Below are 72,089 nucleotides of genomic sequence, written 5' to 3' on the forward strand. Positions count from 1 at the left end.
TCCTAAAGAACATTCTCCTGTTCCTTGTAATTCTGGAAATTCTTCTAATAATTCTGCATGTGCATCTATAGTTTTAATATAATAACATGTATCATCTGCAGATTGTGGTTGTTGCATTGCTCTATCAACTGAAAAGGTAACACTCTCATCCTCTATACTTAGGGTCAGTTTCTTACCGAACACGTCTATCATTGCTTTAGCCGTGTTTAAGAATGGTCTTCCTAATATGAGAGGAACTTGAGAATCTTCTTCCATGTCCAAAACAACAAAATCTACTGGAAATACTAAAGTACCAACTTTAACTAGCATGTTCTCCATTATCCCTCTAGGATATTTTATTGATCGATCGGCTAGTTGTATGCTTATTCTGGTTGGTTTCAATTCTCCAAGGTCTAGTTTAGCGTATAGTGAATACGGCATTAGATTTATACTAGCACCTAAGTCTGCCAATGCTTCTATTGAACTAAGACTACCCAGAAAACATGGAATTGTGAAACTTCCTGGATCAGATAGTTTTTCTGGTATCTTATTCAACAGCACTGCTGAACAATTTGCATTCATAGTGACAGCCGAGAGTTCTTCCATTTTCTTTCTATTCGTGATTAGATCTTTCAAGAATTTAGCATATCTTGGCATTCCTGAAATCACATCAATGAAAGAAAGATTTACATTTATCTGTTTAAACATATCCAAGAATTTGGATTGCTCGGCTTCAAGTTTTTCCTTCTTCATTTTACTCGGGTAAGGAAGTGGTGGTTGGTATGGTTTAACATAAGGTTTATCCTTAACTGTGTTATCTTCATTAACCTTTTCAACTACCGGTTCTTTTTCCTTATCTTGATCAGGTTGTGGTTCTTGTGGAGTAGGAATAGTTTCATCAGAAGTTACAGGTATTTCAGGTGGTTTAAGTGTTGTACCACTTCTTGTGGTAATAGCTTTAGCTGTTTCATTCCGGGGGTTAGCATTTGTATCGCTAGGTAAACTTCCCGGTTTTCTTTCACCTATTAACCTTGCTAGGTTACTTACTTCTTGTTCCAGATTTTGAATAGAAGCTTGTTGATTTCTAAATGCTTGAGCATTTTGTTCATTTGTTTGTTTTTGAGATGTGAAAAACTGCGTTTGAGTTTCAACTAGCTTCGTCATCATATCTTCTAAATTCGGCTTTTTATCATCGGTTTGTTGTGGTGGTTTGTTTTGAAAATTCGGTCTTTGCTGATTATAAGTATTATTGGATACTTGTTGATTGCTAGGACCTTGTTGGTTATTGTATGGAATATTTCGGTTATAATTCTGGTTTTGATTGTAAATCGGTCTTGGCGGTTGATAATTATTCTGATAATTATTTCCAGGCCTTTGGTTTATGTATGAAATATTCTCTCTTTGTTCCATTGTTAATTCAATACTGAGACAATCTTTTGTCAAATGTGGTCCTCCACACTGCTCACAACTAATTCGTATTGAGTGAATATCCTTAGTCATCTTTTCCATTCGTCTCTCGAAAGCATCTATCTTTGCGGAAATGGAATCTAAGTCATGGCTAGAATCGGCTCTAGCTGCTTTAGATGATCTAATGATATCTTTTTCTTGGTGCCACTCATGTGAGTGGGAAGCAGTATTATCAATAATTTTGTAAGCATCAGTTTCGGTTTTCTTCATAATAGAACCACCAGCTGCTATATCTATGTCTTTTCTTGTAGTGATGTCGCATCCTCGGTAGAATATTTGTACTATTTGACAGGTGTCTAAACCATGTTGCGGACATCCTCTTAATAACTTTCCATATCTTGTCCACGCCTCATATAGAGTTTCATTTGGCTTCTGTGTGAACGTAACAATTTCTGCTTGAAGTCTTACGGCTTTAGATGCAGGAAAGAATTGTTTAAGAAATTTATCAATTAAAACGTCCCATGTATCGATCGCCCCTTCAGGTAACGATTCCAACCAATCTTTGGCTTCTCCCTTTAAAGTCCAGGGAAATAACATGAGATATATCTGTTCATCCTCCACTTCTCGTATTTTAAATAGTGTGCAGATCCTATTAAAGGTACGTAGATGTTCATTTGGATCTTCCTTCGGCGCACCACTAAATTGGCATTGATTAGTCACCATGTGTAAAATTTGTCCTTTGATTTCATAATCTGGCGCATTAATGTCTGGATGGGTAATTGCGTGACCTTGGCCAGTGCGTTTAGCTCTCATTCGGTCTTCCATACTTAAAGGTTCCAGATTCTCCATAATTGAATTTGTTGAATCGGTATCACTAGATGATTCTGATTTAATAGTTCGTTCCTCAACAATCTCTGTTTGAATGATTGTTGGTTCCGGAGGAAAGTTTAATGGTTCAGGATCTATGAACCGTTCCTGAATATTCTCTGGATTCTCAATTGTGAGGTTGGGTTCAAAAAATGGATTATCGGAAATTTGAACTGAAGTACTTGGTCGACTGGATGACGATTCTAAAGAAAAATCAACGGCGGTTATATTTGTTAAACGATGTCTTGATCGAGTTACAGGTGGTGAACGTACAAAAGGTGATGAACGTCTTGCTCGGTGCATTCACAGAATATCCTATTAGTTTTTAAAAGGAAAGAAAAGTTATAATAAGTTATCCAATCAATAGACTTTTCTGATTTTGCCCACGTTTCGAATAGCCAAAAGATGCAGCAGAGGGGCAGGATTCGTTTGGTCTCAATATAATTGAGGACTGTTTGGCTCCAATAACCCGGTCCACGTACAAATCCAACTATTACTACGAACCAGAAAATTTTGATGTCTATTAATTTAACCACTTAAAATAAATTTTCGTAATTTTAAGAAATTTAGAGAAGAAGTAGAAAAAATTCTAAGTCCTAAAAACTAGAATGGCGAGAAATAAGAGAGAAAAAGAGTTCGTCGAAAAAGGTCGAAAAAGAAAAAATGATTGAAAAATAAAAGGTGACGGAAAAATAAAAGAAACTTATCAAAACTTAAAAATACTTAACTAATTTAACCTTATTACTACAACTAACTTAAAATTATAATCGCAAATTGAAATTACTAATTGGAATGATAATTGATACATAGTAAAAGGTCTAAAAATATTAAAGCTTACAGGAAAAACTAAATCCCAAATGGAAATAACTTAAAAAGAAACTAAAACTTAAAAAGGCGTCGCAAAATTCTAAAGCACCTAAATCTTAGTCTAAAGAAAAAGCACTTAAGGAATTCTACGGCAAAGTCTAAAAATCTAGGAGTAAAAATAACTATAGCAAAAACTAAGTTTAAAATTAAATATGAGCTAAAAATACAAATATTACGCTACAACGATTAAAAAGGGACAAAATATAAAAATATACAAAAAGTTGTAAAAAGTACAATTTTTATAAAAATATTATTTTTATATTATTTATTTAATAAAACTATTAATTTTACAATTTTAATAAAACTAATTTAACTAAAATATATATAAATAAAAAGTAAAAGTAAAATTAAAACTAATAATAATAATAATAATAATTAGGTTTTAATAATAATAATAATTAAAAATAACCCGTAATCAATGCTTGATTAGGGTTTTTGTCCGTGTGTCAGATGCCCTCCGCGAGTCGCGGCAAATAAAGAAGAAATCCCCGCGAGTCGCGGGGTTCCAGAATTCAGTTGACAGGTTTCACTTTTTACGCGTTTTCTTTATTTTTTTTTTTTATATTAGCGTTGCGCTTCCGGCGTTTAAGATTTTTTTTTCCCCGGCAGCGGCGCCAAAAATACTTGATGTGCAGCGGGGTAGTATATAAAATAGCTTATATTTTACTAGGAAAAACTATTAAATACGATACAATTTTACACAAGATATTTATTTATTTATAGAATGGATATACTTAAACCTTGCTACAACACTTATAGGCAGTGTACCTAATCGTACAGTAGTGTAGTTTTTAGTAAGTCCGGTTCGTTCCACAGGGAAATCTTTAAACAAAGCTCAACGCTATATTAGTTTACTTTTATAAAAATACAAATATATATATAGGTAATATTATTATTATAAAGGGGGGTTTTTACCGTTTAATGACCGGTTTGTCGATTTTAAGATTTTAGTCGCAGTTAAAACCTAATGTAAAATATAAAATAAATACAAGACTTAAATTAAAGCGTAAAGTAAATAACGATAATGAAATTGCGAATAATAAAAATGCGATAAAATAAAATTGCGATAATTAAAAAGTACGATAATTAAAAGTGCGATTAAATAACAATAAATAAAAGTGCGATAATTAGAAGTGCAATTAAATATAAAATAAAGGAAATTAAATACGAAATAAAAGAATTATGCTTATTTAAACTTCCGTAATCATGATGTTTGACGTGTTGATTTTAGTTTTATGCCCATGGGTTAATTGTCCTTTGTCCTGGATTATTCAATATGTCCGTCTGGTTTTTGTCCATAACAGTCCATCAGTCATAAATATAAATTGCAAGTGTCCTTGTCAAATTATTATTATACCCGAAGTTAAATATTCCAACTAATTGGGGATTCGAATTGTAACAAGGTTTTAATACTTTGTTTAATGAATACACCAGGTTATCGACTGCGTGTAAACCAAGGTTTTACTACTTTGTTAACAATTACACCAATTACCCTTGAATGTAATTTCACCCCTGTTTTAATTATTCTTGTGGCTATTAATCCATTCCCGTGTCCGGTTAAATGAACGATTATTCGTACATATAAATACCCCGCCCATCGTGTCCGATCGAGTGTATATGATAATTTATAGGGACGCCCAATTGTAAATCTTTATATTAACATTAACAAACTTTCATTTAGTTAAACAAATATAAAGCCCATTAATAGCCCATAGTCTAGTTTCCACAAGTGTCGTTCTTTTATCCAAACCCCAATTATGGTACAAAGCCCAATTACCCAATTTTAGTAATTAGCCCAACATCATGATTACTTCGTTTTAAATAAGCATAATAATAACTTAGCTACGAGACATTAATGTAAAAAGGTTGAACATAACTTACAATGATTAAAAATAGCGTAGCGTTACACGGACAGAATTTCGACTTACACCCTTACAACATTCGCTAACATACCCTTATTATTAGAATTAAAATTAAAATTAAAATTAAAATATAAATTATATATATATATCGTATATATTGAGAGAGATAGAGAAATAAGATATGAAATTTGATCAGAATTCGGTTTGCTTTATAGCCAGACTTGATTTTTGGGGCTCCGCGACTCGCGGCAAAATGCCCTTCAAACTCCGCGAGTCGCGGAGATATATTTACAGCTCACACCCTTGGAGTTTCTTGCTGCCGACGGTTTTTAATATATATATATAATATATATATAATTAATATAATTAATTATATATTATATTATATTTATATACATAGTTAACTTGTAATTTTTAGTCCGTTGCGTCGAGCGTTAAGAGTCGACTCTAGTCCCGGTTCCGGATTTTCGAACGTCCTCGCGTACAATTTAATATCTTGTACTTTGCGTTTTGAATCTTGTACTTCTGTAATTTCGAGACGTTTCTTATCAATAATTGGAACCTTTTTGATTGTCTTTTGTTCTTTTGAGCTTTTTGGTCGTTTGCGTCTTCAATTCGTCGAATCTGTCTTTTGTCTTCACCTTTTATTATTTAAACGAATATCACTTGTAAATAGAACAATTGCAACTAAAAGCTTGTCTTTCTTGAGGAATAATGCTATGAAATATATGTTCGTTTTTAGCATTATCACATGGACTCCAAATCTCGTCCTTATTTAAGTATGCGACAGCGGAAGCTCTTAATAATCACCTGAGAATAAACATGCTTAAAACGTCAACAAAAATGTTGGTGAGTTATAGGTTTAACCTATATATATTAAATCATAATAATAGACCACAAGATTTCATATTTCAATACACATCCCATACATAGAGATAAAAATCATTCATATGGTGAACACCTGGTAATCGACATTAACAAGATGCATATATAAAAATATCCCCATCATTCCGGGACACCCTTCAGATATGATATAAATTTCGAAGTACTAAAGCATCCGGTACTTTGGATGGGGTTTGTTAGGCCCAATAGATCTATCTTTAGGATTCGCGTCAATTAGGGTGTCTGTTCCCTAATTCTTAGATTACCAGACTTAATAAAAAGGGGCATATTCGATTTTGATAATTCAACCATAGAATGTAGTTTCACGTACTTGTGTCTATTTTGTAAATCATTTATAAAACCTGCATGTATTCTCATCCCAAAAATATTAGATTTTAAAAGTGGGACTATAACTCACTTTCACAGATTTTTACTTCGTCGAGAAGTAAGACTTGGCCACTGGTTGATTCACGAACCTATAACAATATATACATATATATCAAAGTATGTTCAAAATATATTTACAACACTTTTAATATATTTTGATGTTTTAAGTTTATTAAGTCAGCTATCCTCGTTAGTAACCTACAACTAGTTGTCCACAGTTAGATGTACAGAAATAAATCGATAAATATTATCTTGAATCAATCCACGACCCAGTGTATACGTATCTCAGTATTGATCACAACTCAAACTATATATATTTTGGAATCAACCTCAACCCTGTATAGCTAACTCCAACATTCACATATAGAGTGTCTATGGTTGTTCTGAAATATATATAGATGTGTCGACATGATAGGTCGAAACATTGTATACGTGTCTATGGTATCTCAAGATTACATAATATACAATACAAGTTGATTAAGTTATGGTTGGAATAGATTTGTTACCAATTTTCACGTAGCTAAAATGAGAAAAATTATCCAATCTTGTTTTACCCATAACTTCTTCATTTTAAATCCGTTTTGAGTGAATCAAATTTCTATGGTTTCATATTGAACTCTATTTTATGAATCTAAACAGAAAAATTATAGGTTTATTGTCAGAAAAATAAGTTACAAGTCGTTTTTGTAAAGGTAGTCATTTCAGTCGAAAGAACGACGTCTAGATGACCATTTTAGAAAACATACTTCCACTTTGAGTTTAACCATAATTTTTGGATATAGTTTCATGTTCATAATAAAAATCATTTTCTCAGAATAACAACTTTTAAATCAAAGTTTATCTTAGTTTTTAATTAACTAACCCAAAACAGCCCGCGGTGTTACTACGACGGCGTAAATCCGGTTTTACGGTGTTTTTCGTGTTTCCAGGTTTTAAATCATTAAGTTAGCATATCATATAGATATAGAACATGTGTTTAGTTGATTTTAAAAGTCAAGTTAGAAGGATTAACTTTTGTTTGCGAACAAGTTTAGAATTAACTAAACTATGTTCTAGTGATTACAAGTTTAAACCTTCGAATAAGATAGCTTTATATGTATGAATCGAATGATGTTATGAACATCATTACTACCTTAAGTTCCTTGGATAAACCTACTGGAAAATAGAAAAATGGATCTAGCTTCAACGGATCCTTGGATGGCTCGAAGTTCTTGAAGCAGAATCATGACACGAAAACAAGTTCAAGTAAGATCATCACTTGAAATAAGATTGTTATAGTTATAGAAATTGAACCAAAGTTTGAATATGATTATTACCTTGTATTAGAATGATAACCTACTGTAAGAAACAAAGATTTCTTGAGGTTGGATGATCACCTTACAAGATTGGAAGTGAGCTAGCAAACTTGAAAGTATTCTTGATTTTATGTAACTAGAACTTGTAGAATATATGAAGAACACTTAGAACTTGAAGATAGAACTTGAGAGAGATCAATTAGATGAAGAAAATTGAAGAATGAAAGTGTTTGTAGGTGTTTTTGGTCATTGGTGTATGGATTAGATATAAAGGATATGTAATTTTGTTTTCATGTAAATAAGTCATGAATGATTACTCATATTTTTGTAATTTTATGAGATATTTCATGCTAGTTGCCAAATGATGGTTCCCACATGTGTTAGGTGACTCACATGGGCTGCTAAGAGCTGATCATTGAAGTGTATATACCAATAGTACATACATCTAAAAGATGTGTATTGTACGAGTACGAATACGGGTGCATACGAGTAGAATTGTTGATGAAACTGAACGAGGATGTAATTGTAAGAATTTTTGTTAAGTAGAAGTATTTTGATAAGTGTATTGAAGTCTTTCAAAAGTGTATAAATACATATTAAAACACTACATGTATATACATTTTAACTGAGTCGTTAAGTCATCGTTAGTCGTTACATGTAAGTGTTGTTTTGAAACCTTTAGGTTAACGATCTTGTTAAATGTTGTTAACCCAATGTTTATAATATCAAATGAGATTTTAAATTATTATATTATCATGATATTATCATGTATGAATATCTCTTAATATGATATATATACATTAAATGTCTTTACAACGATAATCGTTACATATATGTCTAGTTTAAAAATCATTAAGTTAGTAGTCTTGTTTTTACATATGTAGTTCATTGTTAATATACTTAATGATATGTTTACTTATCATAGTATCATGTTAACTATATATATATATCCATATATATGTCATCATATAGTTTTTACAAGTTTTAACGTTCGTGAATCACCGGTCAACTTGGGTGGTCAATTGTCTATATGAAACATATTTCAATTAATCAAGTCTTAACAAGTTTGATTGCTTAACATGTGGGAAACATTTAATCATGTAAATATCAATCTCAATTAATATATATAAACATGGAAAAGTTCGGGTCACTACAGTACCTACCCGTTAAATAAATTTCGTCCCGAAATTTTAAGCTGTTGAAGGTGTTGACGAATCTTCTGGAAATAGATGCGGGTATTTCTTCTTCATCTGATCTTCACGCTCCCAGGTGAACTCGGGTCCTCTACGAGCATTCCATCGAACCTTAACAATTGGTATCTTGTTTTGCTTAAGTCTTTTAACCTCACGATCCATTATTTCGACGGGTTCTTCGATGAATTGGAGTTTTTCGTTGATTTGGATTTCATCTAACGGAATAGTGAGATCTTCTTTAACAAAACATTTCTTCAAATTCGAGACGTGGAAAGTGTTATGTACAACCGTGAGTTGTTGAGGTAACTCAAGTCGGTAAGCTACTGGTCCGACACGATCAATAATCTTGAATGGTCCAATATACCTTGGATTTAATTTCCCTCATTTACCAAATCGAACAACGCCTTTCCAAGGTGCAACTTTAAGCATGACCATCTCTCCAATTTCAAATTCTATATCTTTTCTTTTAATGTCAGCGTAGCTCTTTTGTCGACTTTGGGCGGTTTTCAATCGTTGTTGAATTTGGATGATCTTCTCGGTAGTTTCTTGTATAATCTCCGGACCCGTAATCTGTCTATCCCCCACTTCACTCCAACAAATCGGAGACCTGCACTTTCTACCATAAAGTGCTTCAAACGGCGCCATCTCAATGCTTGAATGGTAGCTGTTATTGTAGGAAAATTCTGCTAACGGTAGATGTCGATCCCAACTGTTTCCGAAATCAATAACACATGCTCGTAGCATGTCTTCAAGCGTTTGTATCGTCCTTTCACTCTGCCCATCAGTTTGTGGATGATAGGCAGTACTCATGTCTAGACGAGTTCTTAATGCTTGCTGTAATGTCTGCCAGAATCTTGAAATAAATCTGCCATCCCTATCAGAGATAATAGAGATTGGTATTCCATGTCTGGAGACGACTTCCTTCAAATACAGTCGTGCTAACTTCTCCATCTTGTCATCTTCTCTTATTGGCAGGAAGTGTGCTGATTTGGTGAGACAATCAACTATTACCCAAATAGTATCAAAACCACTTGCAGTCCTTGGCAATTTAGTGATGAAATCCATGGTAATGTTTTCCCATTTCCATTCCAGGATTTCAGGTTGTTGTAGTAGACCTGATGGTTTCTGATGTTCAGCTTTGACCTTAGAACACGTCAAACATTCTCCTACATATTTAGCAATATCGGCTTTCATACCTGGCCACCAAAAATGTTTCTTGAGATCCTTGTACATCTTCCCCGTTCCAGGATGTATTGAGTATCTGGTTTTATGAGCTTCTCTAAGTACCATTTCTCTCATATCTCCAAATTTTGGTACCCAAATCCTTTCAGCCCTATACCGGATTCCGTCTTCCCGAATATTAAGATGCTTCTCCGATCCTTTGGGTATTTCATCCTTTAAATTTTCCTCTTTTAAAACTCCTTGTTGCGCCTTCTTTATTTGAGTAGTAAGGTTATTATGAATCATTATATTCATAGATTTTACTCGAATGGGTTCTCTGTCCTTCCTGCTCAAGGCATCGGCTACCACATTTGCCTTCCCCGGGTGGTAACGAATCTCAAAGTCGTAATCATTCAATAATTCAATCCACCTATGCTGCCTCATATTCAGTTGTTTCTGATTAAATATGTGTTGAAGACTTTTGTGGTCGGTATATATAATACTTTTGACCCCATATAAGTAGTGCCTCCAAGTCTTTAATGCAAAAACAACCGCGCCTAATTCCAAATCATGCGTCGTATAATTTTGTTCGTGAATCTTCAATTGTCTAGACGCATAAGCAATCACCTTCGTTCGTTGCATTAATACACAACCGAGACCTTGCTTTGATGCGTCACAATAAATCACAAAATCATCATTCCCTTCAGGCAATGATAATATAGGTGCCGTAGTTAGCTTTTTCTTCAATAATTGAAACGCTTTCTCTTGTTCATCGTTCCATTCAAATTTCTTCCCTTTATGCGTTAATGCAGTCAAGGGTTTTGCTATTTTGGAAAAGTCTTGGATGAACCTTCTGTAGTAACCAGCTAGTCCTAAAAACTGGCGTATGTGTTTCGGAGTTTTCAGGGTTTCCCACTTTTCAACAGTTTCTATCTTTGCTGGATCCACCTTAATACCTTCTTTGTTCACTATGTGACCGAGGAATTGAACTTCTTCCAACCAAAATGCACACTTTGAAAACTTAGCGTACAATTCTTCCTTCCTCAATACTTCTAACACCTTTCTTAAATGTTCACCGTGTTCTTGGTCATTCTTTGAGTAAATAAGTATGTCATCAATGAAAACAATGACAAACTTGTCAAGGTATGGTCCACACACTCGGTTCATAAGGTTCATGAACACAGCTGGTGCATTAGTTAAACCAAATGGCATGACCATAAACTCGTAATGACCGTAACGTGTTCTGAAAGAAGTCTTTGGAATATCATCTTCTTTCACCCGCATTTGATGATACCCGGAACGTAAGTCAATCTTTGAATAAACAGACGAGCCTTGTAGTTGATCAAATAAGTCGTCGATTCTCGGTAGTGGGTAGCGGTTCTTGATGGTAAGTTTGTTCAACTCTCGGTAGTCGATACACAACCTGAATGTACCATCTTTCTTCTTGACAAACAAAACAGGAGCTCCCCACGGTGACGTGCTTGGTCGAATGAAACCATGCTCTAAAAGTTCTTGTAATTGGCTTTGCAATTCTTTCATCTCGATGGGTGCGAGTCTGTAAGGAGCACGAGCTATTGGTGCAGCTCCTGGTACAAGATCTATTTGAAATTCAACGGATCGATGTGGGGATAATCCCGGTAATTCTTTCGGAAATACATCGGGAAATTCTTTTGCGACGGGAACATCATTGATGCTCTTTTCTTCAGTTTGTACTTTCTCGACGTGTGCTAGAACAGCATAGCAACCTTTTCTTATTAGTTTTTGTGCCTTCAAATTACTAATAAGATGTAGCTTCGTGTTGCCCTTTTCTCCGTACACCATTAAGGGTTTTCCTTTTTCTCGTATAATGCGAATTGCATTTTTGTAACAAACGATCTCTCCTTTCACTTCTTTCAACCAGTCCATACCGATTATCACATCAAAACTCCCTAACTCTACTGGTATCAAGTCAATCTTAAATGTTTCACTAACCATTTTAATTTCTCGATTCCGACATATATTATCTGCTGAAATTAATTTACCATTTGCTAATTCGAGTAAAAATTTACTATCCAAAGGCGTCAATGGACAACTTAATTTAGCACAAAAATCTCTACTCATATAGCTTCTATCCGCACCCGAATCAAATAAAACGTAAGCAGATTTATTGTCAATAAGAAACGTACCCGTAACAAGCTCCGGGTCTTCCTGTGCCTCTGCCGCATTAATATTGAAAACTCTTTCGCGGCCATGTCCATTCGTGTTCTCCTGGTTCGGGCAATTTCTAATAATGTGGCCCGGTTTTCCACATTTATAACAAACTACATTGGCATAACTTGCTCCGACACTACTTGCTCTGCCATTACTCGTTCCGACACCATTTGTTCCTTTCGTTCTATTAACCCCTGGTCCGTAGACCTCACACTTCACCGCGCTATGACCATTTCTTTTACACTTGTTGCAAAATTTGGTGCAGAACCCCGAGTGATACTTTTCACACCTTTGGCATAGCTGCTTCTGATTGTTGTTGTTGTTGCGGTTATTATTGTTGTTGGGATGATTGTTGTAGTTACTGTTGTTGTTGTTGTTGTTGTTATTGTTGGGCCGTTTGTTGTAGTTGCGATTGATGTTGCGATTGTTGGGATAATTGTTGCGATTATTGTTGTAATTGCTGTTGTTGTTGTATTTGTGATTCTTATCACCGTTTTCCTCCCACTTTCTTTTGACTTGCTTCACATTGGCCTCTTCAGCAGTCTGTTCTTTAATTATTTCTTCAATCTGGTTCACTAGTTTGTGAGCCATTCTACATGCCTGTTGTATGGAGGCGGGCTCGTGTAAACTTATATCTTCTTGGATTCTTTCCGGTAATCCTTTCACAAACGCGTCGATCTTCTCTTCCTCATCTTCGAATGCTCCCGGACACAATAGGCACAATTCTGTGAATCGTCTTTCGTACGTGGTAATATCAAATCCTTGGGTTCGTAACCCTCTAAGTTCTGTCTTGAGCTTATTGACCTCGGTTCTGGGACGGTACTTCTCGTTCATCAAGTGCTTGAATGCTGACCACGGTAGTGCGTACGCATCGTCTTGTCCCACTTGCTCTAGATAGGTATTCCACCATGTTAACGCAGAACCTGTGAAGGTATGCGTAGCGTACTTCACTTTGTCTTCTTCAGTACACTTACTTATGGCAAACACCGATTCGACCTTCTCTGTCCACCGTTTCAATCCGATCGGTCCTTCGGTTCCATCAAATTCTAAAGGTTTGCAGGCAGTGAATTCTTTGTAGGTGCATCCTACACGATTTCCTGTACTGCTAGATCCAAGGTTATTGTTGGTATGTAGCGCAGCCTGAACTGCGGCTATGTTTGAAGCTAGAAACGTATGGAATTCCTCTTCATTCATATTCACGGTGTGTCGAGTTGCCGGTGCCATTTCTTTCAAAATAGTCAAATGGAATAAGTTAATCATACAGAATATTAAGAGTAGTTAATAGTATTTCGTAGCATAATATGAACTCATTTATAAAAGCTTTTTCTTCATATTAGCGTTTTATAAGTTTAAATTCGGGTAGTACCTACCCGTTAAGTTCATACTTAGTTGCTAATATACAATTCAACTACTACAATTCTATATGAAAAACTGATTATAATAATATTTCGCGTTCAAACTTTTACACAATATTTTACAAACTTTCAATACCGCTTATTTTACATATAGCATGAAATATAGCACACAATAAATTTGATACAAGATGGTTGTGAAGATAATTCTAGCTAGTACACAAGTCGTTCAGCAAAGGCAATAAAGACACGTAATTCATACGTCCAGAAACAAGTCATGCATTCTGGTTTTACTAGGATTACTTCCCATCCTTGGTCTTGTGGAACATAACCGTTATGGCCGTTGATAAGACAGCGTGTTGTAACGTCGTCAAAGGGACGAGGGTTACGTAATGTCCAACAGTCCCGTAACAATCTAAAAACCTCATTTCTTACCCCAATTACCGACTCCGTCACTTGTGGGAACATTTTGTTTAATAGTTGTAGGCCGATGTTCTTGTTCTCACTTTGGTGAGAAGCGAACATTACTAATCCGTAAGCATAACATGCTTCTTTATGTTGCATGTTAGCCGCTTTTTCTAAATCACGAAGTCCAATATTCGGATATATTGAGTCAAAATAATTTCTTAACCCATTGCGTAAAATAGCATTTGGGTTCCCCGCAATATATGCGTCAAAGTAAACACATCGTAACTTATGGATTTCCCAATGTGATATCCCCCATCTTTCGAACGAAAGCCTTTTATAAACCAAGGAATTCTTGGAACGTTCTTCGAATGTCTTACAAACTGATCTCGCCTTAAATAGTTGTGCCGAAGAATTCTGACCGACTCTAGACAAGATTTCATCAATCATGTCTCCGGGTAGGTCTCTTAAAATATTGGGTTGTCTATCCATTTTGTGTTTTTATACTGTAAAATAGACAAGAGTGAGATTCATAAAAAAAAATACTTATTAATACAAGCAATTTTTACATATATCATAAAGCATAAGCACACTATATTACTTATATTACACCACACGAATACAACTATCTTATTCCGACTCGCTTGTTTCTTCTTCTTCGGTTTTGGTTCGTTTTGCCAAGTTTCTAGGGATATATGATGTTCCCCTAATACGAGCCGTCGTTATCCACATTGGTTTAGAAAAACCTGGTGGTTTAGAGGTTCCCGGGTCATTGTTACAACTTAAGGACTTCGGGGGTTGACGATACATATAAAGTTCATCGGGGTTGGAATTAGATTTCTCTATTTTTATGCCCTTTCCCTTATTATTTTCTTTTGCCTTTTTAAATTCAGTTGGGGTAATTTCTATAACATCATCGGAATTCTCGTCGGAATCCGATTCATCGGAGAATTTGTAATCCTCCCAATATTTTGCTTCCTTGGTGGAAACACCATTGACCATAATTAACCTTGGTAGGTTGGTTGAGGATTTTCTTTTACTTAACCGTTTTATTATTTCCCCCACCGGTTCTATTTCTTCATCCGGTTCCGATTCTTCTTCCGGTTCCGATTCTTCTTCCGGTTCCGACTCTTCTTCCGGTTCCTCTTCGGGAACTTGTGAATCAGTCCACGAATCATTCCAATTTACATTTGACTCTTCATTATTATTAGGTGAGTCAATGGGACTTGTTCTAGAGGTAGACATCTATCACATAATATCAAACGCGTTAAGAGATTAATATATCACATAATATTCACATGTTAAAAATATATAGTTTCCAACAAAATTTGTTAAGCAATCATTTTTCAAGTAAACACGGTCGAAGTCCAGACTCACTAATGCATCCTAACAAACTCGATAAGACACACTAATGCAAAATTCTGGTTCTCTAAGACCAACGCTCGGATACCAACTGAAATGTCCCGTTCTTATTGATTAAAAACGTTCCATATTAATTGATTTCGTTGCGAGGTTTTGACCTCTATATGAGACGTTTTTCAAAGACTGCATTCATTTTTAAAACAAATCATAACCTTTATTTCATAGATAAAGGTTTTAAAAAGCTTTACGTAGATTATCAAATAATGATAATCTAAAATATCCTGTTTACACACGACCATTACATAATGGTTTACAATACAAATATGTTACAACAAAATAAGTTTCTTGAATGCAGTTTTTACACAATATCATACAAGCATGGACTCCAAATCTCGTCCTTATTTAAGTGTGCGATAGCGGAAGCTCTTAATAATCACCTGAGAATAAACATGCTTAAAACATCAACAAAAATGTTGGTGAGTTATAGGTTTAATCTATATATATTAAATCATAATAATAGACCACAAGATTTCATATTTCAATACACATCCCATACATAGAGATAAAAATCATTCATATGGTGAACACCTGGTAATCGACATTAACAAGATGCATATATAAAAATATCCCCATCATTCCGGGACACCCTTCGGATATGATATAAATTTCGAAGTACTAAAGCATCCGGTACTTTGGATGGGGTTTGTTAGGCCCAATAGATCTATTTTTAGGATTCGCGTCAATTAGGGTGTCTGTTCCCTAATTCTTAGATTACCAGACTTAATAAAAAGGGGCATATTCGATTTTGATAATTCAACCATAGAATGTAGTTTCACGTACTTGTGTCTATTTTGTAAATCATTTATAAAACCTGCATGTATTCTCATCCCAAAAATATTAGATTTTAAAAGTGGGACTATAACTCACTTTCACAGATTTTTACTTCGTCGAGAAGTAAGACTTGGCCACTGGTTGATTCACGAACCTATAACAATATATACATATATATCAAAGTATGTTCAAAATATATTTACAACACTTTTAATATATTTTGATGTTTTAAGTTTATTAAGTCAGTTGTCCTCGTTAGTAACCTACAACTAGTTGTCCACAGTTAGATGTACAGAAATAAATCGATAAATATTATCTTGAATCAATCCACGACCCAGTGTATACGTATCTCAGTATTGATCACAACTCAAACTATATATATTTTGGAATCAACCTCAACCCTGTATAGCTAACTCCAATATTCACATATAGAGTGTCTATGGTTGTTCCGAAATATATATAGATGTGTCGACATGATAGGTCGAAACATTGTATACGTGTCTATGGTATCTCAAGATTACATAATATACAATACAAGTTGATTAAGTTATGGTTGGAATAGATTTGTTACCAATTTTCACGTAGCTAAAATGAGAAAAATTATCCAATCTTGTTTTACCCATAACTTCTTCATTTTAAATTCGTTTTGAGTGAATCAAATTGATATGGTTTCATATTGAACTCTATTTTATGAATCTAAACAGAAAAATTATAGGTTTATAGTCAGAAAAATAAGTTACAAGTCGTTTTTGTAAAGGTAGTCATTTCAGTCGAAAGAACGACGTCTAGATGACCATTTTAGAAAACATACTTCCACTTTGAGTTTAACCATAATTTTTGGATATAGTTTCATGTTCATAATAAAAATCATTTTCTCAGAATAACAACTTTTAAATCAAAGTTTATCATAGTTTTTAATTAACTAACCCAAAACAGCCCGCGGTGTTACTACGACGGCGTAAATCCGATTTTACGGTGTTTTTCGTGTTTCCAGGTTTTAAATCATTAAGTTAGCATATCATATAGATATATAACATGTGTTTAGTTGATTTTAAAAGTCAAGTTAGAAGGATTAACTTTTGTTTGCGAACAAGTTTAGAATTAACTAAACTATGTTCTAGTGATTACAAGTTTAAACCTTCGAATAAGATAGCTTTATATGTATGAATCGAATGATGTTATGAACATCATTACTACCTTAAGTTCCTTGGATAAACCTACTGGAAAAGAGAAAAATGGATTTAGCTTCAACGGATCCTTGGATGGCTCGAAGTTCTTGAAGCAGAATCATGACACGAAAACAAGTTCAAGTAAGATCATCACTTGAAATAAGATTGTTATAGTTATAGAAATTGAACCAAAGTTTGAATATGATTATTACCTTGTATTAGAATGATAACCTACTGTAAGAAACAAAGATTTCTTGAGGTTGGATGATCACCTTACAAGATTGGAAGTGAGCTAGCAAACTTGAAAGTATTCTTGATTTTATGTAACTAGAACTTGTAGAATATATGAAGAACACTTAGAACTTGAAGATAGAACTTGAGAGAGATCAATTAGATGAAGAAAATTGAAGAATGAAAGTTTTTGTAGGTGTTTTTGGTCGTTGGTGTATGGATTAGATATAAAGGATATGTAATTTTGTTTTCATGTAAATAAGTCATGAATGATTACTCATATTTTTGTAATTTTATGAGATATTTCATGCTAGTTGCCAAATGATGGTTCCCACATGTGTTAGGTGACTCACATGGGCTGCTAAGAACTGATCATTGAAGTGTATATACCAATAGTACATACATCTAAAAGCTGTGTATTGTACGAGTACGAATACGGGTGCATACGAGTAGAATTGTTGATGAAACTGAACGAGGATGTAATTGTAAGCATTTTTGTTAAGTAGAATTATTTTGATAAGTGTATTGAAGTCTTTCAAAAGTGTATAAATACATATTAAAACACTACATGTATATACATTTTAACTGAGTCGTTAAGTCATCGTTAGTCGTTACATGTAAGTGTTGTTTTGAAACCTTTAGGTTAACGATCTTGTTAAATGTTGTTAACCCAATGTTTATAATATCAAATGAGATTTTAAATTATTATATTATCATGATATTATCATGTATGAATATCTCTTAATATGATATATATACATTAAATGTCTTTACAACGATAATCGTTACATATATGTCTCGTTTAAAAATCATTAAGTTAGTAGTCTTGTTTTTACATATGTAGTTCATTGTTAATATACTTAATGATATGTTTACTTATCATAGTATCATGTTAACTATATATATATCCATATATATGTCATCATATAGTTTTTACAAGTTTTAACGTTCGTGAATCACCGGTCAACTTGGGTGGTCAATTGTCTATATGAAACATATTTCAATTAATCAAGTCTTAACAAGTTTGATTGCTTAACATGTTGGAAACATTTAATCATGTAAATATCAATCTCAATTAATATATATAAACATGGAAAAGTTCGGGTCACTACATCTGCCATCCACAATAACACTAGCTCTTTCTTGTTGAATTCGTAGTCCTTCGGGAATAAACAACAATACGCAAAAAGTTGCTTCAGTTGAGAGCCGGAAGAATACTATCATTTGAACTCCATATCTCACTCTTTAATAACTTATCCCATTCATATTCATCATTTCCTTTTCCTTTCAAGACCCTCCCAATTGCTATCAATGCCAAGGGCAAACCCTTACATTTCTCAGTGATCAGTCGAGCAACTGATATTAGTGATAGATGCTTGTGAAAATTAGGCTCATCTAGTGCAGATTTAGCTAACAAGGATAGTGCATCATTAACCGATAGAATTCCCAAAACATAAGGTTCAGCACAATTCATCACTTTTGAAACCTTGGTCTTCCGTGTGGTAACAATGATTTTACTGCCAGGCGCCCCTTTACGTGGTTTTTCAAGAACGTCCCATTTATCTTGGTCTTCATTCCAAACATCGTCTAACACGAGTAGGAACCTTTTGTTTAAAAGCCTTTCTTGAAGTGCCACGTGAAGCTGATCCAAATTAACAAAGTTTTTGTTCTCTCCGGTGACAGCTTGATAGATCTTATTGCTAATAGTGAGTACATCAAACTCCTCCGAAACACAGACCCACCTCTTGAGATCAAACTCATCTATAACTTTTCCATTGTTGTACAAAAGTTGGGCAAGAGTTATTTTCCCAACCCCACCTAAACCAACTATGGAGATGATGCTCACATTTTGATTACATGCTTCATCACCTAACAACTTGTTGAGCAGTTTTTCTTGATCTACTTCTCGACCGAAAACTTTAGACTTATGTATCAGTGATGTTTTTTCTTGATTTACTTCTCGACCGATGTATTTAATACTTTTGTGAAGTGGAAAGCTATGGTAGAAAATGAAACTAACTTGAAAGTCAAGAGCTTGAAGTCGGATAATGGAGGGGAATATGGTAGTCTTGAGTTTAAAGACCATTGTGCAAAGCTCGGTATTAGAATGTTGAAAACGATACCGGAAACACCGTAACACAATGGGGTCGCCGAACGTATGAATCGTACGTTAAATGAAAGGGCTAAGAGTATGAGACTACATGCCAGTTTGCCTAAAATGTTTTGGGCGGATGCGGTTAACACGACGGCTTATTTGATAAATAGGGGACCCTCAACACCGTTGGGTTTCCGAATTCCCGAGGAAGAATGGCAAGGTAAGAAGGTGAGTTATGGTCACCTTAGGATCTTTGGGTGTAATGCATATGTGAAGACCAAAGATGCGGATAAAGACAAGCTTAAAGCTAAGTCAAAGAAGTGTATTTTCATAGGCTACGGGTCGGATGAAATGGGTTATCGTTGTTGGGACAACGAGGCTAGAAAAGTAATTCGTTCGCGAGATGTTACTTTTGATGAAGATTCGGTCTATGGCAAACCGGAAACGGGGAGTCCTAAACCGAGTCAAGTTACTTTTGACGATGTTTCTATTGATGATCTTGCAGGTTCTAGTGGGAGTACGGGAAACAATGAATTGCCAAATAACGGTGAGGCGTCGGAAAATGCTAATGATGGGGATGATTCGGAAAGCGGTGATGATTTCGAACATAGTGCGAGTTCTAGTGATGAGGAGGATACAAATGAAACCGGTCCAACCATTCCGGTTACTCCAACACCAAGACGCTCGACTAGAGTGCCCAAACCTAATCCTAGGTATTCTCCATCAGCAAACTACTTGCTCTATACCGAGAATGGTGAACCCGAAAGTTACTTTGAGGCAAGAAAAACAAAAGAATAAATACAATGGGAGCTTGCCATGAAAGAAGAGATGGGGTCACTTGAGAAGAATAAAACTTGGTCACTAGTGAAGTTACCTCATGATAAAAGGGCGTTGCAAAACAAATGGGTGTATAGAATCAAGAATGAGATGGATGGCAAGAAAAGGTACAAGGCTCGTTTGGTAGTCAAAGGCTTTCAACAAAAGGAAGGGGTTGACTACAAAGAGATATTTTCACCGGTAGTTAAAATGACTACTATCCGTTTGGTACTTTCTATGGTTGCATCCGAAGACTTACATCTAGAGCAACTAGATGTGAAGACTGCATTCTTGCATGGTGATCTTGTTGAAGAGATCTACATGAGGCAACCCGAGGGCTTTGAGGTAAAGGGTAAAGAGAAGTGGGTTTGTAAGCTAAAGAAAAGTTTGTATGGATTGAAGCAAGCACCTCGGCAATGGTACTTGAAGTTTGACGAGTTTATGAAGAAGATTGGTTTCTTAAGATGTGAAGCGGATCACTGTTGCTACTTGAAGAAATTCAAGTCTTCATATATAATCTTATTATAGTATGTTGATGACATGTTACTTGCAGGTTCAAACATGTCCGAAATTAACAAGTTGAAGGGATTACTTTCCCGAGAATTCGAGATGAAAGATCTTGGCGGTGCTAGGCAAATACTTGGCATGAGTATTGTGCGTGATCGTTTGAAGGGTACTCTATACTTGTCTCAATCCAAATATATAGAGAAAGTAGTAAAGAGGTTCAACATGGAAGATTCAAAGGCTCGTTCTATGCCTTTGGGAAGCACCTTAAAGTTATCGAAAATTCAATCACCAAAGTCGGAAAGAGACAAGAAGGATATGGAAAAGGTTCCATATGCATCGGCCGTGGGTAGTATTATGTATGCCATGGTTTGTACAAGACCCGATATTGCTCAAGCAGTGGGAGTTGTAAGTCGTTATATGTCTAATCCGGGAAAAGAGTATTGGGAAGCGGTCAAATGGTTGCTTCGTTATTTGAAAGGTACTTCTAATATGGGATTGTGTTTCTCCAAAAACAATCTCATACTTAGAGGTTATGCGGATGCTAATTTGGGTGGATGTGATGATTCGGGGAAAAGCACTACGGGTTATGTTTTCACAATGGGGAAGATGGCGATTAGTTGGTTATCTCGATTGCAAAAGAGTGTTGCTTTGTCAACCACCGAAGCCGAATACATGGCTATTACGGAAGCTTCTAAAGAGCTAGTGTGGTTGAAGAACTTCTTAGGTGAGTTGGGTAAAAGACAAGACTATTGCGTCTTGTATTGTGATAATCAAAGTGCAGTTCATCTTGGGAAGAATCCAGTGTTTCATAGTCGAACGAAACACATCAAGATAAGGTATCATTTTATTCGACAACATATAAATGATCGCACTTTATTCTTGGAGAAAATCCTTGGTACGAAGAATCCTGCCGATATGTTTACTAAGGTGGTTACGACGGAGAAATTGAGGTTTTGCATTACCTCAATTGGTCTTCTCATGAATTGATGAGAGAAGACCCCAGCTAGAGATGTGAATGGTGTTACAAGTTTAACAAGTAGTATTGAAGACCTTTTATCGAAAGTCTACTCATCCGAAGAATGTGTTGAGCGTGTGTGTCCCAAATGGTATTTGGCGGTAATCGAAGGTGGTTTAATGTTCTTGGTTAATTCATTGATATGATTGGAGTTTTGTTCAAAGTCTCCAAGTGGGAGATTTGTTGGAGTATGGAGACATTTATACAAAACGAGAGGAAAAAAAAACGGTATCAGCGCATCACGGGGTCAGATGCGGCGCATCCTCAACTGATGTGGCGCATCTGGTGCTGGTTCTCGAATTTGAAACGTGAAAAGCAAGTGACGCGGCGCATCACACATCAGATGCGGCGCATCTGGTGTCTGGCAGCAAGTTGGCAAGTTGCAACCTTTACATCCGAGCCTGCTTTGGCCTCCTTTCACTTTAGGTGCAAAGTTAATCACTTTACACCTAAAATTAGGGCTGTGATCATGCCATTACAAGGTGGAAAGCATGGCTAGTTGGTAAACAAGATGATTACTTGTCATGATGAAGATTCCTAGCTAGTTGTCATGGTGTTCTTGTTTTCTCCTATATATAGAACTCATTGTATGCAATTGTAAAATACCACATACAGATTCTCAGTAATAAACACTCTCTAGTTGGTCCGTGGACTAAAGCAATCACAACGATTGCATATAACCACGTTATATCTTGTGTCGATTTACTTTTTTCGCATTTATATTCTTTCGTTCATTAAGTGGGTGAGTGATCTTGAAGAATCACTTGCGTTGTTTGGGTCCTAATATCCTAACAACTGGTATCAGAGCACAAGGTTTCGTTAAGGGAACGATGGCGGAAGATGGGAAGTTTAGAATCGACCGATTCGATGGGAGAGACTTTGGCTTTTGGAAGATGCAAATTGAAGATTACTTGTATCAAAAGAAGCTACACCAATCCTTGTTAGAGACCAAGCCCGAAAGCATGGACGATGCCGATTGGACGCTTTTGGATCGTCAAGCTTTGGGTGCTATTCGTCTTTCACTTGCTAAGAACGTTGCATACAACGTTCTGAATGAGAAGACGACGTTTGCTTGCTTGAAAGCACTCTCTAACATGTATGAGAAACCTACAGCTGCAAATAAGGTATTTCTCATGCGTCAATTGTTTAATACTAAGATGAAGGAAGGTATGAGTGCAACGGATCATATCAATGAATTTAATAATATCGTTTCAAGACTTGAATCGATAGAGATTAAGTTTGATGATGAACTAAAAGCACTTATCTTGCTTTCATCATTACCAGAAAGTTGGTCGGGTACGGTTACCGCGGTTAGTAGCTATACAGGAACTACTAAGCTAGCGTTTAAAGCTATAAGGGATTTGATTCTTGGTGAAGATACTCGTAGGAGAAACTCGGGGGAATCAACATCCGGTTCTTTGTTAAGTACTGACAACCGGGGTAGAAAATTTGAACGCGGTGAGAAGAAGGGTAGGAAGAAGTCTAAGAAGAGGTATTCATCGAAAGATAGAAGTGAGGTTACTTGTTGGGGTTGCAATCAAAAGGGGCATTTTCAAAGAAATTGCAAAAATGGTTCCGCGAAAGGTGTAAACTTAGCCGAAGGGGAAAGTGATGATGCACTTTTGTGTAGTGTTGAAAATTCTATGGAGTCTTGGATTTTGGATTCGGGAGCTTCGTTTCATGCTACTCATATCAAAAGCATGATGAAGAATTTTCGTTCATATCAAGGCAAGGTGAGATTGGCGAACAACAAGCAACTCAACATAGAGGGCATTGGAGATGTTGTTTTGAAGACTACTCTTGGTTCTAATTGGACTTTGAAGAACGTAAGGTACATTCCTAAATTGAAAAGGAAACTTATTTCGGTTGGTCAATTAGATGATGAAGGTAATGCGGTTACTTTTGAAAACCGATAATGGAAGGTGGTTAAGGGTAGTAGTATTGTGGCTCGTGGACATAAAAGGGGAACACTTTATATGGTTGAAGTGTTTGATGAAGACACGGTGGTTGCTACGATTAATGTTGTGTCCGAATCAACTCTAATGCGCCGAAGACTCGGGCATATGAGTGAGAAGGGTATGAAGATGCTTGTTTCTAGTGGGAGAATTCCAGATTTGAAAAAGGTAGAACTTGGGTTTTGCGAACCATGTGTATATGGGAAGCAAAAGAAGGTGACTTTTGGGAAATCAGGGAATGCACCTAAGTTGGAGAAATTGGAGCTCGTTCATACGGATGTGTTTGGTCCAACCAATGTAGAATCACATGGAGGTTCTCGCTATTATGTCACCTTCATTGACGACTCCACTCGAAAGGTATGGGTTTATTTTCTTAAAGCTAAATCCGATGTATTTAATACTTTTGTGAAGTGGAAAGCTATGGTAGAAAATGAAACTAACTTGAAAGTCAAGAGCTTGAAGTCGGATAATGGAGGGGAATATGGTAGTCTTGAGTTTAAAGACCATTGTGCAAAGCTCGGTATTAGAATGTTGAAAATGGTACCGGAAACACCGCAACACAATGGGGTCGCCGAACGTATGAATCGTACGTTAAATGAAAGGGCTAAGAGTATGAGACTACATGCCGGTTTGCTTAAAATGTTTTGGGCGGATGCGGTTAACACGGCGGCTTATTTGATAAATAGGGGACCCTCAACACCGTTGGGTTTCCGAATTCCCGAGGAAGAATGGCAAGGTAAGAAGGTGAGTTATGGTCACCTTAGGATCTTTGGGTGTAATGCATATGTGAAGACCAAAGATGCGGATAAAGACAAGCTTGAAGCTAAGTCAAAGAAGTGTATTTTCATAGGCTACGGGTCGGATGAAATGGGTTATCGTTGTTGGGACAACGAGGCTAGAAAAGTAATTCGTTCGCGAGATGTTACTTTTGATGAAGATTCGGTCTATGGCAAACTGGAAACGGGGAGTCCTAAACCGAGTCAAGTTACTTTTGACGATGTTTCTATTGATGATCTTGCAGGTTCTAGTGGGAGTACGGGAAACAATGAATTGCCAAATAACGGTGAGGCGTCGGAAAATGCTAATGATGGGGATGATTCGGAAAGCGGTGATGATTTCGAACATAGTGCGAGTTCTAGTGATGAGGAGGATACAAATAAAACCGGTCCAACCATTCCGGTTACTCCAACACCAAGACGCTCGACTAGAGTGCCTAAACCTAATCCTAGGTATTCTCCATCAGCAAACTACTTGCTCTATACCGAGAATGGTGAACTCGAAAGTTACTTTGAGGCAAGAAAAACAAAAGAATCCATACAATGGGAGCTTGCCATGAAAGAAGAGATGGGGTCACTTGAGAAGAATAAAACTTGGTCACTAGTGAAGTTACCTCATGATAAAAAGGCATTGCAAAACAAATGGGTGTATAGAATCAAGAATGAGATGGATGGCAAGAAAAGGTACAAGGCTCGTTTGGTAGTCAAAGGCTTTCAACAAAAGGAAGGGGTTGACTACAAAGAGATATTTTCACCGGTAGTTAAAATGACTACTATCCTTTTGGTACTTTATATGGTTGCATCCGAAGACTTACATCTAGAGCAACTAGATGTGAAGACTGCATTCTTGCATGGTGATCTTGTTGAAGAGATCTACATGAGGTAACCCGAGGGCTTTGAGGTAAAGGGTAAAGAGAAGTGGGTTTGTAAGCTAAAGAAAAGTTTGTATGGATTGAAGCAAGCACCTCGGCAATGGTACTTGAAGTTTGACGAGTTTATGAAGAAGATTGGTTTCTTAAGATGTGAAGCGGATCACTGTTGCTACTTGAAGAAATTCAAGTCTTCATATATAATCTTATTGTTGTATGTTGATGACATGTTACCTGCAGGTTCAAACATGTCCGAAATTAACAAGTTGAAGGGATTACTTTCCCGAGAATTTGAGATGAAAGATCTTGGCGGTGCTAGGCAAATACTTGGCATGAGTATTGTGCGTGATCGTTTGAAGGGTACTCTATACTTGTCTCAATCCAAATATATTGAGAAAGTAGTAGAGAGGTTCAACATGGAAGATTAAAAGGCTCGTTCTATTCCTTTGGGAAGCACCTTAAAGTTATCAAAAAGTCAATCACCAAAGACGGAAAGAGACAAGAAGGATATGGAAAAGGTTCCATATGCATCGGCCGTGGGTAGTATTATGTATGCCATGGTTTGTACAAGACCCGATATTGCTCAAGCAGTGGGAGTTGTAAGTCGTTATATGTCTAATCCGGGAAAAGAGCATTGGGAAGCGGTCAAATGGTTGCTTCGTTATTTGAAAGGTACTTCTAATATGGGATTGTGTTTCTCCAAAAACAATCTCATACTTAGAGGTTATGCGGATGCTAATTTGGGTGGATGTGATGATTCGGGGAAAAGCACTACGGGTTATGTTTTCACAATGGGGAAGACGGCGATTAGTTGGTTATCTCGATTGCAAAAGAGTGTTGCTTTGTCAACCACCGAAGCCGAATACATGGCTATTGCGGAAGCAACTAAAGAGCTAGTGTGGTTGAAGATCTTCTTAGGTGAGTTGGGTAAAAGACAAGACTATTGCGTCTTGTATTGTGATAATCAAAGTGCAGTTCATCTTGGGAAGAATCCAGTGTTTCATAGTCGAACGAAACACATCAAGATAAGGTATCATTTTATTCAACAACATATAAATGATCGCACTTTATTCTTGGAGAAAATCTTTGGTACGAAGAATCCTACCGATATGTTTACTAAGGTGGTTACGACGGAGAAATTGAGGTTTTGCATTACCTCAATTGGTCTTCTCATGAATTGATGAGAGAAGACCCCAGCTAGAAATGTGAATGGTGTTACAAGTTTAACAAGTAGTATTGAAGACCTTTTATCGAAAGTCTACTCATCCGAAGAATGTGTTGAGCGTGCGTGTCCCAAATGGTATTTGGTGGTAATCGAAGGTGGTTTAATGTTCTTGGTTAATTCATTGATATGATTGGAGTTTTGTTCAAAGTCTCCAAGTGGGAGATTTGTTGGAGTATGGAGACATTTATACAAAACGAGAGGAAAAAAAACGGTTTCAACACTTGCACGGATTTTACAGATTTCGGGAAGCGTGAAACAATCAAATGCGGCGCATCCAAGGGTGGATGCGGTGCATTCATAGAGCAAAAAGGTCCGAAGGTTTTAGATGCGGAGCATTAAGCTGATACGGCGCATCAGGGGGTCAGATGCGGCGCATCCTCAACTGATGCGGCGCATCTGGTGCTAGTTCTCGAATCTGAAACGTGAAAAGCAAGTGATGCGGCGCATCACACATCAGATGCGGTGCATCTGGTGTCTGGCAGCAAGTTGGCAAGTTGCAACCTTTACATCCGAGCCTGCTTTGGCCTCCTTTCACTTTAGGTGCAAAGTTAATCACTTTACACCTAAAATTAAGGCTGTGATCATGCCATTACAAGGTGGAAAGTGATAATGCTAAAAACGAACATATATTTCATAGCATTATTCCTCAAGAAAGACAAGCTTTTAGTTGCAATTGTTCTATTTACAAGTGATATTCGTTTAAATAATAAAAGGTGAAGACAAAAGACAGATTCGACGAATTGAAGACGCAAACGACCAAAAAGCTCAAAAGAACAAAAGACAATCAAAGAGGTTCCAATTATTGATAAGAAACGTCTCGAAATCACAAGAGTACAAGATTCAAAACGCAAAGTACAAAATATAAAATTGTACGCAAGGACGTTCGAAAATCCGGAACCGGGACCAGAGTCAACTCTCAACGCTCGACGCAACGGACTAAAAATTACAAGTTAACTATGTATATAAATATAATATAATATATAATTAATTATATTAATTATATATATATTATATTTATAAATAAAAAAAACCGTCGGCAGAGAAAGACTCCAAGGACTGAGCTGTAAATTCATTCTCCGCGACTCGCGGAGATTGAAGAGGATTTCACCGCGAGTCGCGGAGCCCCAAAAATCAACTTTTCCTATAAAAGCAACCGAATTCTGATCGCAATTCATAATCTTTTTCTTCTCTTATCATACGTAAACGATATATATATATATATATATATATATATATATATATATATAAAATTTATATTTTAATTTTAATTTTAATTATAATTCTAATAATAAGGGTATGTTAGCGAATATTGTAAGGGTGTAAGTCAAAATTCTGTCCGTGTAACGCTACGCTATTTTTAATCATTGTAAGTTATGTTCAACCTTTTTATATTAATGTCTCGTAGCTAAGTTATTATTATGCTTATTTAAAACGAAGTAATCATGATGTTGGGCTAATTACTAAAATTGGGTAATTGAGCTTTGTACCATAATTGGGGTTTGGACAAAAGAACGACACTTGTGGAAATTAGACTATGGGCTATTAATGGGCTTTATATTTGTTTAACTAAATGATAGTTTGTTAATGTTAATATAAAGATTTACAATTGGGCGTCCCTATAAATTACCATATACACTCGATCGGACACGATGGGCGGGGTATTTATATGTACGAATAATCGTTCATTTAACCGGACACGGGAATGGATTAATAGCCACTAGAATAATTAAAACAGGGGTGAAATTACATTCAAGGGTAATTGGTGTAATTGTTAACAAAGTAGTAAAACCTTGGTTTACACGCAGTCGATAACCTGGTGTATTCATTAAACAAAGTATTAAAACCTTGTTACAATTCGAATCCCCAATTAGTTGGAATATTTAACTTTTGGGTATAATAATAATTTAACGAGGACACTCGCACTTTATATTTATGACTGATGGACTGTTATGGACAAAAACCAGACGGACATATTAAATAATCCAGGACAAAGGACAATTAACCCATGGGCATAAAACTAAAATCAACACGTCAAACATTATGATTACGGAAGTTTAAATAAGCATAATTCTTTTATTTCATATTTAATTTCCTTTATTTTATATTTAATTGCACTTCTAATTATCGCACTTTTATTTATTGTTATTTAATTGCACTTTTAATTATCGTACTCTTTAATTATCGCAAGTTTATTTTATCGCACTTTTATTATTCGCAATTTCATTATCGTTATTTACTTTACGCTTTAATTTAAGTCTTATATTTATTTTATATTTTACATTAGGTTTTAACTGTGACTAAAGTCTTAAAATCGACAAACTGGTCATTAAACGGTAAAAACCCCCCCTTTATAATAATAATATTACTTATATATATGTTTGTATTTTTATAAAAGTAAACTAATATAGCGTTGAGCTTTGCTTAAAGATTTCCCTGTGGAACGAACCGGACTTACTAAAAACTACACTACTTTACGATTAGGTACACTGCCTATAAGTGTTGTAGCAAGGTTTAAGTATATCTATTCTATAAATAAATAAATATCTTGTGTAAAATTGTATCGTATTTAATAGTATTTTCTGCTAAAATTAATAACTATTTTATATACCCCTCTGCTTTGACATCAGAAAGCATGGCTAGTTGGTAAACAAGATGATTACTTGTCATGATGAAGATTCCTAGCTAGTTGTCATGGTGTTCTTGTTTTCTCCTATATATAGAACTCATTGTATGCAATTGTAATATACCACATACAGATTCTCAGTAATAAACACTCTCTAGTTGGTCCGTGGACTAAAGCAATTACAACGATTGCATATAACCACGTTATATCTTGTGTCGATTTACTTTTTTCGCATTTATATTCTTTCGTTCATTAAGTGGGTGAGTGATCTTGAAGAATCACTTGCGTTGTTTGGGTCCTAATATCCTAACAGCATATTATAACCATACATAAAGTTATCAGCTATATCAGCCATATTAGTTAAAAAATTTGGTATGATATTGAATACCGATACCTCACCGGTGCCATGAGATTCATCATTGAAGTTTCTTCGCATAGTTTCGGTGGCCATATCATCGAGTACATCTTCCATGTCATAAGCCACACCACGAGGATCATGTACCCAGACATTAACAGATCTGTCTGTTATTTGTTTCTTGCTTGCATCAGCAAGCACAGCATCGATAAATTTCCAGGTTGTTTGAAGATCTTTCAGCTGAGATTCAATTCCTTCAAATCCAGTAAGCTTTATCAAGCCACCAGAGAGTAGCTTTTCTAACAGCACGGTGACAGTTGCAGTAAGAACTATTTCAGACATCGAAATTTAGAAATTAATCAAAAGATTGTTTGGTTTGTTGTAAACGGATCTAGTAGTGGATTTGAATTGATGAAAGAAAAAAGTGAAACAAGAGTTGTTGTATTAGTGAATTGCAGATCGATGAAGTAAAAAATAGAAGACTCTAAAGAAGACTTGTGTGTAGAATTTGTGTGGTGGATATAGAAGGGATAAGCTTCCCATTATATAAACGTTAGGTGCCAAACTTAATATTTATCATCACTTTCTTGATAATTTCTTGATAATTTCTTGATAATTTAACTTTTAGAACCACTTTACATAAATGGAATGATGCTATTGTTATAGCTGTTTGACTGCTGACTTGGACTGTTGATTATGCTGCTGCTCATTGTCCCTTGTGACCCTTTATACTTGGATATGATGAGACCACTTTTCTTTGATCCAAAGTCAAGTTTCCTTAAAGGAAGCAGGTATGTGTTGTTTATTTTCTTTTCTAACAGGTGGTGGTGGTGTTGGTGGTGGTGGGAACGAAGATATTAATGAAGATGATGAAGAGGATTATGGGTGAAATTTTTAAGAAATTTCAGGGACCAAAAATGTATTTTTGACTAACGATCATTAATGAATTTAACGAATATTACCTCAATTTTAAAAATTTTGAACACGTAATCCTTTTCTTTAGCACAAATAAAATTTAAATACTTTTCGGGCTTAGGAAAACTGGAAGTTACCTCGATTGTCAAATTGAGTATCTTATGTTACCTTTTCGGGCCATTTGCCCATTTCATTATCACATCGGCATGGCACAAACAAGTATTGGGTAACTGTCCTGATTGTATCTTTAGGAACAAATCAAAAGATGTAAAAGAACCATCAATATAATTAGTTTTAGAAATTTATATTCACTCCATAATTCTGTTTTATTTGAAACAGTTTAACTATGTTTTAATAATGAAATCAACACCATCTATATCTAGCCAAGCGTTGAAAATACGTCGAAGATACGATCTCTAAGAATTATCGGGCATTGATCCGAGTGATCCGAGTGTTTTCTAGAGAGTGCAGTACCTGAGAGTCCCGGCCATAAATTGTTAAATTTTACAAAGAACAGAAACTGATCAAGCTTACTCATTTTGAGCCCAATTTTTTACCACAGATATGAGTTGTTAATAAAATAATTGAATCTATCTGCCCATAATTTATTGAAACGACACTTGAAACGTTCATCAATGTTTCTTACTTTATTAAAGTGACCACACTAAATCCATGGCATGTCTTTAAAATTAAGAAGGTTTTCAAGACTTTCCCACATTTTACATTAACCAAATGCTAAAAACCATTTCATCCTGGACACCTTTCCAACAACCTTTGATTGATAAAAAGTAATCCCACTCGATCGCTTCATTAACATTAAATATGTTAAGAAACATACCTCCCGAGAAGCCCATTGCTTCTTTTTGAATGAAACTGAAGTCCGGAGATCTCCACAAGTTTTCAATCCACGAATAAGTCACAAGACAACATTTTGTTTCTTGAATCGCTATCACATGCAGTATCAGGATTGTATTCACTCTGTAGGTTTTGAAACCATTATTTTTTGCCATCCTGCCCAAAACCACAGATATTTAAAAATAATATTGTATTCATAACTAAAACGAAATGTACCGAAGAGTGTGACTGATCAGGCGTGTTGATCAGTGTTCCATTCCGATGCCTTTGCTGTATTCTTTATGACCAATGCTCGAAGAAGTACGGGACGTGGTTTTACTATTGGGATTGTTGTGATTCTTTGAATTCTTTAAATAGTTCGATTTCGTTGGATTCTTTTTAGGCACACAATGGATATATAAAGGTTTAACAGCCCGATTCTTGTGAGCTATTCTGGCCAAATGTTTGACGTGAAGATATTTAAATGATCCCTGCTTTAGCTCGCTTGATTTATTAGATATTTTTTGCTGACTTCTGGCAGTGCGTTTAAACAATTGTGAGGCATCCTCACGGATATGATTTAGCTTTTGCAATGAATAATTTGACTTGGTTGTGATCGTCTGATCGATATTAGTGCTTCTTCAATATCAGCTTCATTTAGGTTTCTAGTTACGTTTTTGGAATAAAATGAATCCGGTTCTTTAATCATTGCAGGATTGAAGAAGGGAGAGTTATAACTGGGTAGATCATCATTCATGATTATGAATTGCAGCTGCAATTAGGGTTTTAGGAACGAATATTGGGAATATGTTTGTGGTATTAACTGGGCTACATCTCTGAATTGGGCCAGGTGATGGACTCGAATTTTTAGAGATATTAGGCGAAGGAGTTGATAAGTAGTTGGTTTGTTGGGTATTAGAGGTAGAATGGGCCTTGGTTGTTTTGATATGTTTTTTGGGTCCATTAGAGCAGAAATTGGTAATGTTTGGAAGCGGGATCGGCCCAATAAAGGAAGGATTGTGAGAGTTGTTTTTATTGGGTCCAACATACTGGCCTGAAATTGGCCCAAAATTATAACAAAACCAAATCGCAAACCATTTTTTAAGTGTCTGGTAGGGGAACAAATACATCATTAACAGAACCATATCCTTTAAACAATGTCCATAATTTAGTTACATTCCAGGAATCGGGAAAATTAGAAAATAGGAAAGATGTTATACGATTCCCACTTGAATCGAAGGATCGATGATCGTTGGTATTGTTTCTCTGATTAGTACCATCGTATGAAGATGTAGGGAAATTTTGAGTTTTGTTCTCCGGCGACGAATCGTTTGCTCCTCCATCTTTCTCTTGCAAGTTCAGTTGATTTTAGATTATCAGATGAGGAGGGGATTGGTTGAATATATAGCGGTGGATCTTCGAGTATCTGTTACAGGTGGCGTTCATGTTGATCATGTTAAACGAGTTTTAAGAGACATACAACGTGTTGGGCAGGAACCCGAAGAAATAATCTACCAGATATATATCTGAGACGGTTTGTTTTTGCTCATTTTATAGTATCGGTACTGGAACTTAAAGCTGGTAAATTAGCAATTATTTATAAATGTGTAGATTCGGTTTATGTAATGTCTTTATCAGGTTAATGGTTAAATTTAAACAAATTAGTTGAACAGGAAACCGGTCAAATGGGTGAATATACCGAACTTTGCATGAAGTGTATAACGAATACAACTTTATCAGCACTTTGTCAAGAAAGTGTACTATTGTTGTAATCATGTATTTTTATAGTAATAAAATTATGGAGTTTTCTCGTTACGGTGCAAAAAAGACTTGTAATTTTTAAAAGCCGCCATGTAAAAGTCAACATCAACCAGAGAATAGATAGGTGCTATTGTTTTTGACAATGGACCCCGAGTTTCAGGTGATATGATGTAATTATTGAACCCAAAGCTGATGTTCCGAGCATAATTAACAAGCTTCATCCGTTGTATATGTCTCTTCGGTACTCTCCCCTCTAATGTCTCTTCGTTATTATAAAGTTAATAGAAAGTCCATTAAGGTAAGTCAAACAGGGTCAAAGCATATGTGAACTGGGTATAATTCTAGGCCTGGTTTCAATTAGACTTGAACTGGGTTATTTGAACAATAATGAACCCATTGTGTTTTTAACCCTCAATCAGTTTCTGTGAATCCTTTGAATCATGTGACCTGACAGCAAAAATGTTGTTGTTGATGAGTCTCGACACTTTTAGCTCACATGATGATCCGTTACAAGATAAGCCCAACTCAACGATCTTGCAAGGATATTAGATTTATTTGTGTTCTTGTTACAGTTTACAAAAGATGGATATGTAACCAACGAAAACACAATAAAATGGGGTTAAATAAAGTTTATTACTTTACTCTCTTTTAATTACATATATTACAAAATAGTAATTAAAAGGCTTGCCCCTCTCTTTAGTACATGCACTCTTGGTAACAATAATACTAAAGGCCTACTACCTCTATTCTTTCATTTACACTATATAAATAGCAATTGTAAATGAAGCTTTGTTTTCTCCATGAATCACACGTACACACGATCATGGGGTCATGAGTGGAGTACTAGCCATATTCTCACGTGTAATTAAATGGAGTTGAGAATATTGTGGTAGAATCTTGACTAACCAAAGTACACCCTATTTTCCTTGTTTCTCGGGTCGGGTAACGGGTTAAAGATCCTACCGGATCACATGATGTTGTACTGTCCAATCGATGATCCAGACCAAAATTAGCTGATAAGGAAACGAATAGACGTAACGAACTTGAAGTATATATATAATCGGTTGCTTTATCCATGTTCAAGTTTAACAGATTTTATTTATTATAGCCATCTAACTATTAAATAATTGCAGTGACATCATGCCGACTGAAACCATCATTACCTTCTTTAGAATCATATTATCGTGTTAATCATTTGAAAATATTACAAAAAGAATCATATATAAGTATTTTCTTTGTCTACCAAAAAATTACTATTGCATTTCTGACATCTACTAACAGTCACTTTAAACCCAAATGATCATGAAAACCACTTTCTATATGATTTTCATTAACATACATCTGTTCTACATACTCATAATTCCCTTTGACAATGAGTTTAATACATATACAATGGATTGTTTCTGTACACATCGTGCAGGTAATCATAATTACGGTTACATTATAAAAGGGCATTTTAGGCATGAATAACACTTTTTTTTTGGTCAGTCAGTAAATTTCACTTGTGACAAATTGCGGTGCACAAGAAAGCAATCATACATTTTGACCAGCTCACTGTTTACGACTGCCAAGACCACGGATATTAAAACAATCCAAATGCAGACTAACGTAAAAAGTAGTAACTATTGCATAGCGTATGTTTAAATAGTAAATAACACATAATTACAAACATGTCAGTTACTGCCTTAAAGAACTTGTAACGATACAGGGCTACGATCAGGCTCACGAGATATCACCATTTCATGTATGAAAATTTTCTGCGGTAGAGAAGTAATTTTCGCCACAATTTTTTAGGGGCGAAAACATTTTCATCCGGGCGAAGTGGTAAAAAAAGGAGTCCAGACGGTGTGATATTTCCAATAACGAGTAAAGATTACAAATTATTAGGAAATTTTTGAGGAATTCAATCAAACAGTTGGAGGGTTATAGTACCGACACAATAATGAGCAACCATTAGACTTAAAGGATGTATCATTGAATACATGTAATGAACCATATCAAAATTTTAAATGTTAAATATACACGCTTATTAATTAAGACTGATATTTAGTATTGCAAGAGATAGAGAGGACATACCTTTTAATACTGAGCCACATCTACTGTCAAAGATGAAGTTGATTGTGGCACATCCTTAATATTTGGGCACTTCCAAATATAAAGTCGTTGAAGGTGAGTGAGATGTTGGACCACCTCTGAAATTGATTCCACATCATTAAAATTCCTGATTTCTAGAAAAGTTAGAGATGGTGGAAGAAGAAAAGATGTTGATGCATCAGAATTCATCTCATCTCCTTCCATTGCAAATGAAGTCACTCCGGAGTTAGAACCATCTAATCGTAAGATAACAAGTGAGGTCGGGTAATTCTGCAGCCCCCAGTCTGACATTGGCTTCTTTAACTCTCCTATTTCTAAACTCCTTAAATTAGGAGGCCACAACCCACATGGAAATGAATCATACCTAATTATCCTCATCTCTTCCAAAGATGTGAGACTTTGCAATTGCTCATGAGAAAAAGATTTTAGATTCTTACAATTAAAGACGTCAAGAGACCTGAGAGAGGATGGCAGCTCCTGCAATGTTGTTGACATACTCACTGATGTCATTGAATTACAATAAAATATGTGCAATTTCTCAACTATATTAGGGCAATTGTAACTCTCCAATGAATCACAATGAGAAAGAACAACTTCTTTAAGGACAGATTTCCTGTCGCTACTTCCAACATTAACCTCATTTTCTCCTATTGATACCAACTTTTCACAAAAAGATATAAAGAAATACTCAAGTGTCGATATTAGTCCAATTGACAACTCAACCAAATTTGGACAATTTTCTATTGTAAGTTGTGTTAACTTATCAAATGAGGGACCTACAAACCAACTAGGAAATTTCATTCCCCCATAGCTCCAAATGTTTAGTTGGTTCAACTTAGTGGGAGGCCTTAGCATTTGAAATACTTCATATTCTAGAATTGAATTCCGAGAATCATCAAATACATCACTCCATTCCATATCTTAACTCACAAGACCCTTCTTTCCCTCTAAGTTGGCATCCATAGCTTGTTGTGGATCTGTTACTTTTTCCAAACCACTAATGGAAAGTTCACCCTGAAGATTCAACATGTCTTTAAGGTCAGATACCTTGAAACCATTATCTCTTTCGATGAAATGTCCCGTTCTTATTGATTAAAAACGTTCCATATTAATTGATTTCGTTGCGAGGTTTTGACCTCTATATGAGACGTTTTTCAAAGACTGCATTCATTTTTAAAACAAACCATAACCTTTATTTCATAAATAAAGGTTTAAAAAGCTTTACGTAGATTATCAAATAATGATAATCTAAAATATCCTGTTTACACACGACCATTACATAATGGTTTACAATACAAATATGTTACATCGAAATCAGTTTCTTGAATGCAGTTTTTACACAATATCATACAAACATGGACTCCAAATCTTGTCCTTATTTTAGTATGCAACAGCGGAAGCTCTTAATATTCACCTGAGAATAAACATGCTTTAAACGTCAACAAAAATGTTGGTGAGTTATAGGTTTAACCTATATATATCAAATCGTAACAATAGACCACAAGATTTCATATTTCAATACACATCCCATACATAGAGATAAAAATCATTCATATGGTGAACACCTGGTAACCGACAATAACAAGATGCATATATAAGAATATCCCCATCATTCCGGGACACCCTTCGGATATGATATAAATTTCGAAGTACTAAAGCATCCGGTACTTTGGATGGGGTTTGTTAGGCCCAATAGATCTATCTTTAGGATTCACGTCAATTAGGGTGTCTGTTCCCTAATTCTTAGATTACCAGACTTAATAAAAAGGGGCATATTCGATTTCGATAATTCAACCATAGAATGTAGTTTCACGTACTTGTGTCTATTTTGTAAATCATTTATAAAACCTGCATGTATTCTCATCCCAAAAATATTAGATTTTAAAAGTGGGACTATAACTCACTTTCACTGATTTTTACTTCGTCGGGAAGTAAGACTTGGCCACTGGTTGATTCACTAACCTATAACAATATATACATGTATATCAAAGTATGTTCAAAATATATTTACAACACTTTTAATATATTTTGATGTTTTAAGTTTATTAAGTCAGCTGTCCTCGTTAATAACCTACAACTAGTTGTCTACAGTTAGATGTACAGAAATAAATTGATAAATATTATCTTGAATCAATCCACGACCCAGTGTATACGTATCTCAGTATTGATCACAACTCAAACTATATATATTTTGGAATCAACCTCAACCCTGTATAGCTAACTCCAACATTCACATATAGAGTGTCTATGGTTGTTCCGAAATATATATAGATGTGTCGACATGATAGGTCGAAACATTGTATACGTGTCTATGGTATCTCAAGATTGTAACAGTCCGAGTACAACCCGTAGTGGATATTGTCCGCTTTGCCCCGACGCACGGTGGCTCACGGTTTTGTTTCTCGGGACTCACCCTCAAAACGCGTCCACAAGAGGAGGTATCCACACCCTTTATAAGGGGTGTTTCGTTCTCCTCCCCCACCGATGTGGGATGAGTTCTCACACTCTCCCCCACTCAGGACACTGCGTCCCCGCAGTGCACATCGATGCGGGCCCCAGCTCTGATACCATCTTGTAACACCCTAGGCAAATCCCACATCACCCACAGACATGAGTGATCATGGGATTATAAGGTAATACTCACGCTTAAATGACACAACGCGTTTTGGGATCACAGGCTGAGTAGAAGTGCGAGTACGTTGTGGTTAAGCGTGCTCGGGCGAGAGCACTACCAGGATGGGTGACCTCCTGGGAAAGTGCTCGTCGTGTTTGGTCGCCAAGAAAAATCCGTGAGCAACCTACGGGGGAGACAAGGGTACGTCCCTATCTCTGCAAAGCGGACAATATCATGCTACGGGGATTTACCTGGGGTGTTACAAAGATTACATAATATACAATACAAGTTGATTAAGTTATGGTTGGAATAGATGTGTTACCAATTTTCACGTAGCTAAAATGAGAAAAATTATCCAATCTTGTTTTACCCATAACTTCTTCATTTTAAATCCGTTTTGAGTGAATCAAATTGCTATGGTTTCATATTGAACTCTATTTTATGAATCTAAACAGAAAAAGTATAGGTTTATAGTCGGAAAAATAAGTTACAAGTCGTTTTTGTAAAGGTAGTCATTTCAGTCGAAAGAACGACGTCTAGATGACCATTTTAGAAAACATACTTCCACTTTGAGTTTAACCATAATTTTTGGATATAGTTTCATGTTCATAATAAAAATCATTTTCTCAGAATAACAACTTTTAAATCAAAGTTTATCATAGTTTTTAATTAACTAACCCAAAACAGCCCGCGGTGTTACTACGACGGCGTAAATCCGGTTTTACGGTGTTTTTCGTGTTTCCAGGTTTTAAATCATTAAGTTAGCATATCATATAGATATAGAACATGTGTTTAGTTGATTTTTAAAAGTCAAGTTAGAAGGATTAACTTTTGTTTGCGAACAAGTTTAGAATTAACTAAACTATGTTCTAGTGATTACAAGTTTAAACCTTCGAATAAGATAGCTTTATATGTATGAATCGAATGATGTTATGAACATCATTACTACCTTAAGTTCCTTGGATAAACCTCCTGGAAAAGAGAAAAATGGATCTAGCTTCAATGGATCCTTGGATGGCTCGAAGTTCTTGAAGCAGAATCATGACACGAAAACAAGTTCAAGTAAGATCATCACTTGAAATAAGATTGTTATAGTTATAGAAATTGAACCAAAGTTTGAATATGATTATTACCTTGTATTAGAATGATAACCTACTGTAAGAAACAAAGATTTCTTGAGGTTGGATGATCACCTTACAAGATTGGAAGTGAGCTAGCAAACTTGAAAGTATTCTTGATTTTATGAAACTAGAACTTTTGAAATTTATGAAGAACACTTAGAACTTGAAGATAGAACTTGAGAGAGATCAATTAGATGAAGAAAATTGAAGAATGAAAGTGTTTGTAGGTGTTTTTGGTCGTTGGTGTATGGATTAGATATAAAGGATATGTAATTTTGTTTTCTTGTAAATAAGTCATGAATGATTACTCATATTTTTGTAATTTTATGAGATATTTCATGCTAGTTGCCAAATGATGGTTCCCACATGTGTTAGGTGACTCACATGGGCTGCTAAGAGCTGATCATTAGAGTGTATATACCAATAGTACATACATCTAAAAGTTGTGTATTGTACGAGTACGAATACGGGTGCATACGAGTAGAATTGTTGATGAAACTGAACGAGGATGTAATTGTAAGAATTTTTGTTAAGTAGAAGTATTTTGATAAGTGTATTGAAGTCTTTCAAAAGTGTATAAATACATATTAAAACACTACATGTATATACATTTTAACTGAGTCGTTAAGTCATCGTTAGTCGTTACATGTAAGTGTTGTTTTGAAACCTTTAGGTTAACGATCTTGTTAAATGTTGTTAACCCAATGTTTATAATATCAAATGAGATTTTAAATTATTATATTATCATGATATTATCATGTATGAATATCTCTTAATATGATATATATACATTAAATGTCTTTACAACGATAATCGTTACATATATGTCTCGTTTAAAAATCATTAAGTTAGTAGTCTTGTTTTTACATATGTAGTTCATTGTTAATATACTTAATGATATATTTACTTATCATAGTATCATGTTAACTATATATATATATATATATCCATATATATGTCATCATATAGTTTTTACAAGTTTTAACGTTCGTGAATCACCGGTCAACTTGGGTGGTTAATTGTCTATATGAAACATATTTCAATTAATCAAGTCTTAACAAGTTTGATTGCTTAACATGTTGGAAACATTTAATCATGTAAATATCAATCTCAATTAATATATATAAACATGGAAAAGTTCGGGTCACTACATTCGATAATAACCTTAGACAAAGTTTGTAGACTCGTTAACCCACCCATCCCTAAGGGTGTTTTGTTCAACAATGGAGTATCAGTCATGTCAAGATGTCTGAGGTTAATTAACTTATGAAAACTGAGCGGCAAGCTAATTAACTTCATACAATGACTGACCAACAAGCTTTGTAGATTATAAAGCTCACTAACCTCTTCTGGTACTTTTATGATGTCCGTTTCTGAAAAATTGAGGTATCGTAAATGTTTCAGAACACCAACAGATCTTGGTACATCTGTGATTGATTTTCAAGTTAAACTTAATACCCTCAAGAACTGTAATTGGGGAAGTAAGTCAACAAGCGTTCAGATCTATGTAGTTCCATGAGCTTTCCACTTTCTACACCTCGTTGACCTAAGTATGAATTGTGACGGAACTTCTTAAAAGCTTCATTCCTAGCATTTACATCCATCTTATCATCCAACATATAGAAGAAGTCCCCTGCAACACTTATTGCCAAGTCATTCATCAAGTCGTGCATGGTGTATTTGGATTCTTTACCCGTTAACTGCTGAAAAAATGACCTTGCTTGGAGTTCTTCAAAGTACTCGAAACCCACACTCTCCATTGACATGTTGCCGTTTGGCTGGTTCAGAAACCCCTCTGCCATCCACAATAACACTAGCTCTTTCTTGTTGAACCTGTAGTCCTTCGGGAATAAACAACAATAGGCAAAAAGTTGCTTTTGTTGAGAAGGTAGATCATAATAGCTTAGCTTGAGAGCCGGAAGGATACTATCATTTGAACTCCATATCTCACTCTTTAATAACTTATACCATTCATATTCATCATTTCCCTTTCCTTTCAAGACCCTCCCAATTGCTATCAATGCCAAGGGCAAACCCTTACATTTCTCAGTGATCAGTTGAGCAACTGATATTAGTGGTTGATGCTTGTAAAAATTATGCTCATCTAGTGCAGATTTAGCTAACAAGGACAATACATCTTTATCTGATAGAATCCCCAAATCATAAGGTTCAACACAGTTCATCACTGATGCAACCGTGGTCTTCCGTGTGGTAACGATGATTTTACTTCCTGGCGCCCCTTTAAGAGGTTTTTCAAGAACTTCCCATTTATCTTGGTCTTCATTCCAAACATCGTCTAACATGATTAGGAACCTTTTGTTTGAAAGCTTTTCTTTAAGTGCCACGTGAAGCTGATCCAAATTAACAAAGTTTTTGTTCTCTCCCGTGACAGCTTGATAGATCTGATTGCTAATAGTGAGTACATCAAACTCCTCCGAAACACAGACCCACCCCTTGAGATCAAACTCATCTATAACTTTTCCATTGTTGTACAAAAGTTGGGCAAGAGTTGTTTTCCCAACCCCACCTAAACCAACTATGGAGATGATGCTCACATTTTGATTACATGCTTCATCACCTAACAACTTGTTGAGCAATGCCTCTTGATCTGCTTCTCTACCGAAAACAACTTTAGACTTATCTATCAGTGATGTTTGTTCCTATCGTTTAAAACTTTTGTTTGATCTCTGTTGAGCTATGGCATTGTAACCTATACCTAGATCCTTTGCCTTCTCGACAAAGACCTTCAGTTTGTTGTTAATCTCATTTAGCATAGGTCTCATATTATAACCATACATAAAGTTATCAGCTATATCAGCCATATTAGTTAAAAAATTTGGTATGATATTGAACACCGATACCTCACCGGTGCCATGAGATTCATCATTGAAGTTTCTTCGCATAGTTTCGGTGGCCACATTATCGAGATTCATCATTGAAGCTTTTCCAGGTTGTTTGAAGATCTTTCAGCTGAGATTCAATTCCTTCAAATCCAGTCCGCTTTATCAAGCCACCAGAGAGTAGTTTTTCTAACAGCAGCAGTAACAACAATTTCAGCCATTAAAATTGATCAAAAGATTGTTTGGTTTGTTGTAAGGAAAAATGGATCTAGTAGTAGTGGATTTGAATAGATGAAAGGACAAAAAGTAAAACAGGTGTGACGCCCCATACAAAACCATCGTGTACGGATCATCAACAACAAGATCATTACAAGGTCAAACACTATATGCTGTTTGAAAACCGATTTGCATTGATAGTTAAAGCTAAGGGGTATAAAATACTATTAAATTTTAGAAGGAAATACTATTAAATACGATACAATTTTACACAAGATATTTATTTATTTATAGAATGGATATACTTAAACATTGCTACAACACTTATAGGCAGTGTACCTAATCGTACAGTAGTGTAGTTTTTAGTAAGCCCGGTTCGTTCCATAGGGAAAATCTTTAAACAAAGCTTAACGCTATATTAGTTTACTTTTATAAAAATACAAATATATATATAAGTAATATTATTATTATAAAGGGGGTTTTTTTACCGTTTAATGACCGGTTTGTCGATTTTAAAACTTTAGTCGCAGTTAAAACCAAATGTAAAATTTTAAATAAATAAAAGACTTAATTTAAAGCGTAAAGTAAATAACGATAATGAAATTGCGAATAATAAAAGTGCAATAAAATAAACTTGTGATAATTAAAAAGTGCAATTAAATACGATAACAATAAAAGTGCGATAATTAGAAGTGCAATTAAATACGATAACAATAAAAGTGCGATAATTAGAAGTGCAATTAAATATAAAATAAAGGAAATTAAATATGAAATAAAAGAATTATGCTTATTTAAACTTCCGTAATCATGATGTTTGACGTGTTGGTTTTAGTTTTATGCCCATGGGTTAATTGTTCTTTGTCCTGGATTATTTAATATGTCCATACGGATTTGTCCATAATAGTCCATCAGTCATAAATATAAAGAGCGAAAGCCTTCGTCAAATTATTCTTATTCCCGAAGTCAAATATTCCAACTAATTGGGGATTCGAATTGTAACAAGGTTTTAATACTTTGTTTAATGAATACACCAGGTTATCGACTGCGTGTAAACCAAGGTTTCACTACTTTGTTAACAATTACACCAATTACCCTTGAATGTAATTCACCCCTGTTTCAACAAGTCTATTAACTATTAATCCAGTTTCGTGTTCGATAAAATGAATAATTATTGGTATTTATAGATATCCCGCCCACCGTACCCAGTCAAGCGTATGTGGTTATATATAAATACGTCAAATTATAAGTTTGTATATTAAATTAACAAGGTATTGTTTAGTTAATATAAAACCCATTAATAGCCCATAGTCTAATTTCCACAAGTGTCGTTCTTTTATCCAAACCCCAATTATGGTACAAAGCCCAATTACCCAATTTTAGTAATTAGCCCAACATCATGATTACTTCGTTTTAAATAAGCATAATAATAACTTAGCTACGGGACATTAAATTAAAAAGGTTGAACATAACTTACAATGATTAAAAATAGCGTAGCGTTACACGGACAGAATTTCGACTTACACCCTTACAACATTCGCTAACATACCCTTATTATTAGGATTAAAATTAAAATTAAAATTAAAATATAAATTATAAATATAAATATAACGTATAGATATAGAGAGATTGATATATTATATGGTTTTTGTGATCAAACTGCGTTTGCTTTTATAGGGAATTGAGTCCAGGTGAGCTCCGCGACTCGCGCCCTTTTTGCTCTTCAAACTCTGCGAGTCGCGGAGTTTGTAATTACAGCTCACTCCATTTTGGCTCTTTGTTTACCGACGGTTTATTATATAAATATAATTTATATATATATAATTTATATAATTAATTATATATTATATTATATTTATATACATAGTTAACTTGTAATTTTTAGTCCGTTGCGTCGAGCGTTGAGAGTTGACTCTGGTCCCGGTTCCGGATTTTCGAACGTCCTTGCGTACAATTTAATATCTTGTACTTTGCATTTTGAATCTTGTACTCTTGTAATTTCGAGACGTTTCTTATCAATAATTGGAACCTCTTTGATTGTATTTTGTACTTTTGAGCTTTTTGGTCGTTTGCGTCTTCAATTTGTCGAATCTGTCTTTTGTCTTCACCTTTTAATATTTAAACGAATATCACTTGTAAATAGAACAATTGCAACTAAAAGCTTGTCTTTCTTGGGGAATAATGCTATGAAATATATGTTCGTTTTTAGCATTATCAAATATTCCCACACTTGAGCGTTGCTTGTCCTCAAGCAATATAGTCTTGAAATACTAGAATCACTTCTTTATTCTTCACACTTTGTACATCAGTGATTTCTATACGGCGGTATAAACAATGGTAGTAACGTTATGGTTTACAGTCCCACATGACTATAAAAATTTAGATCCATTAAGGAAACTGGATCTTTATGAAAACATTTGATCTTTTGAAAATTAAATCTAGTTTTTACCCTAGATAAGTTTTCCGGAATAACCCTTTACCGGTGTTTGCAAATTATTTTTGTGGGTTTGGTGGGTTTCATATTTGAAAATTTTAGCTCAAAACTTATGGTTTTGTGTCACCCACTTGCTAACCTTGTATTTGGAAAGCAACACGTCCAGTTTACTTGTCCCGTATATTACCTTTCGGTAAACTACCGTCCGGTTGTAAAGGAAAGCGTTGAACAAGCAACTGTTAAGGCAATGTCCCCTGACATGCTTTTAATTATGGTCTATAACGTGTCGGACGCAATTACTATCCTTTGTAGGAGCAATAGTAAAGCTCACCCTTTTAATTTGTCAGTCTGGCACAAGGTCCTGTCTTTGACCATGCTATGCAACCACCGTTCTTACGGTTGACACCCGATTTAGTTCAGGTGACCTAATGAATTCCAGGTGAATTCCTAAGATTTTACGTTCAATGGTAATGAACGCGTTAAAAAATTGGGTTTTCAGAAAACAAATCGGTTTGTATTTTGATCAAAATATTTTCTCGTTCAAGCTCGAATTTAGATATCATCTGAAATGTCCCGTTCTTATTGATTAAAAACGTTCCATATTAATTGATTTCGTTGCGAGGTTTTGACCTCTATATGAGACGTTTTTCAAAGACTGCATTCATTTTAAAACAAACCATAACCTTTATTTCATCAATAAAGGTTTAAAAAGCTTTATGTAGATTATCAAATAATGATAATCTAAAATATCCTGTTTACACACGACCATTACATAATGGTTTACAATACAAATATGTTACAACAAAATAAGTTTCTTGAATGCAGTTTTTACACAATATCATACAAGCATGGACTCCAAATCTCGTCCTTATTTAAGTATGCGACAGCGGAAGCTCTTAATAATCACCTGAGAATAAACATGCTTAAAACGTCAACAAAAATGTTGGTGAGTTATAGGTTTAACCTATATATATCAAATCATAATAATAGACCACAAGATTTCATATTTCAATACACATCCCATACATAGAGATAAAAGTCATTCATATGGTGAACACCTGGTAACCGACATTAACAAGATGCATATATAAGAATATCCCCATCATTCCGGGACACCCTTCGGATATGATATAAATTTCGAAGTACTAAAGCATCCGGTACTTTGGATGGGGTTTGTTAGGCCCAATAGATCTATCTTTAGGATTCGCGTCAATTAGGGTGTCTGTTCCCTAATTCTTAGATTACCAGACTTAATAAAAAGGGGCATATTCGATTTCGATAATTCAACCATAGAATGTAGTTTCACGTACTTGTGTCTATTTTGTAAATCATTTATAAAACCTGCATGTATTCTCATCCCAAAAATATTAGATTTTAAAAGTGGGACTATAACTCACTTTCACAGATTTTTACTTCGTCGAGAAGTAAGACTTGGCCACTGGTTGATTCACGAACCTATAACAATATATACATATATATCAAAGTATGTTCAAAATATATTTACAACACTTTTAATATATTTTGATGTTTTAAGTTTATTAAGTCAGCTGTCCTCGTTAGTAACCTACAACTAGTTGTCCACAGTTAGATGTTTATAATAAAAATCATTTTCTCAGAATAACAACTTTTAAATCAAAGTTTATCATAGTTTTTAATTAACTAACCCAAAACAGCCCGCGGTGTTACTACGACGGCGTAAATCCGATTTTACGGTGTTTTTCGTGTTTCCAGGTTTTAAATCATTAAGTTAGCATATCATATAGATATAGAACATGTGTTTAGTTGATTTTAAAAGTCAAGTTAGAAGGATTAACTTTTATTTGCGAACAAGTTTAGAATTAACTAAACTATGTTCTAGTGATTACAAGTTTAAACCTTCGAATAAGATAGCTTTATATGTATGAATAGAATGATGTTATGAACATCATTACTACCTTAAGTTCCTTGGATAAACCTACTGGAAAAGAGAAAAATGGATCTAGCTTCAACGGATCCTTGGATGGCTCGAAGTTCTTGAAGCAGAATCATGACACGAAAACAAGTTCAAGTAAGATCATCACTTGAAATAAGATTGTTATATTTATAGAAATTGAACCAAAGTTTGAATATGATTATTACCTTGTATTAGAATGATAACCTACTGTAAGAAACAAAGATTTCTTGAGGTTGGATGATCACCTTACAAGATTGGAAGTGAGCTAGCAAACTTGAAAGTATTCTTGATTTTATGTAACTAGAACTTGTAGAATTTATGAAGAACACTTAGAACTTGAAGATAGAACTTGAGAGAGATCAATTAGATGAAGAAAATTGAAGAATGAAAGTGTTTATAGGTGTTTTTGGTCGTTGGTGTATGGATTAGATATAAAGGATATGTAATTTTGTTTTCATGTAAATAAGTCATGAATGATTACTCATATTTTTGTAATTTTATGAGATATTTCATGCTAGTTGCCAAATGATGGTTCCCACATGTGTTAGGTGACTCACATGGGCTGCTAAGAGCTGATCATTGGAGTGTATATACCAATAGTACATACATCTAAAAGCTGTGTATTGTACGAGTACGAATACGGGTGCATACGAGTAGAATTGTTGATGAAACTGAACGAGGATGTAATTGTAAGCATTTTTGTTAAGTAGAAGTATTTTGATAAGTGTATTGAAGTCTTTCAAAAGTGTATAAATACATATTAAAACACTACATGTATATACATTTTAACTGAGTCGTTAAGTCATCATTAGTCGTTACATGTAAGTGTTGTTTTGAAACCTTTAGGTTAACGATCTTGTTAAATGTTGTTAACCCAATGTTTATAATATCAAATGAGATTTTAAATTATTATATTATCATGATATTATCATGTATGAATATCTCTTAATATGATATATATACATTAAATGTCTTTACAACGATAATCGTTACATATATGTCTCGTTTAAAAATCATTAAGTTAGTAGTCTTGTTTTTACATATGTAGTTCATTGTTAATATACTTAATGATATGTTTACTTATCATAGTATCATGTTAACTGTATATATATCCATATATATGTCATCATATAGTTTTTACAAGTTTTAACGTTCGTGAATCACCGGTCAACTTGGGTGGATAATTGTCTATATGAAAGATATTTCAATTAATCAAGTCTTAACAAGTTTGATTGCCTAACATGTTGGAAACATTTAATCATGTAAATATCAATCTCAATTAATATATATAAACATGGAAAAGTTCGGGTCACTACAGTACCTACCCGTTAAATAAATTTCGTCCCGAAATTTTAAGCTGTTGAAGGTGTTGACGAATCTTCTGGAAATAGATGCGGGTATTTCTTCTTCATCTGATCTTCATGCTCCCAGGTGAACTCGGGTCCTCTACGAGCATTCCATCGAACCTTAACAATTGGTATCTTGTTTTGCTTAATTCTTTTAACCTCACGATCCATTATTTCGACGGGTTCTTCGATGAATTGAAGTTTTTCGTTGATTTGGATTTCATCTAACGCAATAGTGAGATCTTCTTTAGCAAAACATTTCTTCAAATTCGAGACGTGAAAAGTGTTATGTACAGCCGCGAGTTGTTGAGGTAACTCAAGTCGGTAAGCTACTGGTCCGACACGATCAATAATCTTGAATGGTCCAATATACCTTGGATTTAATTTCCCTTGTTTACCAAATCGAACAACGCCTTTCCAAGGTGCAACTTTAAGCATGACCATCTCTCCAATTTCAAATTCTATATCTTTTCTTTTAATGTCAGCGTAGCTCTTTTGTCGACTTTGGGAAGTTTTCAACCGTTGTTGAATTTGGATGATCTTCTCGGTAGTTTATTGTATAATCTCCGGACCCGTAATCTGTCTATCCCCCACTTCACTCCAACAAATCGGAGACCTGCACTTTCTACCATAAAGTGCTTCAAACGGCGCCATCTCAATGCTTGAATGGTAGCTGTTGTTGTAGGAAAATTCTGCTAACGGTAGATGTCGATCCCAACTGTTTCCGAAATCAATAACACATGCTCGTAGCATGTCTTCAAGCATTTGTATCGTCCTTTCGCTCTGCCCATCAGTTTGTGGATGATAGGCAGTACTCATGTCTAGACGAGTTCCTAATGCTTGCTGTAATGTCTGCCAGAATCTTGAAATAAATCTGCCATCCCTATCAGAGATAATAGAGATTGGTATTCCATGTCTGGAGACGACTTCCTTCAAATACAGTCGTGCTAACTTCTCCATCTTGTCATCTTCTCTTATTGGCAGGAAGTGTGCTGATTTGGTGAGACGATCAACTATTACCCAAATAGTATCAAAACCACTTGCAGTCCTTGGAAATTTAGTGATGAAATCCATGGTAATGTTTTCCCATTTCCATTCCGGGATTTCGGGTTGTTGAAGTAGACCTGATGATTTCTGATGCTCAGCTTTGACCTTAGAACACGTCAAACATTCTCCTATGTATTTAGCAACATCGGCTTTCATACGCGGCCACCAAAAATGTTTCTTGAGATCCTTGTACATCTTCCCCGTTCCAGGATGTATTGAGTATCTAGTTTTATGAGCTTCTCTAAGTACCATTTCTCTCATATCTCCAAATTTTGGTACCCAAATCCTTTCAGCCCTATACCGGGTTCCGTCTTCCCGAATATTAAGATGCTTCTTCGATCCTTTGGGTATTTCATCCTTTAAATTTCCCTCTTTTAAAACTCCTTGTTGCGCCTCCTTTATTTGAGTAGTAAGGTTATTATGAATCATTATATTCATAGATTTTACTCGAATGGGTTCTCTGTCCTTCCTGCTCAAGGCATCGGCTACCACATTTGCCTTCCCCGGGTGGTAACGAATCTCAAAGTCATAATCATTCAATAATTCAATCCACCTACGCTGCCTCATATTCAGTTGTTTCTGATTAATTATGTGTTGAAGACTTTTGTGGTCGGTATATATAATACTTTTGACCCCATATAAGTAGTGCCTCCAAGTCTTTAATGCAAAAACAACCGCTCCTAATTCCAAATCATGCGTCGTATAATTTTGTTCGTGAATCTTCAATTGCCTAGACGCATAAGCAATCACCTTCGTTCGTTGCATTAATACACAACCGAGACCTTGCTTTGATGCGTCACAATAAATCACAAAATCATCATTCCCTTCAGGCAATGACAATATAGGTGCCGTAGTTAGCTTTTTCTTCAATAACTGAAACGCTTTATCTTGTTCATCATTCCATTCAAATTTCTTCCCTTTATGCGTTAATGCAGTCAAGGGTTTTGCTATTCTGGAAAAGTCTTGGATGAACCTTCTGTAGTAACCAGCTAGTCCTAAAAACTAGCGTATGTGTTTCGGAGTTTTCGGGGTTTCCCACTTTTCAACAGTTTCTATCTTTGCCGGATCCACCTTAATACCTTCTTTGTTCACTATGTGACCGAGGAATTGAACTTCTTCCAACCAAAATGCACACTCTGAAAACTTAACAATTCTTCCTTCCTCAATACTTCTAACACCTTTCTCAAATGTTCACCGTGTTCTTGATCATTCTTTGAGTAAATAAGTATGTCATCAATGAAAACAATGACAAACTTGTCAAGGTATTGTCCACACACTCGGTTCATAAGGTTCATGAACACAGCTGGTGCATTAGTTAAACCAAACGGCATGACCATAAACTCGTAATGATCGTAACGTGTTCTGAAAGCAGTCTTTGGAATATCATCTTCTTTCACCCGCATTTGATGATACCCGGAACGTAAGTCAATCTTTGAATAAACAGACGAGCCTTATGGTTGATCAAATAAGTTGTCGATTCTCGGTAGTGGGTAGCGGTTCTTGATGGTAAGTTTGTTCAACTCTTGGTAGTCGATACACAACCTGAATGTACCATCTTTCTTCTTGACAAACAAAACAGGAGCTCCCCACGGTGATGTGCTTGGTCGAATGAAACCACGCTCTAAAAGTTCTTGTAATTAGCTTTGCAGTTCTTTCATCTCGCTGGGTGCGAGTCTGTAAGGAGCACGAGCTATTGGTGCAGCTCCTGGTACAAGATCTATTTGAAATTCAACGGATCGATGTGGGGGTAATCCCGGTAATTCTTTCGAAAATACATCGGGAAATTCTTTTGCAATGGAAACATCATTGATGCTCTTTTCTTCAGTTTGTACTTTCTCGACGTGTGCTAGAACAGCATAGCAACCTTTTCTTATTAGTTTTTGTGCCTTCAAATTACTAATAAGATGTAGCTTCGTGTTGCCCTTTTCTCCGTACACCATTAAGGGTTTTCCTTTTTCTCGTATAATGCGAATTGCATTTTTGTAACAAACGATCTCTGCTTTCACTTCTTTCAACCAGTTCATACCGATTATCACATCAAAACTCCCTAACTCTACTGGTATCAAATCAATCTTAAATGTTTCGCTAACCAGTTTAATTTCTCGATTCCGACATATATTATCTGCTGAAATTAATTTACCATTTGCTAATTCGAGTAAAAATTTACTATCCAAAGGCGTCAATGGATAACTTAATTTAGCACAAAAATCTCTACTCATATAGCTTCTATCCGCACCCGAATCAAATAAAACGTAAGCAGATTTATTGTCAATAAGAAACGTACCCGTAACAAGCTCCAGGTCTTCCTGTGCCTCTGCCGCATTAATATTGAAAACTCTTCCGCGGCCTTGTCCATTCGTGTTCTCCTGGTTCGGGCAATTTCTAATAATGTGGCCCGGTTTTCCACATTTATAACAAACTACATTGGCATAACTTGCTCCGACACTACTTGCTCCGCCATTACTTGTTCCGACACCATTTGTTCCTTTCGTTCTATTAACCCCTGGTCCGTAGACCTCACACTTTGCCGTGCTATGACCATTTCTTTTACACTTGTTGCAAAATTTGGTGCAGAACCCCGAGTGATACTTTTCACACCTTTGGCATAGCTGCTTCTGATTGTTGTTGTTGTTGTGGTTATTATTGTTGTTGGGAGGATTGTTGTAGTTGCTGTTGTTGTTGTTGTTGTTGTTGGGCCATTTGTTGTAGTTGCGATTGATGTTGCGATTGTTGGGATAATTGTTACGATTATTGTTGTAATTGCTGTTGTTGTATTGGTGATTCTTATCACCGTTTTCCTCCCACTTTCTTTTGACTTGCTTCACATTGGCCTCTTCAGCAGTCTGTTCTTTAATTCTTTCTTCAATCTGGTTCACTAGTTTGTGAGCCATTCTACATGCCTGTTGTATGGAGGCGGGCTCGTGTGAACTTATATCTTCTTGGATTCTTTCCGGTAATCCTTTCATAAACGCGTCAATCTTCTCTTCCTCATCTTCGAATGCTCCCGGACATAATAGGCACAATTCTGTGAATCGTCTTTCGTACGTGGTAATATTAAATCCTTGGGTTCGTAACCCTCTAAGTTCTGTCTTGAGCTTATTGACCTCGGTTCTGGGATGGTACTTCTCGTTCATCAAGTGCTTGAATGCTGACCACGGTAGTGCATACGCATCGTCTTGTCCCACTTGCTCTAGATAGGTATTCCACCATGTTAACGCAGAACCTGTGAAGGTATGTGTAGCGTACTTCACTTTGTCCTCTTCAGTACACTTACTTATGGCAAACACCGATTCGACCTTCTCGGTCCACCGTTTCAATCCGATCGGTCCTTCAGTTCCATCAAATTCCAAAGGTTTGCAGGCAGTGAATTCTTTGTAGGTGCATCCTACACGATTTCCTGTACTGCTAGATCCAAGGTTATTGTTGGTATGTAGCGCAGCTTGTACTACGGCTATGTTTGAAGCTAGAAAAGTACGAAATTCCTCTTCATTTATATTCACGGTGTGTCGAGTAGTCGGTGCCATTTCCTTCAAAATAATCAAATGGAACAAGTTAATCATACAGAATATTAAGAGTAGTTAATAGTATTTCGTAGCATAATATGAACTCATTTATAAAAGCTTTTTCTTCTTTATATTAGCGTTTTATAAGTTTAAATTCGGGTAGTACCTACCCGTTAAGTTCATACTTAGTAGCTAATATACAATTCAACTACTACAATTCTATATGAAAAACTGATTATAATAATATTTCGCGTTCAAACTTTTACATAATATTTTACAAACTTACAATACCGCTTATTTTACAGATAGCATGAAATATAGCACACAATAAATTTGATACAAGATGGTTGTGAAGATAATTCTAGCTAGTACACAAGTCGTTCAGCAAAGGCAATAAAGACACGTAATTCATACGTCCAGAAACAAGTCATGCATTCTGGTTTTACTAGGATTACTTCCCATCCTTGGTCTTGTGGAACATAACTGTTATGGCCGTTGATAAGACAGCGTGTTGTAACGTCATCAAAGGGACGAGGGTTACGTAATGTCCAACAGTCCCGTAACAATCTAAAAACCTCATTTCTTACCCCAATTATCGACTCCGTCACTTGTGGGAACGTTTTGTTTAATAGTTGTAGCCCGATGTTCTTGTTCTCACTTTGGTGAGAAGCGAACATTACTAATCCGTAAGCATAACATGCTTCTTTATGTTGCATGTTAGCCGCTTTTTCTAAATCACGAAGTCCAATATTCGGATATATTGAGTCAAAATAATTTCTTAACCCATTGCGTAAAATAGCATTTGGGTTCCCCGCAATATATGCGTCAAAGTAAACACATCGTAACTTATGGATTTCCCAATGTGATATCCCCATCTTTCGAACGAAAGCCTTTTTTTAAACCAAGGCATTCTTAGAACATTCTTCGAATGTCTTACAAACTGATCTTGCCTTAAATAGTTCTACCGAAGAATTCTGACCGACTCTAGACAAGATTTCATCAATCATGTCTCCGGGTAGGTCTCTTAAAATATTGGGTTGTCTATCCATTTTGTGTTTTTATACTGTAAAATAGACAAGAGTTAGATTCATAAAAAAAAAATACTTATTAATACAAGCAATTTTTACATATATCATAAAGCATAAGCACAATATATTACATATATTACACCACACGAATACAACTATCTTATTCCAACTCGCTTGTTTCTTCTTCTTTGGTTTTGGTTCGTTTTGCCAAGTTTCTAGGGATATATGATGTTCCCCTAATATGAGCCGTCATTTTCCACATTGGTTTAGAAAAACCTGGTGGTTTAGAGTTTCCCGGGCCATTGTTACAACTTAAGGACTTCGGGGTTTGACGATACATATAAAGTTCATCGGGGTTGGAATTAGATTTCTCTATTTTTATGCCCTTTCCCTTATTATTTTCTTTTGCCTTTTTAAATTCAGTTGGGGTAATTTCTATAACATCATCGGAATTCTCGTCGGAATCCGATTCATCAGAGAATTGGTAATCCTCCCAATATTTTGCTTCCTTGGCGGAAACACCATTGACCATAATTAACCTTGGTCGGTTGGTTGAGGATTTTCTTTTACTTAACCGTTTTATTATTTCCCCCACCGGTTCTATTTCTTCATCCGGTTCCGATTCTTCTTCCAGTTCCGATTCTTCTTCTGGTTCCGACTCTTCTTCCGGTTCCTCTTCGGGAACTTGTGAATCTGTCCATGAATCATTCCAATTTACATTTGACTCTTCATTATTATTAGGTGAGTCAATGGGACTTGTTCTAGAGGTAGACATCTATCACATAATATCAAACGCGTTAAGAGATTAATATATCACATAATATTCACATGTTAAAAATATATAGTTTCCAACAAAATTTGTTAAGCAATCATTTTTCAAGTAAACACGGTCGAAGTCCAGACTCACTAATGTATCCTAACAAACTCGATAAGACACACTAATGCAAAATTCTGGTTCTCTAAGACCAACGCTCGGATACCAACTGAAATGTCCCGTTCTTATTGATTAAAAACGTTCCATATTAATTGATTTCGTTGCGAGGTTTTGACCTCTATATGAGACGTTTTTCAAAGACTGCATTCATTTTAAAACAAACCATAACCTTTATTTCATCAATAAAGGTTTAAAAAGCCTTATGTAGATTATCAAATAATGATAATCTAAAATATCCTGTTTACACACGACCATTACATAATGGTTTACAATACAAATATGTTACAACAAAATAAGTTTCTTGAATGCAGTTTTTACACAATATCATACAAGCATGGACTCCAAATCTCGTCCTTATTTAAGTATGCGATAGCGGAAGCTCTTAATAATCACCTGAGAATAAACATGCTTAAAACGTCAACAAAAATGTTGGTGAGTTATAGGTTTAACCTATATGTATCAAATCATAATAATAGACCACAAGATTTCATATTTCAATACACATCCCATACATAGAGATAAAAGTCAATTATATGGTGAACACCTGGTAACCGACATTAACAAGATGCATATATAAGAATATCCCCATCATTCCGGGACACCCTTCGGATATGATATAAATTTCGAAGTACTAAAGCATCCGGTACTTTGGATGGGGTTTGTTAGGCCCAATAGATCTATCTTTAGGATTCGCGTCAATTAGGGTGTCTGTTCCCTAATTCTTAGATTACCAGACTTAATAAAAAGGGGCATATTCGATTTCGATAATTCAACCATAGAATGTAGTTTCACGTACTTGTGTCTATTTTGTAAATCATTTATAAAACCTGCATGTATTCTCATCCCAAAAATATTAGATTTTAAAAGTGAGACTATAACTCACTTTTACAGATTTTTACTTCGTCGGGAAGTAAGACTTAGCCACTGGTTGATTCACGAACCTATAACAATATATACATATATATCAAAGTATGTTCAAAATATATTTACAACACTTTTAATATATTTTGATATTTTAAGTTTATTAAGTCAGCTGTCCTCGTTAGTAACCTACAACTAGTTGTCCACAGTTAGATGTACAGAAATAAATCGATAAATATTATCTTGAATCAATCCACAACCCATTGTATACATATCTCAGTATTGATCACAACTCAAACTATATATATTTTGGAATCAACCTCAACCCTGTATAGCTAACTCCAACATTCACATATAGAGTGTCTATGGTTGTTCCGAAATATATATAGATGTGTCGACATGATAGGTCGAAACATTGTATACATGTCTATGGTATCTCAAGATTACATAATATACAATACAAGTTGATTAAGTTATGGTTGGAATAGATTTGTTACCAATTTTCACGTAGCTAAAATGAGAAAAATTATCCAATCTTGTTTTACCCATAACTTCTTCATTTTAAATCCGTTTTGAGTGAATCAAATTTCTATGGTTTCATATTGAACTCTATTTTATGAATCTAAACAGAAAAAGTATAGGTTTATAGTCGGAAAAATAAGTTACAAGTCGTTTTTGTAAAGGTAGTCATTTCAGTCGAAAGAACGACGTCTAGATGACCATTTTAGAAAACATACTTCCACTTTGAGTTTAACCATAATTTTTGGATATAGTTTCATGTTCATAATAAAAATCATTTTCTCAGAATAACAACTTTTAAATCAAAGTTTATCATAGTTTTTAATTAACTAACCCAAAACAGCCCGCGGTGTTACTACGCCGGCGTAAATCCGGTTTTACGGTGTTTTTCGTGTTTCCAGGTTTTAAATCATTAAGTTAGCATATAATATAGATATAGAACATGTGTTTAGTTGATTTTAAAAGTCAAGTTAGAAGAATTAACTTTTGTTTGCGAACAAGTATAGAATTAACTAAACTATGTTCTAGTGATTACAAGTTTAAACCTTCGAATAAGATAGCTTTATATGTATGAATCGAATGATGTTATGAACATCATTACTACCTTAAGTTCCTTGGATAAACCTACTGGAAAAGAGAAAAATGGATCTAGCTTCAACGGATCCTTGGATGGCTCGAAGTTCTTGAAGCAGAATCATGACACGAAAACAAGTTCAAGTAAGATCATCACTTGAAATAAGATTGTTATAGTTATAGAAATTGAACCAAAGTTTGAATATGATTATTACCTTGTATTAGAATGATAACCTACTGTAAGAAACAAAGATTTCTTGAGGTTGGATGATCACCTTACAAGATTGGAAGTGAGCTAGCAAACTCGAAAGTATTCTTGATTTTTTGTAACTAGAACTTGTAGAATTTATGAAGAACACTTAGAACTTGAAGATAGAACTTGAGAGAGATCAATTAGATGAAGAAAATTGAAGAATGAAAGTGTTTGTAGGTGTTTTTGGTCATTGGTGTATGGATTAGATATAAAGGATATGTAATTTTGTTTTCATGTAAATAAGTCATGAATGATTACTCATATTTTTGTAATTTTATGAGATATTTCATGCTAGTTACCAAATGATGGTTCCCACATGTGTTAGGTGAATCACATGGGCTGCTAAGAGCTGATCATTGGAGTGTATATACCAATAATACATTCATCTAAAAGCTGTGTATTGTACGAGTACGAATACGGGTGCATACGAGTAGAATTGTTGATGAAACTGAACGAGGATATAATTGTAAGCATTTTTGTTAAGTAGAAGTATTTTGATAAGTGTATTGAAGTCTTTCAAAAGTGTATAAATACATATTAAAACACTACATGTATATACATTTTAACTGAGTCGTTAAGTCATCGTTAGTCGTTACATGTAAGTGTTGTTTTGAAACCTTTAGGTTAACGATCTTGTTAAATGTTGTTAACCCAATGTTTATAATATCAAATGAGATTTTAAATTATTATATTATCATGATATTATCATGTATGAATATCTCTTAATATGATATATATACATTAAATATCTTTACAACGATAATCGTTACATATATGTCTCGTTTAAAAATCATTAAGTTAATAGTCTTGTTTTTACATATGTAGTTAATTGTTAATATACTTAATGATATGTTTACTTATCATAGTATCATGTTAACTATATATATATATCTATATATATGTCATCATATAGTTTTTACAAGTTTTAACGTTCGTGAATCACCGGTCAACTTGGGTGGTCAATTGTCTATATGAAACATATTTCAATTAATCAAGTCTTAACAAGTTTGATTGCTTAACATGTTGGAAACATTTAATCATGTAAATATCAATCTCAATTAATATATATAAACATGGAAAAGTTCGGGTCACTACATCATCGAATTCCATGAGTTTGTAATTCTCAATCTTTAAGGTCAATCTCTAGGATTGAGTAATATCAGGCTTAAAAGCTGATTTTTAATCTTTAAGGAGATTATCCTTTCTGGGGGTCTGATTCATTAGTCTTATCAAGCTAATTTGCACGGCGTCCTCCCCATTTTACTAGATAGATCCTCTCATGGTTAGGATAAGTCTGACCACTTGGCGACCCTGTTTAATGCTGAGGTTCATGGATTTCCTGCTGATTTTAGTGATGACTTTTCTAGATTTTTCGTCAACCTACATGTCACACCCCCAGTTAGGGCCTGGGTGAAATGTGACTTAATATCAAATCAACCAACATATTATAATATACGAGAACAATACTAAATGATAAAACAAACTTTATTGAGCACGCAGCGGAAAATGAAACGTAGTTACAATGATAGGAATAACAATAATGGAAATGTTCACATGCAGAAGTAATAAATGCGATATCTCTTGATCCTATGTCCAAGTAGCATCACATAAGCAGTAAGTATAAGAGCTTGAATCAAACAGCACCTGAGACAAAACATGCTAAAGTGTCAACCAAAAGGTTGAGTGAAGTTCATAGGTTTAACAAATAAGTTTGACCGTTTGTTTTAGACCACAAGATTTAGTTTGTAAGGTTGATCTCCCGCAGGATCAAAAAGTTATGCCAGTGCGTGATATTTAGACTAAACGTTCAAGTTTGCCCCATGACAAGTTGTGTCTGTCCTTGTCGGTTTAATTTCATTATCAAGTAATACAAAGACTTAGTCAAATGTATCGGGGACGTTACTCCCGATAGGCCTACCCCCAATAAATAAGCATGCCGCAGCACTTAAAAATATCACTGTAGGGACTTAGTCGGACGTAGCCGGGTATAGCATAGTTTTAGCAGTTGGTACTTGTGTCTAAATTGTAAATAGTAAAAGCAGCATGTGTCTCACCCCAAATAAGTTAAATAAGTTTGCTAGCAATAAAGAGTGGGGCTATGAATTCACCTTAGTAAGTAGAGAGAGTTATTCCTCAGAATAGAGAGTTGAACGAGTGAGCAGGAAAGTCAACCTATTGACATTTAAGAGTAGTTAAGTGTTTTGCCCATGTTTAAGTTTAAGTATGTGTTTAAGTATAGTTTGTTTTACTAAGTTTCTATTCCTAGTAAGTTACTATTTTTATAAAGTTTCTATTTTTAGAAAGTTTCTTATTTTACTAAGTTTCTATGACTAGAGAGTTTCTACTTTTATGAGTGTTTCCATTTTAGGATACTTGCCGTATTAGATAAGCTTCCAATCACCCCTTTCCCTTCGAATGGCTAATTTAGATCTAGGGGCTTGAGCCATAGGACCCTTTAAATCGGAAGTCCAAACCCTCTGCCTAGAATCTCGTAGAAACCATTCGTCAAGAAAGTTCGAAGATCTATACATCTCTAATACATATCCCAAAATGTTTGTGTGCTACAATATAAGTAGTAGGTTATAGGTGCTAGTAATAGTAATAGTATATACATGTTAAGTACTAGTATAAGTAGTATTAGGGTTTAAGGTTTTAATATGTATATGTATATATAAAAATATATATATATATTTTTTTTTACATGTATATATGTATATATAAATCTAGGTGTGTTTATGGATAACAAGTTTATAATATGAATATGAATTAACAAAGATTAAAGTTTATGTAAATAGTTTAGGGTTTATGTTATACCTTTGAAGATTCAAGATAATTAACAAAGAAAAGATGAACACGATGAAGATGGAAGATCAAAGCCTTAAAAATCTTGAAGAACTCCTTGAAGATTCTTGAAGAACACGAAGAACAAGCTTGAAGATCCGAATACCACAAGAGAGGGAGAGGGAGAGATTGTTTTTGAGAGAGGATTTTGGTGTGATTTGTGAATGAGAAACTAGGAGTTTATATAGTGCAAGTATTAGAGTGTTAGTCAACATAAGGATGTTCTAATTAATGATTTTATTTTATTTTATAATTTTTAGTCAACAATAGGTGGTACTAGTTTATATATATATTATTTTAATTTTTAGTCAACATAAGGATGTAATTGTTTAAGATTCTTTAGTCTCATTATTATTACTATTATTACTATTATTATTTTTTACATTTACTACATGATAAGTATTATTTTCTTTTTACTAATTCATGACTTGTATATATTTAGTTCTCAATTGTTTTATTATTTATATAAATGTCAATTTTTATTTATTACTTATAGGTTATCAGTTATAATATTACATAAATGCATAAATTTTAATTAGCAGTGAGTGTCGACTAACAGTTTATTATTTTCATCTTTTATTAACTTGTCAATTATTGCACAAAGTTAATTAATATGTTTTCTAACTCTTAATACTTAACAATTGTTGATTAAAGTTTAATCATTAAGTTTTGATTATATTGTTTGGGCATTTAATATTGGAAAAATATATAATGGAAAAATGAGGGTCGTTATAGTACCTCCCCGTTATTGAAAACTTCGTCCCGAAGTTTTTAGGTAGTTTTCTCGTTTGCATCAGTAGTTGAGAAGAGATGGGGATATTTCCGTTTCATATGGTCTTTGCGTTCCCAGGTATATTCGGGGCCTCTACGCGAATTCCACCGGACTTTAACGATAGGTATATTGCTTTTACGCGTTTGTTTGACCTCTCCTTCCATGATTTCTATAGGTTCTTCAACGAAGTGCATTTGCTCATCAATGCGGACATCATCCAGAGGAATAACGAGTGTGTCATCGGCAAGACACCGTTTAAGATTTGAGACATGAAACACATCATGTACTTGACTAAGTTCGGTTGGCAGTTCTAATCGGTATGCCACGGGACCGACTCTTTTAGTGATTGTGAATGGTCCAACATATCGTGGACTGAGTTTACTTCGCTTACCGAAGCGGACAACACCTTTCCAAGGGGATACTTTCAACATGACTTTATCTCCAACTTGGTATTCGATGTCTTTTCGTTTCTTATTGGCATAGCTTTTCTGTCGGCTACGGGCAGTTTCTAAACGTTGCTTGATTTGAACGATCTTTTCGGTAGTTTCGTGAATAATTTCAGGACCAGTTAAATGTCTGTCCTCAAGTTCATCCCAACACAAAGGGGATCTACACTTCCGTCCATATAAAGCTTCAAAAGGTGCAGCCTTAATGCTGGAGTGATAACTGTTATTATAAGAAAATTCAACCAAAGGTAGATGTCTATCCCATCCTTTGCCGAAATCGATTGCACAAGCACGTAGCATATCCTCCATAGTTTGAATGGTTCGTTCACTTTGACCATCGGTTTGCGGATGATAAGCTGTACTCATGTCGAGTTGAGTTCCAAGAGCAGATTGTAAAGTTTTCCAAAATCTAGAAACAAATCGACTATCGCGATCAGAAATGATCGAGATAGGAACACCATGACGTGAGACGATTTCTTTAATATAAAGCTGTGCTAATCTCTCCATCTTGTCGGTTTCCTTGATTGGTATGAAATGTGCAGATTTAGTAAGACGATCAACTACGACCCAAATAGTATCGTTACCGTTCGAAGTCTTAGGTAACTTAGTAACGAAGTCCATAGTGATACCTTCCCACTTCCACTGCGGAATGTCGGGTTGTGTCAACAGACCAGAAGGCTTTTGATGTTCGGCCTTGACTTTCAAACAAGTGAGACACTTACTAACATAAGTAGCAATATCGGCTTTCATGTTAGGCCACCAGTAGAATTCCTTCACATCGTGATACATCTTACTGGAACCGGGATGGATAGAATATCTAGTCTTATGTGCTTCATCCAAGACTAGTTCGCGAAGATTACCAAAACGAGGAACCCAGATTCTATTGCCAAAGTACCGTGTACCATTAGCTTTCACTTGAAGTTGGTTCTCAAAACCAATAGGTCCTTCACCTTCGATAAGTGTCGGTCTAATAGCTTCCAATTGAGCTTCACAGATTCGTGAAATAAGATTCGATTTGATTTTTAGGTTTAAAGCACGAACACGTTTAATATCATCTTTTCGACTAAGGGCATCGGCAACTACATTCGCCTTGCCAGGATGATATTTCAGCTCACAATAATAATCGTTCAATGTCTCGAGCCATCGACTTTGCCTCATATTCAGCTGTTTTTGATCAAAGATGTGTCGAAGACTTTTATGGTCAGTGTACACCGTAAAGTGATTACCATAGAGATAATGTCTCCATATCTTTAATGCAAATACCACGGCACCTAACTCTAGGTCATGTGTGGTATAGTTTACTTCATGTTTCTTCAACTGTCTAGATGCATAGGCGATAACCTTCTCTCGTTGCATTAAAACACAACCAAAGCCATGCTTTGAGGCATCGCAGTAAATAACAAAGTCGTCGGTACCTTCAGGTAAAGAAAGAATCGGGGCTGTGGTCAACTTCTCCTTCAGAATCTTGAAAGCAGATTCCTGTTCTTCGGACCACTCAAATTTCTTCCCTTTTTGAGTCAGCTTTGTAAGAGGTTTGGCAATGAGAGAAAAATCTTTTATAAACCTTCGATAGTAACCGGCAAGTCCCAAAAATTGACGAATATGCTTTGCAGTCTTTGGTATCTCCCAGTTCTGAATAGCAGTAATCTTAGCTGGATCGACATGTATTCCGTTTCTATCAACAACATGTCCGAGAAATTGTACGGTTTTGAGCCAAAACTCGCACTTAGAAAATTTAGCATAAAGTTGTTCCTTTCGTAAGAGTTCAAGAATCATGCGCAAATGTTGCTCATGCTCTTTCTCATTCTTCGAATAGATCAAGATGTCGTCAATGAATACGATGACAAATTTGTCAAGATACGGTTTACAAACACGATTCATGAGGTCCATGAACACGGCAGGAGCATTAGTTAAACCAAAAGGCATGACACAGAATTCATAGTGCCCATAACGAGTGCGAAAAGCAGTCTTAGGAATATCGGATTCCTTGACCTTGAGTTGGTGATAACCGGATCTTAAATCAATCTTTGAATAAACACTTGACCCTTGAAGTTGGTCAAATAGATCATCAATACGTGGCAACGGATAACGGTTCTTGATAGTAAGCTTGTTAAGTTCGCGGTAATCAATGCACATCCTTAATGTACCATCCTTCTTTTTAACAAACAGAATAGGAGCTCCCCAAGGGGACGAGCTTGGACGAATGAAACCTTTATTCAATAGTTCTTGGAGTTGGTTAGATAATTCCTTCATTTCGGAAGGTGCTAAACGGTATGGTGCTTTAGCAACAGGAGCAGCACCAGGAGTTAAATCAATTTGGAATTCAACTTGTCGAGGAGGTGGAATACCCGGAAGATCTTCGGGAAACACATCGGGAAAGTCTTTAACTACTGGTACATCTTCAATTCGCTTCTCTTTCGATTCAATCAGATTAACGTGGGCTAGAATAGCTGGATAACCTTTCATAAGGTATTTGCGGGTTTTAATACAGGAGATAATATTGAGATTGGAACCACTCTTTTCACCTTGGATAATAAGAGTCTCTCCATTTCCTAATGGAACATGAACGGTTTTATCGTAACACATGATCGCAGCTCTTAATGGACGTAACCAATCCATTCCAACTACGACATCGAAACTTCCTAGCTCGACCGGCAAAAGGTCTATCTTAAATTCTTTGCTGGCTAAGATTAGGTTGCAGTTTTTATAAATTTTATCAACTTTCATGATCTTTCCATTGGCTACTTCTACTAATCGTTTAGTTTCTAAGGGTTGAGGCTTTTCAGTAAATAGGGTACAAAATTCATTAGATACGTAACTTCGGTCGGCACCAGTATCGAATAAAATAGTTGCGTAGCAATTATTGACGAGATACGTACCCGTGATGACCTCATCTTCATCTCGGGCTTCAGCAGCAGTAATAACAAATGCACGACCCTTTGCAGCAGTAGTATTGGCTCCAGTAGCAGGATTATCTCTCTTCTTAGGGCAATTTGGACTAATGTGTCCCTTTTCCCCACAAGTATAACAAGTAGGAGGAGCTTTGGCAGGAACAATAGATTTATTCTTTGGAGGAGTCCTACACGTCTTAGCTACGTGTCCCACTTTCTTACACAACGAACAAGTGGCAGTGCACTGCCCCGGGTGATGCCTTTCACAACGAACACAAAAAGGATAAGTGCCCTTATAATTCGTACTTGTACTATCCATAAGCTTTTTACTAACATTCTGATTAGAACCTTGAGACGGCTCAAACTTCCTCTTACCATCATTACCCTTGGTTTCAACTTGCTTATTGGCCGACGCCCTTCTTCTCTTGGCCAACATGAGATTTTGTGCCATGAGAATCACAGCATCCAAAGTAACCTTCTCAGCAGCAATAACATTCCCTTGAACATCCTCGGGAAGACCTTCAATATACCGCTCAATTCTTCTAGCTTCAGTAGGAAACATTTCAGGACATAGAGTAGAAAGCTCCAGATAACGATTGGTATAATTCTCAATGTCAGTACCCTTGACCCTGAGTTCCCAGAACTCAGCTTCAAGCTTCTGAACTTGACTCCTTGGGCAGAATTTGTTGACCATCATACTTTTGAGTTCGTCCCATGGAATTGCATTAGCATTATCAATTCCTACGGACTTGGCATAAGCAGTCCACCAAGTTAAAGCATTACCACCCAACGAGCTAGTGGCATACTTTACTCGATCATCATCACCACAGTTGCAAATACGGAAAATAGATTCCATCTTTTCGAACCAACGAACTAGTTCGACAGCTTCTTCGTTTCCCTTAAAAGCGGGAGGGTGACAGTTTGTAAAGTCCTTGTAGGAACAAGGTTTTGGTTGAGTATTAGCATGATTAGCTTGGGCGTTGCCTTGGGCAGCAGCGAGTAACTGTTGGAATTGCTCAGTAGTTAACACAACGTTGTTAACGGTAGGTGCAGCTGGACGAACCATGATGTCACTACATAAAAGTGAACATATGTTTGATAAGTTTAACAAGTTATAAGTTTGAGTAATCACAAGTATGAATAAACTAAAGTATTGATATCGCATGATATTAATAAAACACTTTATATTATTAGAACGAGGCATTAAATAAGCCTTTATTACACGATTCGGAAATAGAAATTGTTTAAGGCACAGCCTTTACATAGATGGAAAATAGGAAAAATAACTAGGAAATATTAAGATTGAAGTAGTCTTCATATTTCGTCTCCAACCTTCTTCATAAACTCCTCAACTTTCTCATTTTTCGTCTTTTGTTTCTCATAGAGATACTCGAAGTTGTCATAAAGGTTGGTAACACGACTGTTTACGGCATTAGTGTTGTACTCTCTTATGGCAAGTTGTTCGTCGACTCGACCTTTCTCCATTTTCATTCGGACATCAACATCCTCCTTGAGGTAAGCAAGTGATTGCTTTCCCCAGCGAGTGTTGCGTTCTTCCTCGCACTTTAGCATCAGCAACTCCTTTCTTAGCTCGACGTTTTCTTTCATAAGTTTCTTCATTCGACGATCCACTCTTTCCATGTGGCGAAGTAGACCTCCAATGTTTCTCTCGGTATCATTTCGTAATCTCATGATTTCATACTTAGGACCATCATAAAAAGGAGATCGGGCTCTCTTCCTTGATGGACCAACTTCTTCATGCCGTTTTCCCTTATCTTGGGTTCTCGGAGTTGGGTAGTATTGAGGAGACCCATGTGAATCTAAAATAGTATTCGGGCTATAATTCAGCGGTGGTGAAGCAGGACTATAAAGAGGACTTCGAACTGGTCTCGAAGTTGAAGAGTGTCCAACACCTACTTCGGTGGTAGGGTTGTGAGTTGCTTTGTTGGGCTTGTTAACGTTTGAGCTTGACATCCTATCATTAGGAAAGAGACCTTGATTAGAATCTTTGAGTCAAGTTTATTAAAGCATAATTGTTAAGATTATACGACAATCCTAAGTGCTTTAAGTCTAAGGCAGGAAAGGTTATAGTTTCCTAGATTGCTAAGGCACCCTAGCTAACAAGTAAGGCACACATAAAAATGCAATCCTGGTTCTCTATAACAGCCTGGTTTGCTCTGATACCAATCTGTCACACCCCCAGTTAGGGCCTGGGTGAAATGTGACTTAATATCAAATCAACCAACATATTATAATATACGAGAACAATACTAAATGATAAAACAAACTTTATTGAGCACGCAGCGGAAAATGAAACGTAGTTACAATGATAGGAATAACAATAATGGAAATGTTCACATGCAGAAGTAATAAATGCGATATCTCTTGATCCTATGTCCAAGTAGCATCACATAAGCAGTAAGTATAAGAGCTTGAATCAAACAGCACCTGAGACAAAACATGCTAAAGTGTCAACCAAAAGGTTGAGTGAAGTTCATAGGTTTAACAAATAAGTTTGACCGTTTGTTTTAGACCACAAGATTTAGTTTGTAAGGTTGATCTCCCGCAGGATCAAAAAGTTATGCCAGTGCGTGATATTTAGACTAAACGTTCAAGTTTGCCCCATGACAAGTTGTGTCTGTCCTTGTCGGTTTAATTTCATTATCAAGTAATACAAAGACTTAGTCAAATGTATCGGGGACGTTACTCCCGATAGGCCTACCCCCAATAAATAAGCATGCCGCAGCACTTAAAAATATCACTGTAGGGACTTAGTCGGACGTAGCCGGGTATAGCATAGTTTTAGCAGTTGGTACTTGTGTCTAAATTGTAAATAGTAAAAGCAGCATGTGTCTCACCCCAAATAAGTTAAATAAGTTTGCTAGCAATAAAGAGTGGGGCTATGAATTCACCTTAGTAAGTAGAGAGAGTTATTCCTCAGAATAGAGAGTTGAACGAGTGAGCAGGAAAGTCAACCTATTGACATTTAAGAGTAGTTAAGTGTTTTGCCCATGTTTAAGTTTAAGTATGTGTTTAAGTATAGTTTGTTTTACTAAGTTTCTATTCCTAGTAAGTTACTATTTTTATAAAGTTTCTATTTTTAGAAAGTTTCTTATTTTACTAAGTTTCTATGACTAGAGAGTTTCTACTTTTATGAGTGTTTCCATTTTAGGATACTTGCCGTATTAGATAAGCTTCCAATCACCCCTTTCCCTTCGAATGGCTAATTTAGATCTAGGGGCTTGAGCCATAGGACCCTTTAAATCGGAAGTCCAAACCCTCTGCCTAGAATCTCGTAGAAACCATTCGTCAAGAAAGTTCGAAGATCTATACATCTCTAATACATATCCCAAAATGTTTGTGTGCTACAATATAAGTAGTAGGTTATAGGTGCTAGTAATAGTAATAGTATATACATGTTAAGTACTAGTATAAGTAGTATTAGGGTTTAAGGTTTTAATATGTATATGTATATATAAAAATATATATATATATTTTTTTTTTACATGTATATATGTATATATAAATCTAGGTGTGTTTATGGATAACAAGTTTATAATATGAATATGAATTAACAAAGATTAAAGTTTATGTAAATAGTTTAGGGTTTATGTTATACCTTTGAAGATTCAAGATAATTAACAAAGAAAAGATGAACACGATGAAGATGGAAGATCAAAGCCTTAAAAATCTTGAAGAACTCCTTGAAGATTCTTGAAGAACACGAAGAACAAGCTTGAAGATCCGAATACCACAAGAGAGGGAGAGGGAGAGATTGTTTTTGAGAGAGGATTTTGGTGTGATTTGTGAATGAGAAACTAGGAGTTTATATAGTGCAAGTATTAGAGTGTTAGTCAACATAAGGATGTTCTAATTAATGATTTTATTTTATTTTATAATTTTTAGTCAACAATAGGTGGTACTAGTTTATATATATATTATTTTAATTTTTAGTCAACATAAGGATGTAATTGTTTAAGATTCTTTAGTCTCATTATTATTACTATTATTACTATTATTATTTTTTACATTTACTACATGATAAGTATTATTTTCTTTTTACTAATTCATGACTTGTATATATTTAGTTCTCAATTGTTTTATTATTTATATAAATGTCAATTTTTATTTATTACTTATAGGTTATCAGTTATAATATTACATAAATGCATAAATTTTAATTAGCAGTGAGTGTCGACTAACAGTTTATTATTTTCATCTTTTATTAACTTGTCAATTATTGCACAAAGTTAATTAATATGTTTTCTAACTCTTAATACTTAACAATTGTTGATTAAAGTTTAATCATTAAGTTTTGATTATATTGTTTGGGCATTTAATATTGGAAAAATATATAATGGAAAAATGAGGGTCGTTATACTACAGCTGGTCTGGACGACAACTTCCTGACCTAAATCAAGAAGCGCGTTTCTTTTTCGAAAGACTTTACTTCCTTTTAACGATGGAATTGATTCATCGTGTAGATCCATCTCTTCTTTTCTTTCATCGGGTAAAACCGTTTAGTTTAGTCCAAAGCAAAAGTATGTGACAGATGTTTAAAATATCTTGGTAAATTTTCCCACACTTGGCTTTTATTTTCCTTTTTATTGTCCTCTATTCCATTTTAAATGAATTTTAACATTTTAGTTTGTTTCTCAATTTATGTTCTTTTCGAGGTAACAATAATTTCGGTGTTAACACCTAGTTTTATCGTTCATAAATATGTATAAACATGATTTTGAGTTCATTTAATTGAAAATTTTGAAAAATTTTACTAGAATTGGGTAGTCAGTATATAAGACTAGGGCTGTTCTTTATTATCAGAGAGCACTAGATTCTAATACAACTACTACTTTACTAGTATTTCTAATGGTAACCAAGTGTATAAAGTAAAGAATTTTAATATCCGAAAGAATTTAACCCCTTCCCACACTTAAGATCTTGCAATGCCCTCATTTGCAAGAAATCAGTAACAATTTAAATTATTGAGGGTGATTTGTGTGAAAATGATTAAATTTTAGCAAAGTTTCCAAACATATTTGTGTTTGCTTGCTGAATGATAAATGGTGCATATCATTTGTTCATTCCGTCTTATTGTTATTTCACATATATTTTGCATCTTGTCGTCAAAATTAGTTGCTTTTGCTGAACTTAATGCCAGTCTTTGAAAATGCGTTGTTTTACCCTGTTGTGTACATAAAATAAACTGCAAACATATATACATATTTTTGAAGTTTGGTATATTACCCCACATTCAAAAATTATTAAAATCTAAGAATAAAAGTTAGAAAATTATAAAAACTATTACAATATTAACATAAGTATTAAACGTATCAACATTACAAATTACAAAATAAATAAAACTAAGTAGACTAGGGATGATACTGATACCAGTAGGGGTTCCATGCATAACCATAGGTGCTATAAAATGCTTCGGCTGGGTTATACGTAGGATACGGTGGTTGAATCTCTATAGACCAGGGAGGGAATATGGGCGATGGAGTAGGAATATAGTTTCTACCTATATGTTGGCAATAAGCTATGATTTGGTTTTGATGAACTTGCCAATCTTCAAATGCTCTATGTCTAGCATTTTCATACTCTTGTGAAGCTATAAACCTTTGCATTTCTGCCATTTCATTTCCCCCTCTTACATTACCTTGCTGTTGGTTTCTCTTAACCTGTGGATGTCTACCATGGTATTGTATGTAGTGACCCGAACTTTTCCATGTTTATATATATTAATTGAGATTGATATTTACATGATTAAATGTTTCCAACATGTTAAGCAATCAAACTTGTTAAGACTTGATTAATTGAAATATGTTTCATATAGACAATTGACCTCCCAAGTTGACCGGTGATTCACGAACGTTAAAACTTGTAAAAACTATATGATGACATATATATGGATATATATATAGTTAACATGATAATATGATAAGTAAACATATCATTAAGTATATTAACAATGAACTACATATTTAAAAACAAGACTACTAACTTAATGATTTTTAAACGAGACATATATGTAACGATTATCGTTGTAAAGACGTTTAATGTATATATATCATATTAAGAGATATTCATACATGATAATATCATGATAATATAATAATTTAAAATCTCATTTGATATTATAAACATTGGGTTAACAACATTTAACAAGATCGTTAACCTAAAGGTTTCAAAACAACACTTACATGTAACGACTAACGATGACTTAACGAATCAGTTAAAATGTATATACATGTAGTGTTTTAATATGTATTTATACACTTTTGGAAGACTTCAATACACTTATCAAAATACTTCTACTTAACAAAAATGCTTACAATTACATCCTCGTTCAGTTTCATCAACAATTCTACTCGTATGCACCCGTATTCGTACTCGTACAATACACAGCTTTTAGATGTATGTACTATTGGTATATACACTCCAATGATCAGCTCTTAGCAGCCCATGTGAGTCACCTAACACATGTGGGAACCATCATTTGGCAACTAGCATGAAATATCTCATAAAATTACAAAAATATGAGTAATCATTCATGACTTATTTACATGAAAACAAAATTACATATCCTTTATATCTAATCCATACACCAACGACCAAAAACACCTACAAACACTTTCATTCTTCAATTTTCTTCATCTAATTGATCTCTCTCAAGTTCTATCTTCAAGTTCTAAGTGTTCTTCATATATTTTACAAGTTCTAGTTACATAAAATCAAGAATACTTTCAAGTTTGCTAGCTCACTTCCAATCTTGTAAGGTGATCATCCAACCTCAAGAAATCTTTATTTCTTACAGTAGGTTATCATTCTAATACAAGGTAATAATCATATTCAAACTTTGGTTCAATTTCTATAACTATAACAATCTTATTTCAAGTGATGATCTTACTTGAACTTGTTTTCGTGTCATGATTCTGCTTCAAGAACTTCGAGCCATCCAAGGATCCGTTGAAGCTAGATCCATTTTTCTATTTTCCAGTAGGTTTATCCAAGGAACTTAAGGTAGTAATGATGTTCATAACATCATTCAATTCATACATATAAAGCTATCTTATTCGAAGGTTTAAACTTGTAATCACTAAAACATAGTTTAGTTAATTCTAAACTTGTTCGCAAACAAAAGTTAATCCTTCTAACTTGAATTTTAAAATCAACTAAACACATGTTCTATATCTATATGATATGCTAGCTTAATGATTTAAAACCTGGAAACACGAAAAACACCGTAAAACCGGATTTACGCCGTCGTAGTAACACCGCGGGCTGTTTTGGGTTAGTTAATTAAAAACTATGATAAACTTTGATTTAAAAGTTGTTATTCTGAGAAAATTATTTTTATTATGAATATGAAACTATATCCAAAAATTATGGTTAAACTCAAAGTGGAAGTATGTTTTCTAAAATGGTCATCTAGACGTCGTTCTTTCGACTGAAATGACTACCTTTACAAAAACGACTTGTAACTTATTTTTACGACTATAAACCTATACTTTTTCTATTTAGATTCATAAAATAGAGTTCAATATGAAACCATAGCAATTTGATTCACTCAAAACGGATTTAAAATGAAGAAGTTATGGGTAAAACAAGATTGGATAATTTTTCTCATTTTAGCTACGTGAAAATTGGTAACAAATCTATTCCAACCATAACTTAATCAACTTGTATTGTATATTATGTAATCTTGAGATACCATAGACACGTATACAATGTTTCGACCTATCATGTCGACACATCTATATATATTTCGGAACAACCATAGACACTCTATATGTGAATGTTGGAGTTAGCTATACAGGGTTGAGGTTGATTCCAAAATATATATAGTTTGAGTTGTGATCAATACTGAGATACGTATACACTGGGTCGTGGATTGATTCAAGATAATATTTATCGATTTATTTCAGTACATCTAACTGTGGACAACTAGTTGTAGGTTACTAACGAGGACAGCTGACTTACTAAACTTAAAACATCAAAATATATTAAAAGTGTTGTAAATATATTTTGAACATACTTTGATATATATGTATATATTATTATAGGTTCGTGAATCAACCAGTGGCCAAGTCTTACTTCCCGACGAAGTAAAAATCTGTGAAAGTGAGTTATAGTCCCACTTTTAAAATCTAATATTTTTGGGATGAGAATACATGCAGGTTTTATAAATGATTTACAAAATAGACACAAGTACGTGAAACTACATTCTATGGTTGAATTATCGAAATCGAATATGCCCCTTTTTATTAAGTCTGGTAATCTAAGAATTAGGGAACAGACACCCTAATTGACGCGAATCCTAAAGATAGATCTATTGGGCCTAACAAACCCCATCCAAAGTACCGGATGCTTTAGTACTTCGATATTTATATCATATCCGAAGGGTGTCCTGGAATGATGGGGATATTCTTATATATGCATCTTGTTAATGTCGGTTACCAGGTGTTCACCATATGAATGATTTTTATCTCTATGTATGGGATGTGTATTGAAATATGAAATCTTGTGGTCTATTATTATTATGATTTGATATATATAGGTTAAACCTATAACTCACCAACATTTTTGTTGACGTTTTAAGCATGTTTATTGTCAGGTGATTATTAAGAGCTTCCGCTG

The 72,089-nt window shown here is 35.0% G+C and overlaps 2 protein-coding genes across 2 annotated transcripts; both read right to left on the minus strand.

Annotated features, from left to right (window-relative positions):
* Positions 1 to 18,635: 18,635 nt before the first annotated feature.
* Positions 18,636 to 31,601, minus strand: LOC139875692 (putative disease resistance RPP13-like protein 1). Its single transcript, XM_071863006.1, has 3 exons — positions 31,430 to 31,601; positions 29,646 to 30,005; positions 18,636 to 19,339 (listed from the first exon to the last, which is right to left on the minus strand). The coding sequence occupies exons 1-3, from the start codon at positions 31,599 to 31,601 to the stop codon at positions 18,636 to 18,638; spliced, it is 1,236 nt and encodes a 411-aa protein (XP_071719107.1).
* A 3,664-nt stretch (positions 31,602 to 35,265) lies between these two features.
* On the minus strand, positions 35,266 to 41,948 carry LOC139875693 (putative disease resistance RPP13-like protein 1). The gene is made up of 5 exons (XM_071863007.1): positions 41,732 to 41,948; positions 40,484 to 41,656; positions 40,180 to 40,388; positions 36,211 to 36,294; positions 35,266 to 35,940 (listed from the first exon to the last, which is right to left on the minus strand). The coding sequence occupies exons 1-5, from the start codon at positions 41,946 to 41,948 to the stop codon at positions 35,266 to 35,268; spliced, it is 2,358 nt and encodes a 785-aa protein (XP_071719108.1).
* Between the last annotated feature and the right edge of the window lie 30,141 nt (positions 41,949 to 72,089).

This window comes from Rutidosis leptorrhynchoides, chromosome 11, assembly GCF_046630445.1.
Source record: "Rutidosis leptorrhynchoides isolate AG116_Rl617_1_P2 chromosome 11, CSIRO_AGI_Rlap_v1, whole genome shotgun sequence".
Taxonomy (NCBI): domain Eukaryota; kingdom Viridiplantae; phylum Streptophyta; class Magnoliopsida; order Asterales; family Asteraceae; genus Rutidosis; species Rutidosis leptorrhynchoides.

Coding starts and splice junctions, on each gene's coding strand:
- LOC139875693 (XM_071863007.1), bottom strand. CDS start 41,948: ATGAATCTCGATAATGTGGCCACCGAAACTATGCGAAGAAACTTCAAT. Junction 41,657..41,731: donor CGAGAAGGCAAAGGATCTAG/GTATAGGTTACA, acceptor CATCACTGATAG/ATAAGTCTAAAGTTGTTTTC. Junction 40,389..40,483: donor GACTTACTTCCCCAATTACA/GTTCTTGAGGGT, acceptor TCAATTTTTCAG/AAACGGACATCATAAAAGTA.
- LOC139875692 (XM_071863006.1), bottom strand. CDS start 31,601: ATGGCAAAAAATAATGGTTTCAAAACCTACAGAGTGAATACAATCCTG. Junction 30,006..31,429: donor AGCAATGGGCTTCTCGGGAG/GTATGTTTCTTA, acceptor TGTCTGAAATAG/TTCTTACTGCAACTGTCACC. Junction 19,340..29,645: donor AGCTGATAACTTTATGTATG/GTTATAATATGC, acceptor GTCGAGAAGTAG/ATCAAGAAAAACTGCTCAAC.